Source organism: Phoenix dactylifera, unplaced genomic scaffold, assembly GCF_009389715.1.
Source record: "Phoenix dactylifera cultivar Barhee BC4 unplaced genomic scaffold, palm_55x_up_171113_PBpolish2nd_filt_p 001472F, whole genome shotgun sequence".
NCBI classification, from domain to species: Eukaryota; Viridiplantae; Streptophyta; class Magnoliopsida; order Arecales; family Arecaceae; genus Phoenix; species Phoenix dactylifera.
The window spans coordinates 1-72,089 of NW_024068786.1; the positions used below are offsets into that span (position 1 = coordinate 1).

The window sequence follows — 72,089 nt, forward strand, 5'->3', positions numbered from 1 at the left end:
TATAAATGTGATCTTCGATAGCTGAGACAAGGCATGTTGGTTATGCAAGGGTACATGGTGAACAATAAAGTCCTAGATTTACTCAACTAAATGCAGCAAAGGATTAACTTCAACATTTTGGTTGCGAAACAATCTTAATTGCCTTGATGAAGTTCAGTAAAGGGATAGGATAATAAACAAAACAGAAACATATGTTTAAAAGGAAAAATTGTATGGCATGCTCCAAGGATAATGCAATTACCCCAATCTGATGAGAGCTGCACTGCAAAAGAATCACCGGAAATAACTTTCACAAGCTTTACATGCGAGCACGGTGGAAAAGGATCATAAATGATACTTGAAAAGCAGCAAACATCACAAGGTAGTAGAATTAAAGGATCTTTATAATCCTAATGGTAAAATAACCAAATGAGATTACAGCAATCACTGGTGAATTTTTGGATCAATATCCAAAAAGATCAACAAGACGGACTCACATACTGTATCCAAAAACATATTCGATAGATGATAAAACCAAAATTTGACGATCCCCAAATGGAAACAGATCATTAACCTACATACCTCACTCTTAAGGGCAGAAGAAGCAGTTCCACGATCTGCTGGATCTATTGAAAGGAGGACATCTATTAATGCTAAAGCTGATGGAGGGAAGTCTTTAAATGTTTCAGGAACACATCGCCTGTAAGGTTGTTGTGGTTTGAAAATGGTGGCATGAGGCAACTTAGATTTCCTCCAATATTCATCAGAAGGAACCGCAAAGCTTGAATATTTTGTGTAACTGCTCTACCTATAGATACATTTTATTAAAAAAAAAAAGTAAACTTAAAGTTATCATAATTCTGAAAAAGAAAGGTAAAATAAGTTAACTGCAAACTATCATAATGATGATGATAAAAAAGAAAATAGCTGTATGAGCTAAAAATACAGGATGAAAATACTTATCAGGGATGGATAACTAGATATGTCCCTTATTGACATCTAACTAGAAAAGACAAGATGAATATATGAGCTAGACATTTGAGGTATGCATTTCTCATGACTGTTAGACTTTTAATGTATTTTAGGCAAAAAAAAGCCTTTCTCTATAATAATTAAGAAAAGGAGCGTGCCTCTGTCCTTCCCGGCATTATAGGCTTGCCTGCATATAATTCAGCAAGAATGCAACCAGTGCTCCACAAATCCACAGCAACCCCATAATTACTGGCTCCAAGTAAGAGCTCTGGGGGTCTATACCACAGAGTAACTACACGACTTGTCAATGGGTGTCGATGATCAGGATCGAAGAAGCTTGCCAAGCCAAAGTCTGCAAGTTTTAAGATGCCACTGTTGTCAATTAAGAGATTGGAACCCTTAATATCTCGATGCAGAACCCCACGACTATGACAATGATCAAGCCCACATAGCAGCTGTTGCATGTAACACTTTACCTGTTAAATGAAACTAAAATGGTATCATGTACATAATTACGATTCAAATATCAGACAATGCATATAATGCATTGCTAAAAGTCTAGAACCTTCTTGTAACCATAAGCACTATAAATGCTCTTCTTCCATAATCTTATTCCAGTCAGGAAGGAAAGAAACCATATACCATAATCAATATCTGGGCATCAAATACCTTTTGCCCATTGAAAGATGGAAAAGAGGGGAAAAAATAAATATTAGCTGCAGTTTTTGAAGAAAAAAAAGGAAAAATTATTTTAGCCATCCAAGATACCTGGGGTTCGGTAAACTTGAGTCCAGGGAAAGAAGCAAGCCCAGCAAGATCATGTTCCATGTACTCAAAAACAAGGTACAAACTGCAAGACATCCGTGATGTAACTAAGCCTTCCAACTTTATTACATTTGGATGGTCAAGCCTGCGCAAAATGAGAATTTCTCTAGCCATAAACTTTACACTTTCAGGCTCCAGACTGTCAAATCGCACTTTTTTCAAAGCCACAATTTTGTCATTATCAAGATCACGGGCTCTATAAAACATTACTATAAGTTCCTTGGCCAATCTGCATAATAAGATGTCATTACAAGACATGTTCTGTAAATCGTAACAGTAAAGTTTATAAGGCAGCTAAAATGAGTGGGAAGGGTCTCAATATACTTCTTTTTTATTGGAAGAAGAGTGTCATACCACTGCGTTACAATTTAAAGCAGTAATCAGAAAAGAATTTTTAAAAAATACACAATAAGCAAAACTTTGCATCCACTGAGCATGACTATAGCTAGTTCATTGTTATAATCAATGAAAATGAAGTGCACTAGTCATTTCTATGGAACATATATTGAAGAAGATGTCAAGCATTTGAGTAACTTTACAAACAACTCAGTTTAGATTATCGTTGGCAGTATGTGCTACATAGAATGTCTTTTTAATTGCATAAACATTTCAAGAGACAACTAAATTTGATAGAGGATCCTCATACAGATTATGGATGAAGTTTTCTTATATATGTCAGCATACTATCAATCACTTTAAAAAAGAAAAAAAAAAAAGAGATCTCAATGTTTAAATATCACCAGCCTTTAAAATTAATTATGATAGGAGATACATATAGAAAAATCATACTTTAGTTAATGAAGAAGGTACTATCCTAAAACCAAACATTGGCTGTCATTGTGAACTTTTAAATTTACAAGCATGAAAATCCATTTCCTTCTGAACTTTCAGATGATGCTCCATGATTTCTGCAAAGCAGTATTACAATCCACTGTTTCAGCTTAAAGCTATAGTTGACATGGCCAGTCAACAAGGAAGAAAATTTGTGGCTTCTTCTTGAAGGCATCAAGAAGGAACATATGGTGTCAAACTTGAACCACCGCTTGTCCCCTAATAGATAAAAGAGTTTCCATCAATCCTAATCAACCAACGACCTACCTGAAGGCTGACTCTAATGCAACACTTACTATATCTTAAACCTTCTTCCAACAAATATATAGACTACCTACAAGTGAGCAAGTAATAATACACTTAGAAGAAAACTATCATCCAAGAACTTTTACATTCTAATATCACCAAAAAGTTTAAAATGACACGAGCAAGCATAAAATGAAGTTGGTCAGCTCCTCTATATGCATAACAGACACGGGGCAAAATTCTCTTCCTACACCACCAATCCATCTAGAAATCTCATTTATATCTATGCTAAACATGAGATCTATATTAATACTCTTGGACTAACAAAAAATATCCTTCCAATTTCCTGAACTGTATCTTAGAAGCCAATCATTTGTTCCCTTAAAATATGTCCACCATCACTTTTTCAACAAAACATCATCCTGATACTGTCCTTCATAACCAAATACATGAAACCACTGATTTCAGTTTCAGACAAAGCTCACACAAAATTCCCTTTATTCTAACCCTAATAACAGATCCATTTTGTTGGCATGGCAGCTCCATCTACCATTGCCCCCCCCCCCAATAGTAAGTTTAAATGTTTCCAAGTTTGGCCTTGTTGACATGGAAAACAGAAAGAAATAGAAAGAATATCCTACCCCAAGAGTAAAAAATCCACATCTTCCAACTAACTGCCTTCTATCATGCCTTTCCAGTGTTAGGTGTTAAAGGCCTCGGATTTACCCAATCTCCAGAAGGCCTGATATTGCCAGTTTCACAACCCCATACCCCAACAACTCAACACAAAACTCCACTTTGTTTTCATCCAAACAGATGAATATTACAGCACTCATGCTGAAAGTCACCTGCAACCACACAATTTCCTGCAGTTACTTAAAACCCTACATTTAAATTATCCTCCCAGTATAAAAAGAAAGATTGATGAAACAAGGTATCATGGTCATTTACAAAGCCCAAAGAGAGCTTCAAGGACCAATTAACCAGCAGTATGACAGTTGTTATAATGAAATTGTTTATCCATCCAATTCACTGCTCTCAAAGATCTAGAATTTGCTGCAGACATTTCCAACCCACATTATAGTAAGTGTTTTTAATTTCTACTTAGCCCACAAAATCAATATTCAACACACAATCCAGTGCAATGACCCAATTCATAAATAGAAACCTCAGTTCCACAAACATATTTCCCTTTTAACATTTTTGCAGGCACCAGAAATAAAATTTTGTCAACCACATTTTATCAATTTCTAATTCTTTATCTCAAATGGCATGTATTTTCTTACAAATGAGAGTAATAACAGTAACACCAACACCCATCTCAGACATGTGATAGTGGCAAAAGTTAGTTAAAATGGTCATGGCATCATCTATCCAAAGTTCAAAATAAACAACATGATAAAACCATGTGACCTCGTGACCTTCTCCGTTCATTAGATACATGCTACTCTTACCTCCTTTCCATCAACCTTCAAATCAATCTTGTATTTGTTGCTTTTATCCAATCCTTAAAAATCTAACCTGTTGATTCAGATTGCTTCCCCTGTATATCTCCAAAAGGCAAGTTGTGGACTAGAACAATCATTTAGTGCACCTCTTTCCATCAATCTCAATCACGTTTATAAGACTTAATCCTCTCCTTCCACTCATAATGAATAGCTAATGATTTATGACCATAGGTCTCCTAAATCTCTACCCGCGAGCCACTCCACCTTCTAAGCAACCCTTTGTATTACCCTGTAAGGTGACATCTCAGTTAAAATTCTTTCTTTCTTGATAGTCTTGTCAATTTCTTTAAAGAGACTATCAAGACACTATTTGACCTCCCTCTTCTCAATTCATAAATGCAACTATTAATTCTCACTAAATTTGTAGTAAGACATTACCATTAATCCATTATCCACCATGTTATCATTTTCCCTCTATATCCCAGAATGCCAACCACCTGCATTCAAATTTAAAAAGGTCTAGGCTCTAATCCTTCTAACATAATCTAAAGGAACCATCTTGTGATCAATGCTAGGTAAAAGGAACTTACATAATGCACCATTATGATGTGTTTAATTTCACTTAATAAATGAAGAAAAAATCATGGTATTTCAAGTTTCTGACCTTCGACCTTCAATTGGCCAAGTAAATAAATAGGAGAGCAACCAGAGTTAGACAGATTTTCTTCTATTAACCAAAAAAAGTAAGCACTCATAAGTCGTAAAAAAAAAAGATCATATAGCAATAAATCACCACCTCCTATACAACAAAATTCTCCCACATTAACTCTCATAGAGACTATTTGAAAGTCAACATATCATGGCCAAAAGAAATATAAACAGGTCTGTTTTAGAAAAACTCTCAATCAGTCACAGCAAAAGCTTCTTGATACGTTCAAATTTATCATAAATAACTATTATACCACTGAAAAATCTGAATATTCCATTCCCTTTTGTCATCCATCAACCCAATCTCCTATTCATCCATCAACCACTAGTCATGTTGATTTTTCTTTATAACACAAACCATGCAATATAAAGCCTAAAACCTGTAGATCAGCATCTTAACTATCTTAGGCTTGCCATAGCTCCACAACCCACTATGCCTCAAAAAACACATCAACATTTACCTAATCACATTAAGATATCCCTTTCCCTAGTTGAGCATTTCCTTTCAACCACTTTGTTTGATATCAATGCATTCAAAGCCAAAATTAACAAGTTTCGAATTCCAGTCTCACTTTATATCTAGCTTCTCTAATTGAATCTATTCCTAAGGTCTTGATTGTCTCTTATTCCAAGGTTTAGGACTTTTTTCGTATTCTCAATAACAACAATACAATTTCTCCCATCACTTAGGATTTTGTGGTCATACCACCTCATCTGATCTCCATCAAACACCCTTAAAAATAAAAATAAAAAGAAACTCTGCATAAATGCACATGCGAGAAAAATCACTAGATGCATGCTAGTGTCTGCATCAACTGGCTAATTTGTCATCCTTCAGACATCTTGACTTCCCAAAAAGCCTTGCCTCAAAGCTGGATAGACCCCTAACTTAGCCCAAGCAAAGCTTCAGACTTCCATTCCCTACCTCTTGGAAAATAGAAGTGAAGTAGCTTCTAAGAACACTCAGCACCCCTGAATCTTGTATTGGCATCCTTGTAATTGCCCTCAAGATACTTAGAAGCAATTATGATTTTAAACAAAAATTGCTATACTCCAGCAAGCCACTCCGACGGTCCGACCAAACACTAAATCTCCATAATTACAAAAACAACACACATCAAGGACCTCCTACTACTATTGTCAAAAGTAAACAACCACAACCACCCTAAACCTAGAAGTTCAAATGCTCCACTTACCCCCGATTAGAGCTGGGAGCATGCCGAGCTGGGCCAAGCCACACCCCTTACCGAGCGTAGCCCGAAATTTTTTTCGGGCTTCAGGTCGGACATAGGTCTAAAAATTTTTGAAAGATCCAAACTCAAGCCCGACACAAGCCCAGACCCAAGCCTAACCTGAACCCGATTGGGCCAGCCCGAATAACCCATTTGGACCAAAAACTGGGCTTGCTCAAACCTAATTGAAGTTTAATCTTTCAATTTTCACTATAGTAGACCTGTTAGGGCATCGCAACCACTGCTACTTCATCTAGGCATCTAGTACCTCCTACATCTCTCTCAGTGATGCCCTCTTCCAAGGCAATTCCGCCACCAATTACTTCAATCCCGAAACCAATCTCACCTACACCAATCTACACGACCAAATGTTGGACTCCGTAGTAGCAGCCATGGCGAAGATAGAGTTCAATGGAGTTCGACTGGCCATCGCCAAGATTGGATGGCCCAATGTCGACGATCTAGACTAGATTGGGGCAAATATATACAACACAGCTATGTACAACTAAAATCTGGCCTAGCAACTCTCAGAGTGGGTGGTAGTCGAGACGCCAGCACAGCGGAGGCAGTGATGCCGGTGCTCATCTGCGAGCTCTACAACGAGAACCAGAAGCATAAGCCGGGGATGAAGCAGCACTAGGGGTTGCTCTACCAAACGGGATGGGGGACTACGAGATGGGCCTCACTAGTCAAAGATCGAAGACGACATAAGGAAACTGCCAATGCTGGAGAATAAGAAGTCATACAAAGTGTGTGTTTGGAGGGGGCAAGAGGGTGAATGCAACGGAGGTGGACGAACGACTGGCTACCAGATGTGGTGGACTGATAGAGGTGTGGAGCCATGAAGGCAGATATTCAAAGATTGGAAGATGTCGGAACCCTAGTTGATCGAAGACATTTAAGGGATTGAGAGTACTTACGATTTCGAAGAGCCCAACGAACCCAAATTCGTAGGCGATTAGACGAATCCAATCTTCACTAGGACCTAAATCAGTGGGTCTAGTGTGGTCAGACCACATCACATGTAAACTTTCAATCTTAGGCCATTAGCCAGATCAGCTCTGGGCCTAAATTCGGGCTCGAGCTTAGGCCGAGCCTGGGCTGAGACGCATAAACTACCCGAGCCTGGCCTGAAAAGTATACGGACTCTAATTTTCAGCCCCAACCCAATCCAAATTTCGTCAGGCCTAGCCCGTAACCCAACCCAAAGTCGACTCAGCCTGATGGGCCGTAGGCCAGCTCGGGCCCACTTCTAGCCCTATCCCCAATGCTACCAGCCATCCTCATTAGCCCATACCTGAAGACTAAAAGGAAAAAAAAAGGGATATGGTAATTCAGCCAAATGACATCATGAATTAGTAGAAAATTCTAACAACTCAACAAAAAATCACTTTCTTAATGAAAAATAAGAAAAGAACAAACAGATCTAAGGTCTAAGAAAAACACTGGTAATGTTCTCTTCCCCTAAAAGAGAGAAAGAACCCTGATCTAAGAAATTCATATGAAAGTTATAGTAGACACATCAATATTAACAAGCTTAAATTTGATGATCTGCATGGAAAGGCTTCATAACCTATCAATTAGTGTGGAATAGGTTGCCCCACCTTAAAAAGAAAAGAAAAAAGAAAGATCTATGCCAATGAATGCTGGATCATACATTGGAGATGAAGATTGTCTTTTCTGTAAACAACATTGATTCCTAGGCACAAGCTCTTCTGAATTCTTAATTCCACCTTAAAGAGACAACTGCTAGAATCTCCACTCAACAATACACAATTACCCTCCTCCATATAGTACAGATTTCCCCATTTGATTTTAAAAAAGAACCATTAGTAAAAAAGAACCATTAGGTTGCCCCACCTTAAAAAGTAGGCAAAAAAAAATCCTTGTCAGACATCAACCACCAATAGCACTAACCTTCCCTCATTTGATGACACAAGACACCAGATTGAAAAGCCGCATCTGTAATTCTTTTGTCTCATATAGATCTAACCAAGATGTGAGGACTCATATTCATAACAGAGAAGTTTAAGAATACCACCATCCTCTGCAAATAGAAAGAAATTTCCTTCCTTATCTTTTTCCTAAGCATATAAAAAAAATATTATGGCATCCATCCCCACCCCTTGCCAAAAAATATCATCTAGCTTCACCACTAAATTGATTGGAAAGAAAGAATGAGCCTAGGTTACTGAAAACTCAATTAAGGTCAGACTTGCCACTGTTTGCAGCTAGCAAGATCTCATCCAAAATTCAATTCTGCAGTCCATGATCTCCCTTCTTTCCAATTCCCGCTGCAGATAACCACTGAAGTAACCAACTATTATTTTAGCATGATACTCAAAAGATACTAGTTTGCATGACCGTTCTGCGAGAGAAGTCCCTCCACCCATTGCAGTCCCTTCCTTAGTTTAAAACAGAAAAAATGATTCAACTGACATGAAATCCAAATAAAGTAGGCAATGCCTCAAGATTGTCAGATATCGCTGCAGTGACTGCAGTTCGGAAATTTCGGGGGGAATTCCTTCTTAAAAATGCGATCATCCATTTCTTTCAACACCACAACAGGCCACATTCTCCTTAAAAACAGTCCCTCTCCCAACTTGAAGAAGAACCCGACAAATGCCATGCCAAACTTTCCCATTACAAACCCTGGAAACTGCTCTTTCCAAAACAAAAATAAGAGAAATCCACCATACAACAAACAAAGAAGCACTCCATCGCCTATATTATGGATTATCAAACAACGCTTGTTCAAGTTATCAAGCATCCCCAATTGTTCATCGCTAATTCAACAGCATTCTCTGTTATAATCGAATGGCTGAGGACAACCCACTAGTAAGTTCTTGAGAATACAACGGCAATGTGGGATGTTAACCCAAGAAAGTTTGAAATTTGGCTACACATTATCAAGTGACGGACGCAAGAGGTACAATTTTTTTTTCAAGAAAATTAATTAAAAGAAAAAAGATTGCCATAATGTTTTTACTTATTAAAGGAAGCAAAGGAGTACCTCAAAAGAAAAGCAAAGCGAAAAGAAAAGAACTCACTTTGTCAAGTTTTTCAAAGGAATCCGCACGGCGAGGCACCCAACCCCGAATGGCCTCTCCGGCCACCGCTGCAAGCCAGGGCGGCCACCCAGCCGCCACCTGCTCGCCTTCCATAGCCTTCGGAACACCGCCAGCCACCCTCATAGGATGACTGGAGTAAGCCAGCCTCTCCCTCCTCCTCTCAACATCCTGTGCATTAGCCCTAATCGGACCACTCATGTGCTTCTTCTCCGCGACCAACACCGCGCCTCCGTCTCCCCTAAGGGTCACCACCTCCTCGCGCCTCAAAGAAGACACCGTCACCGCCGTGGCCGCCGTTCGCTCCACCGATGCCGACAGCTTCGTCGGCGCCGCCGACACAGTATACGGCGCCGGCGGCCTCCCCCTCGGGCTCTCCCTGCTGTCCTCAATCGCGGAGGGCTTGCCACAGACGCAGCCCATGGCTTCCACAGGAGCGACAGACGATAACACCCCTGCCCAGACTAACCACAGAAGAAAGCCTCCTGCCGCCGCCCAATCGGCGTCCCCGCCACCACCTCCTCGGCCGCCGCGTCCATCCGATTCGCGGCGGAGAGCGACGCCGAATCCCCCGCCTTCGCTCGAGACGCGCGGGGATCAGAACAGCGAGATTTGGAACCCTAAAGGCCTTTTCTTGGGTTGTTTCCTCTCCTCTTTTCTTTGGATTCTTGGAAGGAGTCCGATCCGTGACATCTGCTCCTAGGGCAGCCGAAACCAAGTAACACTGTGGGAGAATAATAACTTTCCGTTTTCTCCCTGCCGCGGCGGAATAGAGTTCCGAACGACACTCGCCTAATCGAGCATATTTTTCATTACCCCGTTTTATTTTTTGACTTGCTAATTTTTAGTCTTCCTTTATAGACCCCTTCTTGAATTAACGTGGCTTGTCGTTATCGATAGTCCGCTAAGCAAGCGCTTTTCATTGCTTTACTTTAAGTATTCCACTTGCCGATCTCAAGTCCCCTTCGCAGTCCGCATAATTCAAAATATGTTTTTTTTATTTTATTTATTGAGTTCTGGATGGCCATAAAAATGGAATGGTCTGGATAACCTTATCTAAAATCCATTAATGCATGGTAGGATTCCCTTGTGAGTTGTGAGTCTTTATATTTGATTCTACTCTCTTTTTATAAAGGATAAATTTATTAAGAAGTAATTAAAAATGGTATTAATTTGACTCCTTGTATCTTGTTTTATGATTAGAATGTATTTATTGAACGCCATGTCGGTGTGTGGGGGGGCCTCCCTTTGTTGGCATAAATAAATACCATCTTATAGCATCGATATTTTTTAGGTAAGGCACTATAAATTTTATAATAAAAATAAGATTTAAGATTACAAGTGCATGCATTCAACATAATAGCATATCCATTATATATACACACTAAAGTAGAGATTTTTGTTTGTGCAGAGCTCTTCATTCGTTATATAGACGTGTACATAATAAATTTATTAATAGAACTCTTTAATTTGAATACTAAATAGATCTTTTATTTAATATAATTTTTATCAAAATATAAACTATATTAAATAAAAAAATTCTATGAGTAATACCAAAATATATATTAACAACATTATTAATAGAATTTTTTAATTCAGATAATTGGTATAACTGTTATTTGGTACAGTTCGTTATCAAAATATAAACTATATTAAATAAAGAATTTTCTTTAATACTACTATATCAAAATATAGAAAATAATGATATTATTAATAAGTATATTTGTTTAATATTTGGTGAAATTAATAAAAAATATTTTTTATAAATATTGCATCATGCTTGTATCCCATGTGGATTATTTGATTATACTAATTTTAAATTTTTTATTTATTTTATAATTATGATCTTTCATAAAAGTAAAAATAGAGCAATTAATGAATAGACTATGTCGTATTCAAATATTTGCTAGACACAATATCTTTCTATTTCTTATCATACATTGGTCAGATTGTGATCTTATTATTTTATAATAATAAATTATTTTACCATATTGATATATATACATATACTATTAAAAATTTGTGTAGCGAAAGCATATCATGATACTAATATCAAAATTTTATTTTAAAAAAATAATTAAATATTTTATATTTTTTATATTCTATTTTATTTTTATTATTTTGTATTATATATTTCTATATTGCATTCAAAAATAGTTGAATGCAATATAGAAATATATGCTAATTTATATATTATATCAATGTCTATTCCCTCTCTTCTTGGCCCTTTGTTCCTCTCTTTTTTTTTTTACCCTTTTTGCTACTTAAAGAAGATGGTACATATATATAGACAGCGAGAACATGAATTTTTATTTACAATAAGTGTCATTCGATCCCCTTTGAAATGCATATGTACATATTTTTAATATAGCATCACATTCTTCATATATCTAGAGCTAGTAATAATTTGCCACATTGCCAGGTATTAATGCCAAATGACATTCATTCTTTTCCTTCTTTCCTTAGGTACATACTAAGGTCAAAAATAATTAATTTATGCTCTGTTGTTGCTCGTGCTAAATCTATTTCAAGTAGATAAGATACGCAGACCATTATTCGGCCACCATTAGAAAGCTTGAAAAGCTTTCCAACCATCTATATAATAAATTTATCTAAATTAGTTGACATAAAATACAATGATAATTGAGGTTTCATGCAAGAGACCAGTACAAATCTTCAAGAAATCCTGCAATACTGCAATGATCTAAATTAGTTGCAACTAAGACATCTCTCTTATCCTAGTGCCTTCAATCTGTCTCAAAACCTACATCAGCCAACCAATGGAAGTTTTTTTTTACAGTCCAAAAAAAAAAACAAATCTAGTATTTTGATTACTGGTCTTAATTTGTTTCACTCGTTGTCCATATGGCCAGTGCCCAGTGTTTTGGAATGTCCTTCCCCTTAATTAGACTTTTGAACAGGGAAAGCGATGTGTATTGCTTCACAAAGATCCTCTCAGGAGGGAAGGGTGGATTCGCCTGAAGTCCCTTTTGTTTCTTATCCCCAAGTTCATCAGGTGCCATGCAATAGTCCCCTTCTGTTTGACCTTCGACCAAAGGCCAAGCAAATGCATGGAAGGTTTTTGGGTCAAAGAAAGCAGAAAGGATGCCTTCTTCTCTGTCCATTCGGCCTTTGGACGCCATTGGACGGGAGGCAGGCAATTGTCCCAGTCCACCTTCAAGGATAAACCGTACTCGCCTGCCGCTGCTGCTGTGATTTTGGACACCTTTGTCACCTTGAAGATTAATGAATTAAAGATCCTCTGTTGATAATTATATAACATGTGGACGATAATGTAGGCAATGGGCGTGCAAACCTATGCTTCCCTTCTTTGTTGCTTTTTTTTTTTACGGTGGATGCTTTCTCGTATATCAATGTCTTCAAACTTTGGGTGTAAGGTTTGTCGTATTCTCTTCTGAAGTTGGCAGAGGCGACAAGTGGCCATGCAGTATGGACGATCGATGCTGGAAGAAATATTTTTTTTCAAACGCTATTCGGGTGGATTTTTTAAGTTGCGTAGGTTGCATCCGTTTGTTGTCACGAGGCATTTGGACGTCGTTAAGTTTGATTCCAACGGCCGAAAGTAGTGCTGTTAGGTGTCGATTCCACATGCACAAATTTCACTCTCCACACGGCACAAAAAAATCAATCCGACTTGCTAGAGATGGCAATTTACTTGGATCCTTTAGCCCAAAACCCGAATATAATAGATTTTATCCAATTTGCAGCGGATCCAGGACATATATGGTTGGTAGATTCCTGAAAATTATTGTAGCTTTAATAGATTCGATCCGTCCAATCTGCGCTGTTTAATTTTACTTACTCCGTCTCGTCCCACCCCAAGACAAGTATGGAATGAATAATGAGTAAGGTTTATCCGATCCATATTAATGTTACCACATATGATGATCGAATGTTGAATTACCAATCCACTATTATGCAAGATTATAAAAGTTTTCTTGTGCCGCAATAGCAGCTCTAAAGCATTTTCCAATCGTTTATAATGATATTATCAAATATTTTATCTTCTTTTAATTGACTTTCAATCTGGCATTTGCTGGTCAATTTCTACTATCAAATATGTATACAAGGCTGAAGCAGAGCTAGGATTAATTGTCACCATTCAATTCTCATTGGTTTCAAACTAGCAGGGAAAATCCCACTCTTGCTTGCATTCCATATTATATTTGATCCTCCAAATATATTCCATATCTAGGCATAGCATGTGGTCATTGTTGAACTGCGTGGATTTGCAATAATAGGATGTTAAGATGTTCATCATGAGCAGTTGCTTGAATGATCTCCGGAGTTCATTGTTGATTTATAACACTTTCTGTTACTTATTCAAACACGTTACGTTAGAACTTACGGACGGCCAAATGCTTCATCTTTTCTACGGTGCTCCTTATCCATCGTGTGTTCAAGTGGGTTTGGCAAGCTTGGCCAAAACTAGAATAATAAAGGCTTGTGCCGACCCGAGAGCCCCACGTGCGGTCCACGAAACTAGAAGCATGTGTTATGGGACATTTGTTAGTATTATTTGTTATTGTAATTAATAAAGTTTATAGAACTCGCTTGTTTTGATTGAAGTCCTATAATTGGTTCATGAATGATAGGGAAGAAATCAGAATGAAATCCACTGATTCACTAGTTTTTTTGTCAAATATATAACTTTTTAAAACTGAAATAAATCAAGTGAAACAATTTGAATTTCTTCGTCGAAGAAAAAGTTGATCAAACTGGATAAAATGTACCTTTTTTACTTTATAATTTTCTATCAAATAATCTCTTTGGCACCCAAACGTATCAACTTAGAAGCCTACGAGTTTCCCGTTTCTTTTGGAAATGAAAAACTATCCAACTAGAATAGCCAAATAGCATTATCTGGATTATTCAATCAAAAAAAACTTTATCCGGACCAAAGTTTGCCATTTCAGTACCGAATTACATACCGATGCCATACTAGCACAGTATCGGTACGATACGATATGAACTTTTTTTGGCGTATCGAGTGTCGGTACGCTACCTATATCGAGTACTGATAACAAATCGGTACAGTATGGTACGCTCTATATCCATTTGGTTCAGGCGGATACGATATACCATGATCCAAACTAATCTCTCCAACTTAGCCAAGTAATAATAGTAAACCTATGTGAGAACCAGATAAAAATGTCAATGGCATCCTTTGCTCTTTTTCTCTCACTCTCTTCTCATATTGTTTATTCATTATCTCAAGCTTTTGTGGTGACATAGTATATATTTCATAATCCAGATTTTTCTTTCAAAAAAGAAATGTACCATTTTTTCTTATTTTTCTTAAGTCGTAGGTTGGCTTAATTGTTCAAGGGTTTGAGTTACAATATTTATTTATTTCAAAAAAGAAAAAAAGGGGTCTCATAATAGCCTAGCTAATGCCTAATATTAACTTAGTAAACCGAACTTGGCTACTTTCAACCATATTGCTGAATTCTACTGTAAGGTCATTATCCCCTCTAGTAGAATCTCCAAAAATTATTGAAAAAATTAATGATATTTTCCTTTTCTTATATATTATTTTTGTCCTCTTATTTCCCTTCTTTCCTCATATGCAAGAGATATATTCGAGCATATTTAATTATGATATATATATATATATATATATATATATATATATATATATGACCTTGCAAATATAGTTTATTATGTATTCATGCTCTAAAATTACTAGTCGTATATATCTCTAAAAGCATCTTGTTTTTACAGGAATATCCCTCCAATTAGATTTTTGTCTGGCGATGTCAATATATTACCATTTTAAATGTAAGATAACTTTATCGCTAATACTCTTGATAGATTTACATAAAAATATAACCCTTTTCAATTTAAGATGAATATTTTTTTTAAGGAAGTTTAGGGTATGTGAAATAAAACTCAAAATGGTTATTTTTAATGCTATTACCCAAAAGTCTAATGAGAGGGGCATCTATTTAAAAGCATAATAAGTTGAGGGGTATATTTTTTGGAAGATAAATATAAAAACTACATATGCAAGGATACATGATAACAAACTCTTAAATTACTTGTCTAAAAACTACATATATTATGCTAGATGTAGACCTACCCTTGACCTAGTCACATTCTAAAATTTTGGCTCAACTAGATTTAATTAAAAATTATCAAAAATTTCAAAACAAAAATAATAGTAAATATACTTATCAAAAAGTTAATAATGATGAATATAACAAAAGAATTGCTCATATATTTTTGAAGACCGAAAGTAGAAAATTATACAAAGCTCCATAATCATTGCATTAGGTCAGTAGTTCCAAAAAAAATATTTTTTTCTTAGAATGAAAAATCAAATTTTTTTTCTCTTCAATAAAAACCATGCTCTCCTCTTCGATGGTATCATAGTATACTGGTGAGTCAGATTTATCAAATCTAGTGATAACTAAGATTTTTTTTTTGTTGATGATTTTGTTATGCCACTTGGATCCTTGAGGGATGAGGAATAGCCTCTCCTAATCTCTCCCTCTATACACATGCACACAAGCATATGTATCTATTAAATAGAAAGGAGAGAGAAAACTAAACCTCTCTCCAAACTTCATTTTTTTAAAAAAAATTGTAAAAAAATCATCTAAAATATCCACATTTTGTAAAAAATAAAAATTATCTATGAAAAAATATTTTAGAAATTCATGTATATTTGAATATAGTATAAAATACTGTGAAATCTCTCTCAACCAAATTAAGAAAGATGGATCTTTTTTTTGCCAAGGGAAAAATTTTTTAGGAAGTCACGTATATCTAAATATATTAGAATTCACCATGCATAGGAAAGAAATATTTTAGAAAGCGGAATTTCTTTCTACCAAATTAAAAAAGAGGGTTTTTTATTTGCTAAGAAAAATATAAAGAAAAAAAAATCAAATCCATCGAATTCTCTATTTTCTATAAGATCTGACTAACCATGAAATTCTTTTTGTCAATATATGATCTATCACATATATTATATTTTTTTAGTAACAATAGACTTAAAAGGATCTGTGAAATTTTATAGGTTGAATTTAATTTATTTATACTATCTAAATTTAAAGGGCATCCACGGCCTCCTAGAGCTCAATGACAAATACAATTATAGTATCTAATTTTAAATTATTTATAGGAAAAAAGAGTGCAACTTTGGTCAAATCGCATACTCGCCGTTGGAGTACCGTCCGTCCCGCCCTGGTTAGTCTGGCTAACCGTTTCCTGAAATCCGTCACACCAGTTGCCGTCATTGTGATGATACTTAAGAATCCTACATATGGGTTGCCGGCTTTCCGTAGTTTCAAAGTCCTAGCCGGACTCAACCTCCTCCTTCCTCCTTCGGCTCTTCGATAACCTGCAAAGAATCCCACTCCGTCTAGAATATCACTTTCCTTGGAATTCTTCCGCCCTTTATACGCGCTGGTGGCCTGGGGGACAGAGAACGGAGAGATGACATCGCGGCCAGCGGAGGAGGAGCGATGTCATTGGGGCTACCGGCGCTTCGCTTGGAGATGTACGGCGGCGGCGCTGCATTGCCGATCAAGGCGGCGCCCGGCGCCGTCCGATGCCATCCGAGGTCGTCAATCTTGGGGTCGCGAGAGAAGGAGGCCAGTTTCTTCCGGCGGATCCGGAGGACCCTTTTAGGAAAAAAATTCGGGTTTTTCGCCCTGCTCTTCGTCTCGGCCGCCGCCTTCTTCTTGCCCGCCTTTCGCCTCAGCAAAGGTTCAATTTTTGGCCCTTTCATCTCTCCTTTTCCGTCCCTCATTCTCTCTTCTTTGCTTCTAGTCGTTCTTGATTCTTTTATGCGTTTTGTTTCTTTTAACTCAAAGATGTAATCTTGGATTCGTATCCATTATCTTGACGCCTGGCACCAGTTGATCATGTTTTGAGACTTAATACTACTTTGAATGTATTGGTTTAACTGCATTATTGTTCGTTCTTGATCTTTCGTGCGTTTCTTTAACTCAAAGTTGCAATCTTGAAGTTTTTTTTCCATTATGTTGATTGCTTCGGTTTGGCCAGTCGATCATGATTTCAAAGGAGTATTTTGATTATATTACTTGACTTGGGTTATTGTGGATTCTTGATCTTTCATGTGTTTCTTTAACTCAAATTCGTAATCTCGGATGTTCCTTTGAATTGGATGCCTTGTTTTGCTCAGTTGATCATGATTTGAGACCTAACAATACTTTGGTTCTATTAGTTTAATTGAGTTATTGTTGATTTTATAGTCTCATGCGCTTCCTTGACTCAAAGACATAATCTTGGAATATATCCATTATCTTGATGCCTCAGTTCGACAGTTGATCATGATTTGAATCAGTATTACTCTTACTATTAGTTTAATTGCATTATTGTTGATTCCTAATTTTCATGTCTGTCTTTAACTTTCAAAATGCAATCTTGTAACATACCGATTATCTTGATGCTGCAGTTTGGCAGTTGACCATGTTTTGTTTGCTTTTCAGGGATGATGGCAATATTGTGAATGTGGATATTTTATTTGTATTTTTGTGATCAATGGGAAGAAAGAAAGGTTGCAGCAAATTCACATTTTCCTTTGTAGAGTATAATCATGCAACAAGATGTTTATGTTTCAATTTTTATATATAGTTAGAGAAACTATATGCATCGATCGCTGTCAAGCATCCGGGCCGGTCATTGTGGCTCCTAAAATCTTTATTTCCAAAACCTCCTCCAAAAAAAAAGACTTGTTAAATATATGAAAAGATTGTTCTGTTCCCAAACATGAGACCACTATCATATATCTTAGAGCCATTTCCAGTAGATTGTCACTTCTTCATCATGGGGGCTTTCCTGCTCACTGTGACAGGTCAAGTTACGATGGATATGGAATCTACATTTCATCAACACCCAGCAAGTAATGAATCTGCGACTTGGCATTCTGGGAGATATTGGCAGCCAAAGGGCATTCCTACACCACATCCTTGTGGAAATTTCTCATATCCTCCTCCACCACATGATAAGAAGCGTACTGGCCCGCGACGTGAGTATACTGCTTTTTTCTTGTCTAAGTTGTTGTAAAAGTATATTAAGATGCCAACCATTTTGTTCATCACCTTTCTTTAGCTTGTCCTGTTTGCTATGTCCCTGCGGAACAAGCAATGGATTCTATGCCAACTTCATTATCAGTATCGCCTGTCCTTAGGGATCTAAATTATGTCATTGAGGAAACCTCAGTCAAAACTGAATTGGAAGGAGGCTCAACATTTGGTGGACATCCGACTCTGCAGCAGAGAAATGAGTCCTTTGATATAAAAGAGTCAATGACTGTGCATTGTGGGTATGTATATTTGTGTCTTCACATTTTTTTCTTGCCTAAGTTAATTGGTAAAATACTCTTACCTTAGTTTGAACAGTATGTAGAAACTCTTTTCATTGATACTCAAACTCACTCATTGTTTACTGGCATTGATCAGATTTGTTAAGGGGATGAAACCTGGACGTGGTACTCTGTTTGACATTAATGATGCTGATCTTCTTGAGATGGAGCAATGCCATGGAATAGTTGTTGCTTCGGCTATATTTGGTACAAATTGTGCTGCACTTTTTTTTCTTCTTGATCCTGCTCCCCTTCTTCTAAATTCTAAATGATATGTTTCCTCTTATGACTATCCTTTTTTGACCAGGAAATTATGATATAATGCAACATCCCAAAAATATAAATGAAGCTACAAAGAGAAGTGCATGCTTTTACATGTTTGTGGATGAAGAGACTGCAGCCTACATAAACAACTCAACAGAACTGGACAGGACAAAAAGAGTCGGGCTGTGGAGAGTGGTTGTTGTCCGAAACCTTCCTTATGATGATCCAAGGCGCAATGGAAAGGTACTGTCTTCTCATGGACTTCTTATAGAAGTCAACTATATAGCCTCCACTCCACGATCGTAGAACAAATGTTAGGATACATTTGGAAAGTATTAATGCAAGGTTAAAAATATAATGTACCATTTTTTGAGCAATTTATCCACATCCTTCCTTTCACTGTTTTTTTTTAATAATTATGAAATTCAAACTTTTTTTTAATACCCATAGTTAAACTTGCAAGCATTCTGTTGATCCTGTCTGTTTATATCACTTTTGAAACTATAGTACAAGAAAAACAAAAAACTAAAAAAAGCTATGTCTGAGTTTGTACAGATTAAGTTGATACAATCTTGATATCTTTTATCTCATGGATTAAGTTGATACCATCTTCAGCTCATTTATTTCAAAATTAATTGCCTGTTCTCCAATCACCCTAGGTGTAGGTTTTCTTCTTCTCCTTATTTTCATTGAAGTCTCATATGTAAATAACGAAGAATGAATCTGAAATAGTGCATTTAATGCAGGCTCAGCCTTAGTCTGTTTCATGCAAAAGTTGATACTCTTGCCCAGAGATAATGCATTTTGTTTTCATTGGAAACGTGCAAAGTGGGAAATGGTTGCCATACACTTCTGGATTTTAGAAGGAAAAAACATGAAACATATTGCTTGAAACAAAATGTCTTGGGTACATTTAAACCCACATTGCACAAAAAGATCCTTTAATGCAAATATTTGCATGTCATAACCATTGGAAAGGGGGAGGATAATGAGTTTAGAGAAAAGAGAAAGGAGGGTAATTATCTGGGAAGGAGACATAAAACAAAAACAAAAAAAATCAGTGTCAAAGTCAAGTAACTATACTTTCATAAAAGCAACAAGGATTTGAAACTGGATTCCATTTAGTTATTTTGGTAGCACCAAGAGACAACCATTTAAGGCCCCACTATTTTTCAATCGAGTCTCGCCTTCAGAAAGCTCGAATTCAGATCGAGTAGAATTGCTATATGTTCCCTTCAGCTCCCTTGCCCATGCCCCAAAGAAAAAAGAAACAAAAAAACAAAACTAGAAAAACCAAAATCTATTCCATCAGAAAGGCACCCAAGGAAAACAAATTGCAAAAAAAAGCAAAGACATATATGTTGAACTTAACTTGATGCAAGGTCTAAATTTTAATCTGAGACTTATGTTTTAATTTTCACATTTCCACTTTTTTAAAGACTGGCCTGCTTAAAACCAGGTGGCCTGCCTTTTGAATTCACAAACTTGTGAGTTAAGTACTATTTTATAGTATGGAGCTCTAATCTTGGGGATGTTTATTGAGTAACCAAAGTACACATTTGAGGGAGATGGGTAAAAACTTCTTGCTGCTTATGAATTTACCAGTCTTGGTATTTGAGATGTGGTTTTGCTAATAAGTTTGTATTAGGACAAGCCTCTGATAATGCCAATTGAGATTTTTAATGAACTAGGCTTTATCCTATTGGTTACATTCCTCCTCCATTTGAATAATTTTGCACTTCAAACCTTGAGGAGGTTCATTTTCTTTCAAATGGTTGGTCATCCACCACTGTTATTCTCTAAAATAAAAGTTTCCAATTGAGTTAGTGGGTCTGGGATATATTTTGGCAAAATTGGGTTTCGAGGTTGTCAATTTGGGTGGATGAACAGTTGCAGTATGAAGGCTAGTTTCCTTGTGTATGCTACTTTGATATCTTAGTAGAAGTTCATAGTCATTTTCACTTTAAGGAGCTAATGTTTCTTCGTATGTATGCTTGGAGGATTGTTTATTGCTTTCAAAAAACTTTTATCATCCAATGACTTGCTGATGGATCAATACTTGAAAATTATCAGACTATCTTTTTTTACGATTAATAAGTTAAATTAACTCTAAATGCATTACACTTATATGTATAATTCTTGTGATACTATTTATGTTTAACAGGTTCCCAAGCTTCTACTTCACAGACTTTTTCCTAATATACAATATTCAATATGGATTGATGGAAAGCTTGAGCTCGTTGTGGACCCCCATCTTATACTAGAGCGGTAAACTTCATGAGAAACTTTCTTTATATATTTCTTGTTCAAAATTAATTACATTTATGCCAAGTTTAATCCTTCATGCAAACATTTCAGAACATATGGTTCAGATAAATGCTAAACTTCAACTTGAATATGTACTCTAGTTATGCATTTTTATCTGTCCTTTACAGAAGTATCTTGATTTGAGTTTTTGATGTTGCTTGATCTAGTCAAAACACTTTCGCAAGTTAGTGTCATTAGCACTTGGGGATTGCATCAGTCTTTTGTAGCATTGCCAATTTTTTTTGAAATTTTTGAAGTACAGATGTCTGGTTTTCGTGATATAGACTTGTCTGGAGAAGGTTGAGGTCTATGATTCACTAAAGGAGAAAAAGGTTCTGATCCCAAAAGTGCAGTAATGAGGAAATATAGCTATTATGGTTATATATGCAATTTATTTTGATTTATACAATAAATTTGGTGCAAAAGGAGGTAACAACGAGGTTGACAAAATGCCAGAGATTATGAGGAGAGAAGATTAGGAGATAAAATATCACGTTAGGTGGAATTAGAGAAATTATACAGTGATGAAATGATATTCATCAATGTGGTAATAACTCAGATGATGTGATATGTATATTTTGGCAAGTAGTTATCTGTGTGATATCAATATTTACTTGAGTCTTCACATGACCAATCATGTTCTAGATTCATATCCTGTCTACTCTTAGTTTGTGTCCATCTTTTATAAAGTTTCTTACCAAAAAACAGTTTTATTACCATTGTAAAGTGGACATAGCAAATGACAATGTCAGACAATGTGATATTCACATCTATGACAATGTGGTAACATAATCAACGTCTACATGTCTTTGATTAAGTGGTCTACATTAGTTGATTCATCTTGTTAATAATTAGTTACTTTCATCAATGTTTCTATTAGAGTGTACCCTTGCCTTAAGGAAGGCTAAGAAACAGGAAGTAAAGGTGGAATATTTTATGTTTTTTCGCTTTAACATTATATTACTAAATTTGTGGTTAATCTTGATACGATCTGGCAAGAATAATGTCAGGCTTGTTATCATGCAAAACTTTACATCTCATCCACTCCATTTCTTTATAAAGTTCCTTACTATGCACCACTTCTTTCTCCCGAACAAACACTTGGTGTATGATCTCCTCCATTATATTGTATCTGGGTTGTTGATGCACTTACCACCACCATGACCACATCATCTCATGCCATACATCTCCATTGCTATTGCCCTCAGTTAGTGTCCATCTTTCATATATTTGTTATTTAAATGAATTGATAAGGGGTCGGTGTCAACCTAGAAATGTACATGGAATGCTTCGTAGGACATGTTTAAAGTTTCATTGAAGTATAAATAGGTCTTGTGTACGAACTAATTGCAAGCATTTTTAAATAGAGAATTTAATTAAACTTAATGACTAGATTTAACAGAAAGGGAACATTTCTTGCTACTAGTTATTATGCACTAGACTGCGGTGCATGCAATGTACATGTGCTTTTAATTTTTTTAAGATAAAATATGTTCAGATAACTAAATAATAAATGCTAGATGAAGGATTTGAACCTTCTACCTTGTGGTTAAAACACGTGTTCTAACCAACATGGGATGAGAAATGTAGATGCCAAGCAGGGTGGAAGAATGTGGGTCAGGGTCCATGGATCTTTAGTGCACCTCGAGCATGGTCACATTGCAGGATATTATAAAGTAAAATATGTGTAGATTCATGGCTGCTAAAGATCTAAGATTTAGAATAATTTAAATAAACTTTGAAGTTATTGCTATTTTTTCTAATGCATAATATCTCATCTTCACCTCTTGGTTAAGAAGTATCTCTCCTCCTCCTCTCTTGAAAGTTATTAGAGTCCGGATATGCTAAGATATCTTCCGTAGTCTTTGAATTCTTTCTTTCTTTCTGAATTAAATTTTCTCACCTGTTGCTTTTTGAAGTTAGCATGAGCATCTTTATTACTATGTACTGTTCTCCTTTTCTTATTCTCAAAGTCCAGCAATTGTAGAAACCCTTCTATCTTTATTACTATGTATCTTTAAACATTTTAAGAGAGAAATCATTAGAATTATTGTAGAAATACTTTAAAGCCTACGTGGAATCATTTGATTAGGGTTATTCTTGGGATTGAAAAATTGGGAAACTAATAACTTTTATATAGTTTAAGGATACTGATTTAAGGATGCAGCTCCTTTGAATGTGTTAATGGGCATGCTTGCATGGGTTGTTATGTTTTTAAGTTTTTTTGCATCAGTTGCTTGTTTTTGCACTTTTGTATTACCATATGCCGATTGCATTACTAGCAGAACTCAATAGGATATAAAATGAGTTGGCTTTTCAATGATAGAAAGATTATAGCAAAAAAAAAGACTGAAATAATTTACATAAGTGTAGTGGTGATTAGGACGTTGAGGTAGATTTCTGTGTAAAACCCTAAAAGAAAATTAAAAACAAATTTATTGGAGGAAGCTTAGAAGATGCTTAGGAGCCTTCCGCTATCATGCATAATGTGATGGACAACCAACTGACATGGTACGCTTATGTGCCAAGGAATTGGAGTGGGATTCTGGGTTCATGGGCCTACCAGCGAAAAGGATCTTTTACCTGTTAATGCATTGATGCAGTCTTCCAGAAAGGGTTAAATGAATCTCAATATGCTAGCAGGGTTTATCTTTCATAAAAATTCAATGACTGCATGACTACATGAACTTTAAAGTCTCAAGTAGATTTGAGAAGGCTTTAGTTTGTAATTTTCTTTACATACGTCATGCTTACGTATGCCGTGCCTGGTAAAATAGTCATCTACCATTTGCAAGATGAGTTTTTTCGCATTATCTTTTTCAGTATTAAAAATTGATAAAATTTAGTATCCTCAAGCTTAAATATTTATTTATTTATTTAGTTTTTGCCATGATGTTAAGAGTGCACTAAACCCTGGGCATCATTGTTTCTGGTACATTTCACTTGTAAGATCCATCTTTAGCAAGAAAAGAGAGATATCCCACCCTTTTCATTGTCATATATGCAAGTCTTTGGACTCAGACTAGGTGTGCGCAGGCCAGCTAATGCGCTCAAAGTTGGGTGGATTTATGGATTTTCTTTATATTTCTCATCAGGAAATATGAAGACCACTAAGCTTGCTTCTCTTGCAGCACAATAAATAGTAAATACGTAGGTCTGTGCTCCTATTGATAGTTGTCCTTAAAAAAAGCATCTGATTGTCATGTTATTTTTTTTTCTTCAAAAATGCATTTTATCTGTTTGTTGGTTGTATTATCATAAACTAGCTTGGTTGAGATGTGGAACTAACACTTGTGTATTTACGGTGAGTTTGAATATCGCCGTACCATGACCTTAGTAATTATGCAACTTATTAATCCTACATTTTTCTCGGTTTCAATATACTGACCTGTTTATTTATCTATTTATTTTAAATTGACGATGCTATTTCTCTGTTTCAGACTCTTGTGGCGTGAGAATGCCACTTTTGCAATCTCTAGGCATTATAAACGGTTTGATGTTTTTGAGGAAGGAAAGGCTAATAAAGCTGCTAAAAAATATGACAGTGCCTCCATTGATGCACAGCTCGAGTTTTATAGAAGAGAGGGCTTGACTCACTATTCTCCAGACAAGCTTCCTATAACAAGTGGTGAGTGCAGGATCATGCTTTAGCATTTCCTTTTATTTTCATCCGATAACTTAGTTCTATGACTTTTGAGGCTTGCAGATGTCCCTGAAGGCTGTGTGATAGTCAGAGAACATATCCCCATAACCAACCTCTTCACATGTCTATGGTTCAACGAAGTTGACCGTTTTACCTCAAGGGATCAACTTAGTTTCAGCACGGTGAGGGACAAAATAATGGCTAAAGTAGATTTGAAGCTCAACATGTTTGATGACTGTCAAAGACGTAACTTTGTTAATCAGGTAGCAACAGTCTCATTTATTATCATATTGGTAGACTTTCTTTGTTATGCGATACATAGATACTAAAAATTGGCATTAGTTTGTTCTTTTCTCTATGTAATTAATTTGTTTTGGCATCTAGGTATATCATAAAGATGTGATGCGACAAAAAAGCAGCCCTCCTCCACGACTATCATCTAATATTGAATCACGTAGTAGTAATTCACAATCAGACAGGACCACAAGATTTCAACCAGGGAAGCCAGTCAGGAATGGGAGGTATAAGAAACCACGTTCGAGATGCCGACACTCAGGAAGAAAGACGTTTTAGAAAGAAGAATTGTTCCAATGCATCCTTTTCCTGTGCCAGGGGAAATAATAACCACAGGTCAAGGTGTTTGGCAATTGCACTTCAGCAGGCTTGGAATTGTTAATATTTATTTTGTTTTGTTGTAATTATTAGCAGATTCAGAATAAACTGCATACGAGATGATTAAAGGAAAACAAGTCTGTTGTTTATTGTTTATTTTTTTAACTTTTATTGGGTGTGGGGAAAGGATGAGAGGGTTGGGCTGCTGCAGATATATTAGGGTGGGCGTGCTTATAGATAAACTGGTCTTCTGGTCCTCTGAAATATCAACTGTCCTCAGTCTGAGGTCATGTAAAGTTCTGCAAAGAAAAATAGGTTCTTTAACTCTTTTTGAATATACCACCAAAAGAAAAAAACTCTATCCAAATATCATATTTCTTCCTATCCTCTTCCTCTCTCTCTCTCTCTTTTTATTATGATGATTGATAACAATTTTATATATCCTTTTTAACTTTCACTAAGTCGATTACTATCACAAGTTACTTTGACACATTTAAACTCTTGGTTCTCAATCTCAACAAATGAATCTTATAACAATTCTTTTTTTGAAAGGAGAAAAAAAAGAGAAATAGAAGTGCACATTCCAGGCCTAGGACATTGTTATCAAAATATATATAGATAATAGAAGATTTTTCAACTCAGGAACATTCAAGGATGGGTGGTTTCAACTCTGAACTTTTATCATATATATATAGATAGATAGATAATCATCCAGGATTGATCTAATCATGTTATATTTAAAATATATATTTTGAAGTTTAATTAATAGGATCTCCTGGATTGTGGTTGCATTTGATGGGCTCCTGTCGGTGGTGGTGGTGGTCTCTCTCCATTGTGGTAGCCCACCCGTTGAATTGTTGTGAACTGTCAGAATGTGGCAAGCCAGCCTATTGGCAATCAAGAGATGGGCATTTTGGATTGAAAAGAATATACCAACCAACTAGAATACTACACTGCCCTATTGGCTTCTACTAACTATTATAATGGCAACAAGAATGTATTGTTATAATGGCAACAAAAATGTATTGTTACAATTGTCACAGCCAGCACCTCACCTAATAACCCAAATATTATTTGAGTTTTTTGATCCTATATAGTACTCAAGATCTACCCAGCGAATAACTGATATAAAACTAAACACACGCCCGCTCGGATCGTCTTTGCCAGGCTAAGTATCCAAATCCATTCAAATCCAATCACAAATACCACGATTAGCTCGTGGTTAGCTCAAATATATTCGTGCTACAGTATCCTCTAGTTCAGATAGATAATAAGCCGGGTCCACTATGATACTATTTACAACAACCCAGGACTTCATCCAAAAAGACTAGCCAAATTATATTTTGTGGGTTTCTTAGTCCTGTATAAGCACCTAAGATCTCCTCAGCAAATAACTGATAGGGACTAAACATACGTGGCTCCTCACAACAATATTATTATGTTATTACACGAATGTATTCATTTAAGTACCATTCTCCCTTGCATTTTCAACCTGGAGGTCATCAAGAGAGGTGAAATCTAACAGGAAGCAATATAGTAGATGTCACAGCAAGGTGAAAGAGAAGGTAGTTAGCATATCATTGTTTACTACCACAATAAATGAAGGTTTTGATGAGCCCTTGGAATATATCATACTATTATACCCTTATTTGCTGTCAAGACCCTACGCAACAAAACTTTCTTTGTCCAATTCTTTCCTATCCTGAACGATTCCGTCCATCGACCATCGCTGATTGTTTGGTGAAGTGGCAAAAGGCCGAACAAATATATCACAAGATACGATCCGCCCGAGAAGATCTACCTCTGCAAGCATCTTGCCAGCCCTAGCCGAAACCCAAAAGCAAATCACAAACTTTTACATCCGAGTTTTCTCATTATCTACTCGGAAGTCATCTCTTTCTCCGATACTCTTTAAGAAATTGATCTGCGCTCACCTCCTTTTACATTTGCACTGCATGCTTCATCATGTTGATGAGCTTAACCTCTTAATAAACTTGGGTGGATTATTCCTCCCTTTCATCAACATATAAAAACAAAAATGATCACAGCCAACATCGCTGGGTTGATATAGTTTTCTTTGACATAATTTAGCAAGAAAGGCCAGCCAACAGGTGGGTTGGGCTAGCATGTCTTGATGCTAACATTGCACCAAACTCCAAAGCTAGTACGTATTCCTTAATCTCTCTATCCTTCTTCACTCTCCTTAGGCAGCAGGATTCATTGGTCATCACAAAAATTCCAAGTTCAACAGTGCCCAAAACCAGAACCCTTCGCCTCTCTTCTCTTGATCTTCTGGTTCTTTCAGAATGGAGGAATAAGGGTTGCTCTAAGTTCTCTCGGGCAGCATACTTTTGACCCTTCTAATCTTAGTCTATTATGCATTTCTGGGTGTAAGTCGAGCACCCTGTGATGTGCGGCAAGAAACCTTTTACCCACTTGTGTTATCTTGGCTGCATTTCATAGTACTAAGAATTTCTGCTCTCGTTCTTTCTTTTTTTGGGCGTAAAGAAGAAGTTTGTTCTCTCATGGGCAGTCTTTTGGCATTCAAGGCATTCAAAGGTACAGGATTTGTGCCAGAGAAGTTATAGGATACCTCAAATTTTCATCCGTCAGCCTAGCATTGCTCCCTCAGGGAATCATATCAACATTCTTTTTGTTGGTCCCAGCAGAATGAAAGCAGAGAATGGGGCATTGTATCCTGTTCTTGGCCTTGCTTCCATTATAGCCTTCATATGCATATCACTTCGGGGTCTGGAATTCCATTCTGTGGAACCCAAAATGAGCTTTGTGAAAAGAAATGGGGCTAACTTCATGGTAGATGAGAGAGCATTTTATGTGAATGGGTGGAATTCTTACTGGTTGATGGATCAGGCTGTGGAGGAATTCAGCAGGCCTAGGGTCAGGAAAATGTTTCAAACTGCTGCAAAGATGGGTCTAACTGTCTGTAGAGCTTGGGCCTTTAATGATGGTGCCCACAATGCACTGCAGGTTTCTCTCGGTCGTTTTGATGAAAGGGTCTTTAAGGTATCAAATTCAGATCTCCTTTCTTTCCCTTATAATTATAACAATTGTATATTTGGTCTTCTGAAGGAGAATACATCTTATTTCTCTGCAAAACGAAATGAGCACTACTTTTTGGAGTTGTTCTCTTTGATCTTTTGCAGAAAAAAAACCCAAAACAAAAACATATTTTTTCTCTGTGCATTTGAATCATGATCTAGTGTAGTTTTGTTCAATGTGTCTTCCGTCTATACTAGCTATCATTGTCTACATGCTGAACTAAAATACTCTGCTTTTCATTCATTTTCTTGACTTGCGTATGTCTTTTTTATCTGTTCATAATTTGCTGCCATTTGTTTGTCTATAATGATAACTGGAAAGATGGCAGGCACTGGATTATGTCATTGTGGAAGCCCGTAAACATGGAATCAGGCTGCTTCTCAGCTTGGTCAATAATTTAGAACACTATGGCGGGAAGACGCAGTATGTTAGATGGGCATGGGAGGAAGGCATTGGATTGAGCTTTTCGAATGATTCCTTCTTCTTTGATCCAACCATTCGCCGCTATTTTAAGGTTTACCTGAAGGTAATATTCACTGCTTTAGAAGCTTATTCATTTAAACAGATTCTTGGGGATTGATTTCCAGAGTTGTATTGTCCATGTATAATTATCCCAGAAAGGCATATAAAAATACAATGACAAGTGCCTCTTTTAGCTTCCATTAACAAAAGCTTGGCAACCAGCGTCCCTGGATTTCAAATTGAACTGCTGTAAAATTTTATATTTATCATCTAGTTCTCCTTTTCACAGACTATTTTGGCAAGGAAGAACCACTTGACTGGAATCGAATACAGAGATGATCCCACCATCTTTGCATGGGAGTTGATGAATGAACCGCAGTGTATTTCTGATGCATCTGGTGACACTCTCCAGGCAAGCCTGTTCTTAAAACCTGCTTCTCCATTTATATTTTGCTGGTCATTGTTAGAAAGATGCAATTCCGCATTTTGGTCGGTGGTGGTGTGAAATGGGATAATCAAAAGATGAAACTGGTATCGAGGTATCAACACTTTCTTGAAACAAATATATATCCTTCAATTGAATGAAGAAAAGAGTTGCGATGCATCTATGTTTTCACTGTTGAAATGTTTCTTCTGTGAATATAATTAAGACTGGAAGACTGAGCATTCAAAGAGGTCATACTCTATGACCATCATTAAAGTTGAAATCTTGGCTAGAACTATATTGTAGTAAACATAGTCGATACGCATCTAACTCAGCTTCCTAGTCTATATATTATTTTACTGTCAGCATATACTCATATAGTAAGGGTAAATTGAAGTGATGAGGACCAATCGATGGGTAATTAGGATTATCTCAATCAATGACTGAGCTCTGCATGAATAGGTCTTTGCATTTGATCTAATGCTCATTAAGAGGTCTTTTTGTTTCAGCAATTCATGATTGGCAAAAGCATAATAGGATGATGCTGCTAGTAACTTTATGGAACATATCTGTCTATCAATGCATTTGTGCATGCATAAATAATCAGAAGAGACCTACATATCTAATAATAAGTGACAAAATATAACAGAGCACTGCAGATTTCCTTCATAATGTTTACAGATTGCAGTTAATTTTCAGTCCAGGCAACTAGGCAGGGACTGTCCATATAGACTATTTTAATCCTCTAATCACATCATGTTTGCGCCTTTGTACAAAAGCCGGAGTAGTTGATTCAGTAGTTCTTTAGTGTTGCATCACAAGGTTTCATCGATCCATTGGGTTTTTCTACACACAAAAGAAATGTTGATTCATTGGTTGCAAAGAATTGCAGGATTGGATTGAAGAAATGGCAGAATATGTGAAGTCAATTGACAAGAAGCACCTGCTGACAATTGGACTCGAGGGATTCTATGGCCCCACAAGCCCTCCAGAGAAGCTGAGTATGAATCCTGGAGAATGGTACAACACTATAGGATCGGATTTCATCCGTAACTCTAAGATCTCAGCCATCGACTTTGCCTCCGTGCATATTTATCCTGACCAATGGTAACCAACAAAATCCATAAATATTTCTCTTTCTTTACATCTTGCTATTGATAAGACTTAGTCATCTGCACTGATGGAGAAGGAATTGATTGTCATGGTGAATTTGCTAGGCAAAAAACTTGGCCGAGATGTGAAACTAATCATTCGCATCTTTGATGGGAGGTTTCAAATGCTGGGTCTCATTTATTCTTGTCAAAAGTTAAGGCTAGAAAAATTTGTTATTTTGCAGGTTGTTGGAAGCAGAACTTGATGAAAAATTGGAATACATTTCCAAATGGATGACCTCTCACATTGAAGATGGGGATAGAGAGCTAAAAAAGCCTGTCTTGTTCACCGAATTCGGGCTCTCAAACAAGAACAAGAACTTTGATCATTCGCACCGAGAAGCATTCTATAAGTCTATATTTGACACCATATATGAGTCTGCAAGGAAGAATGGGGCTGGGGCTGGTGCCTTCATCTGGCAGATCTTGGTCCCCGGAATGGAAGAATACAATGATGATTTTGGAATCATCCCTGGGGAGAGGCCATCAATTGATAGGCTGATAAAGGAGCAGTCATGTCGGCTAATGGCTTTGCAACACCAGCATGACTTGTCGAGAAGAAGTTCCAAAGGAATCTGCTAAAGGAGATCATAGAACTCGAATATCATTTCTTTCCTCTACTTTTCATTTAGACCTTTGTTTTAGTGAAAGATGGGGCACCTTCTCATGATCTAAAATTTGCTTAGTGGAGAGCAAACAATCCTGTGAATTTATTCCTTTGGTTATTTTTCTTTTGATTTCACTCTACTCCTCTTGAAGTGGAGTGGTACTGTAATACACTCTGATAAGAAAATGAAAAGTGAGGTGCTCTACTTTCATGTATTCCTTGCCATGGTAGTTGTTTATCTATTTGGGCTCTCTTTCAAAATCTCATGCAGAAACTTACCTGAAGAGTGTAAAGTTGGTATTTTTGCTGAACACGGCTTATCACATATCTTATGCACTGCTGTTTTTTTTTTTTTTTTGATGTCACACATGAACTTGTGTGAAACTTCGCAGACTGCTGATATTGGCTCATTATGTGCAGAGTAAAGAGAGATAGGGGAAAAAATAGTGGACTGCAAGATTTTATGGTGTCTTTTCAATAGAATCTAGTTCAAAATTAATTGTGAAAAATTCTTCATGCAGTTGGTATATTTCTGTTACTTCTCTTGTGAATTATTGCAGTTGTGAGGATCCGTGCGGGTGTGTGTTTAGTCCCACATTAGTTATTCGCTGGATAGATCTTGGATACTTATACAGAATCTTGGATACTTATATATATATATATAATAAAAGACATATATGGACTTTCTTTTTTGAACACTAGTATGTCAATGTTGAAATGCAGGACCTCCTCCTAAATGGGCAAGGTGAAATATTTGGGCTTAAGGGCAGTTTGCAGCTACAACTTGATTTATATTTAGTTGCTCTCGTAGAGTGCAAGAAAAGGATAAACAAGTAGCACCATCAACTTCGCATAAAGACAAAAACACACAGATGACTACTCAAACCAAAGCCACATTCTATTTTAATACAGGTCCATTAAACATAATAGGAAGCAACATTATTTATCTGAGATAGCCGGACCTTAGCTTACTCCCAGACTCACCACATAAAACCACACACACAACTTACCACAACCAAGCCCTTAATAACATGCATCATTTAATATGCTTTCATTTTCCACAGCTGCAACCAGCGCAGGTGCAGTTGGAGCTGCACCTGCAGTCAGGCTCGGCAGCTACCGCGACCTCAACGACTTCCTCAGAGTAGCTGCAACAAAATGATGCAATTCAAAACATTAGGACTTGCGCCGAACTAAAATCTTTAGAACAGCTCGTTCATTATTGGACATATATATGGCCTATATATGACGCTTGTGAGGCTCAACTGGTGAAAGATTTGGGTCTTTCCTTGAAGCCCAGGAGCTTAAGCTCGATCAAAGAGGCATTATGTGCGAATTATATAATCTTCAACCAGTTGAGCTCTTCACAATCCAAGCCCATGTAATAATTAATTGGATATGCCGGATCAACTTTGAGTTATTTCTTTTTCTTTTAAATATCTAGTATATAAACCATGCATGCAATGATGGGCATGCACTAATGGGCACGGAGAGCCAGATTTATTATTCATTTATTGATTCTGATCAATACCTCCTTTCAGTCTCGGTGATCACGATGCCGTAGCCATTTCCCTTCTTCCTGCAGTCACCAAATAGGTTCGTTAGCTTAGTGCCACTTTTCTTTTGAGAACATCTGTAACAGAAGCTACCATCCTAGGCCAGTGGGCTTATGTACCAAAATTCCGAACTCTAAAGTTACCCCAGTTCCTCTAAACCATTTGGATCCGAATGATATGTATATCAAACTCTGCAATGGTATGCTTCGTGGTTTAAAATCTGCTGCAAATATCATTTGCAAAAAAGAGCGAGAAATATGGTCTCATCAGATGGATCCTGACCATGAAGTTGTTTTCATCACTCTTACCAGCCAAATCCTTGGTTATGCTTGGGAAGAGAGCATGGGAGCAATAACTAGGAGAGTTAATTTCCAAAGAGGATGCAGAATGCTACTAAATGGAAGATTCTAGCTATTTATTAGCTGAAATTGAAAACTTGAAGCATATTAACTATTTGATGAGAGATGTTCAACCTGTGAACATGTACCACCTCAATAACCAAAGAGTTTAACATGACTAGCAGGAATAATTAAAGACCACCTCATGACCTGCCGCTCCTAAATACGTGTGAGCCAGAGATTCAATTGTGAGAGACTACTTACACGCACTGGCTCTTGTCAGCGCAGTCGCAGTTGCCGCAGGTCGACATGGTGATCGAATTGCTAAAATGGGGAGGGATGAGAAGATGGCAGCTGACCGGAGAGAGAAGGTTTGCTAACTTCTGGCTGGGTGGAAAGAGGCTTGGCTCGACCCATATTTATAGGCGCTTCAAGGATGAGTAAAGCGAGTGTGGCCCTGCGGATCACTCGCACTATCGACATTCGGGAAGGGCTCACGCCCCAAGAAACCATCCAAATGGAATCTCGATACTGGGTTAGAAGGTTTTCTACGAGCCTCTCATGTCAAATCCTTTCTTTTTCTTCTTTTCATACAAGTACTCTCGTAAAGATAGCATACAAATCCTTATGTAAAGAAACTTCTTTTTCTTTTTCTTTTTTTTAATGGTTATGGCTCTTAGGTTCTGCCCTTGGTGCCACACACTCACAAGTAGGCTGTACATATTCATATCAACGATAATCTGCACATTATTTGTGCTGCTGTCGTGATCTGAATCGAAGTATTGGGGCCGGTAAGTTACCCAAGTGAATTGGTAAGATTGGTTTAGCTCTGAGACATCGAGTTGGGCTGATGAATGGAGCGCTCGTGTCGAGTCTGGTTAAACTCGAGTTGAGATTCGTTTTGCAATCTCTGGCCAATCTAAAAAAAAAAAAAAAGCTTTTTTTGCTGAAATTTGTCCACGAGGTACCTTAGATGCTTAAGTTAGTCGAATTCTAAGAAAACATTGGAAGAGAGAGAATTAGGGTTCCGAAAAGAAAAAACGAAGAGAAAAACTTACCTAAAAATTCCTCAATCCCCTCTTTATATAGAATGGGTTTGGCGTTTGTTACTGAAAATCATGAGATGCATAGTAACTATTGGGTAACGTCTTCCATTATGTGCACATAGTGACAATCATTTCAATCGTGCATTAATAACCGAACTAACATAACTGCCGCCGAGATTGGGGTTACGTTCATAATAGGCATCAACTGCCGTTAAAACAAACTTCAATGGAAGACACATGACTCTCTCCATTGCTTAAAAACAGAATGACACTTCAACTAGCATTGAGGTAATAAACTTCGAATAATACCATATCTTTTTGCCGCCAATATTTTATTTATCATGCTCTTTTCTTTTCTTGGATATATGTGGGCGTGTAACTTGGATTAGCTATAAAAAAGGTTAAACGAGTCGAAGGAATGGAGGGGCACTGATGCTCCATCAATCAAAACCACAACAAAATGGGTTGAAATACTATGTTTCACGTAAGTCAAGACGTTGGCTACAATGAGCCTATACAGCTACAGCATTCAGCCACAATACGTGGTCACGACACGTGCCACTCTTCCATGACGTACACAGTGATGTTGATTTACTACTGGCTTGCGTATATAGAATGTACATGGTTATGGGTACCTCTCGACACCTTTTGCTCTTTGCCACGCGTGCAGATTATTTTGTCCTCGCTAACCTTCTATATCCCTCTCAAAGAAGTCGAACCTTGTCTCCTTGGTTCTTTTTTAATCCATGTATTCTTTTGGGTGGACCCATGACCACCTATGGTTGTCTCTGGCGACTTTCTCGCGTCCACTTCCCGCCTTTAATGCGAGTCCGACCATAAAGAAATTTGCACCCAGGGATTTAACTGAACTACTGAGCGCCGCTCATAGATTAGAGTCGCACATTTCCACTCCTCAGATTCTATCCTTTCCTCTTTTATTACATTCACTTATCTGTAGTGCTCAGTAGGGTGAGATACAGAAAAGCTTTGTTGAAATAATTCCCGTAGCTTTGTTTGTGTGTGTGTGTGTGTGTGTGTGTGTGTGTGTGTGTGTGTGTGTATTTAAATGGTAAGGGAGGCAAGATGCCACCTTTTTTGCCGTCTCCACATTCATACCTGTAGCTGTGTTTTTTTTTTTTTTAATGGCAAGGGAGGCAAGATGCCACCTTTTTTGCCATCGATTCATACCCGTAGCTTTGTTTAAATGATTCCCGTACCATCTCAATCAGAATCTGCGAGCAGTGCATTTCCATTATGGTCACTGTTGAAGTTGATCTCGCAAATGTCATGCGTAGGGTCGCGAAAATGCTCATCTATTGGAGCTAGCCAGGATGGAACAACTCGGGTCATTGGGTCATTGTTTAAATTTAGATCCCTTTAACTTATTTATCATTCAGAACTGACTACAGGCCATAATATCTAAGCTTGCAACAAGCACTCTGTTACATGCTTCCGTACCACCGCTCAAATCAAGATGAGAGTTTGTATCCAAGATAAACTTGCAGGCCAAACTTCAGTGAAAGCTCCAAGCAAGAAAGAGACGAGAAAAGGGGAATAAACAATCTAATTAGATTCCCTTTTGATAAACCATTCCATGTTCTCCACCTCGAAAGATTCCTATTGGATGGCTTAAATTATAATCAAAGTTTTAGAATCTCAAAAGAACTTGCACTTCCATCAATAGGGATATTTTGGATTTAATCTACAGAGTAGCAGTCAACTCAAAACTTTATGTAGCTGGGAATACCGACTAGGTGATCAGAGCACTATCAGGACTCCCCAATATAGATGTTAGAATTAATTCCAAAATAATAGAAAAAACTATTTGACATAAATGTAGCCTTCTATCTAACGGAAAATAGAAGTGGCTCCTTTGTTTACCTTTACTGCAAAGCAAAAATGATGTTCAAACTAATTGCATGCATGCGAACGAACGATTTACGAGCCGAGCGTCTTCAATCAGACAGTGGTCCATGTTATTAAGCAATTATTCTACTGATACCACAGCATATTTTGATGGTGAAAAATCCCAAATGCTGGTTATTAATGTTGGAAATCACCTATAAAAAGAGCCTGTTCTGCCATTCTTTGTTTTATTCAACAACAAAAAAATGGTAAAAGAAACCTATATGCGTTACGCAATAGGCTACACGAGGGGATAGCCTTCCACCGCGTACGACCCTCCTAATCCCTGTTGCCTATTCTAAGCCCATGATGCACAGAATCCGATTATGTATGACAAACAGGACATGAGAAGTTTTGTTTGGTCAATGCACAGGATTCCAACAAACTGAAGTTTCATCGCCTTTCCAGGCCCTCACAGGCATGAGAATTGCTAAATGAGAAAAAACATGCACTAAAATCACAGGATATACGGTGGTATCCTGATGGCGCATAATATGCTCTGCAGTGGAAGAAGGCGATAGAAGAGTCAGCAAGAGAATTTTGATGCTGTCATAGAAGTAGATTAGTTCATCCATTAGAACCAAAACCTAAAATTCTGCACATTTGTGCAATAATGGAATCATGCTGAACTGCTGCATAAGACAAGGTGCAAGAGTCCAAGAACCTAAAATTATGGTCTATATTCTATAAGAGTTCAAAAGAAACAGCAATATAACCTAACATCTGAAATAAGTATGGTGCAACTTTGAAGGATCTGGACGACAGATAGCTTCACTCTCATCATTTCAAATGGGTTTCTGCTAAGTGCAAGAACTAGGAATGTACCGCTAAATATGTAGAAGTCTCTACAATAATGCAGTGTCAGTAATAAATTATTTCCATCCTCACGCAATTCTCACAATCAGAAGTAAATATAGAATGAGAAAAGGACCTACACTGTGCCATGTTTCAGCAGCAAAATCAATAGCATCTTCAGCGAGCCCTTGCACCACCTGTGGAAGAAGATTCTCTGGATAAATCTCATAAAGCATACAGCAGAATCATGACGTACAATACAAGAGAGATTATATACAAGAGTATAAAAAGAAAACTTCCTAATATTGAATTATTGAAACCACACAAGGAAAGAATAGCATGCAATTGTTAAAAATTATCCTTCCTACCATAATCCAGCATTTTAACAGAACAATCTTGATGAGAAACCAATCACATGAAATTTGCAACTCATACTATAATGTTAAATTGTTTGACAATAAAATAAAAAAAGAATCCAACCTATAACATCAATAAAGCCCAAAAAAATCTGAAGTGCTTGTGCTACAATATCATCCTTCCCCAGTTCATAAGCATGCTGAAAAATGATGATTTTCATGCATCGGTTGAACATGTACATACTGCTAGTTGCGCTCAAAGGCTTTTGGCTTCTAAGAAATTCAGGAGATGTTACACAAGCTGAACTCCATGTCAGACAAAGCATCGATCTCCACATATGCATACATCAGGAGACTTATATAAATTTTATTTATTTATTATTGTAAAGTTAATAACTTCACTACCCCACAATTTCAGCTAATGTAAGCTCAAAGACCACCTCAAAAGATTGAAAAGGAAAACAGAAAAACTATGATTGAAAAGGAGACAAAAACAAGTATGTGCCTTTGATGGTTTAACATGCTATGTTTGAATGTTTTTATGCAAGGTTCGTCGAACCGGTACCAGGACTCGTACCGGTTGGTAGACGGAACAGTATGGTATGGGTTTGCCATTCCGCGATATGAATTTGAAGGATTCTCCCCATCAAAAAACTCCTTTTACAACCTCATTTTCCATTCTAGAAAAGAAAATGAAAATATTCTAAATGATTGAGAATCAACAGCAGCTTGGGGCAAGGGATCCTCCCCTAACAATTGTTTTTGAGATGCATGCACTAGCTGCAAATCTAACTAAGCATGCAAAGGCTTAAGGAGTACAATTCTAATAGAATGAACAAAACAATTACTCTACATGATTAGGTAGATGATGTTTTCATTTTGCTCAAAAACATTTTTAGATAATGATTATAAGATGCCCTATGATATATAACAGAATGTGGGTCCGATGTTGAAGATGACGGAGAGTTAAATTATCACCAAGGTAAAGAGGATAACTTCTATGAAGCTCCAGAACAAAGCACAGGGATGTACACATTTAGAGAACATGTTAAAAAGGCAGAGGTTTAAGGGAACTTTTGGAAAAATCAACTCAGATTGCTAGACTGTTAAGTGTATTCATGAAGTAAGGTGGTCAGTTAGCATTTCCAGAAGATTGGACGTATGATAAATTTCAAGTGCACATGAAAAGGATTATCTAAAACTTCCCAGGATAAAAATTTTGGTCATTGTAATTCATCTAGGACAATGCAGAAAAATGTGCATTCTCCCCGATATCACCTCCACTACTGCCACATAGCATGCATAAAAAGAAATCATTATAAAAAGAAGCATATCAAAAAACCTAAAACTAGACCACTATTACAATACTACATAATAGGTAGAAAGAAACACTCCGTGGTGCTTTCTTGATTTTTTTTTCTTGACTAAAAATGGGTTTAATGTTTTAAAAAAAGTGACTAGCTTCTTGTATAATTTGCATAATAGCTCTACATTAAACCTACTACACAAAGGCATCCATTGGATAATTATTTTAAAACATTTGTGAAATGATTTGAATTACAGAAAAAACTAAACAGAAACAGCACAAAGAAACAGAAAACAAGTCACGACTCAACCAAAGACAAAAAAAGACGGGAGAGATCAGATTCCTGGGTTCGAGCAGCAGACCATACCTTGGGACAGGGATCATGATCTCCCTGCAAAATCAGCCCAGCCAAACTGAAGGGACTGCACCATAGAATGGCCGGAGGTATTTCAGAGAACCCGATTAGCATCAAACAAATCAAAGAATTGAAGGTAATGAAGCATAATAGAAGAGAGTTGGTGGGAGAGAGAGAGTCGTTTCTTGCCCTGGAAAGGATGGAGAAGGGTGAGATAGAGGATTTGAGAGAGGTCTGCTGTTGTTTGCAACAGGTTGATGCCCAGGAATTGAGACCCGCAGTTTTAGACATACAATTAAGTGAAGAAAATAGAGCATGACATACAAAGGGCGAGGTTTGAGGACAGCCAGGAAATTAGTATCTTATTAAGAATGCATGTTAGTCACAGTAAAACTACATTCCACTCCATGATGCATTCTTTCTATTTCACTGGAGAGCTTATCATTCGTCCTAAACCATGAGACTAGCTAGCAAGTGGTACCTATTTCTTTTCTCCTCCCATCACCTCCTCAATTTAGTCAAACAAAGGAGTGCATGTCAACAGTTTCATGCTTACCCTTTTTTTCCTTATTAAAGTGTGAAACAATCAACATGCAACCTGCAGTGATGGGAAGGATAAAGAAGTTAGATGGGAAGATAAAGATGGATGCAACCATTATACTGGCAGATCATTGCTCCATATAGATTGAAAGGTCCAAAGTTGATTGATTCATCATTCATGTATGCTAGTGTAGCTAAATCCAGCACCAAACCTTCTATTCCCAGGTTTACAGATTTAATGGAGTGATTTGTGCGTGCACTTTTGAAGAATAAAAAGTTGATCCATGCATGGGAAAAAACAGTAAGCATGAGGGTGAATTAATGGTCAACAAAAAGCAACAAAAATTGACATCATGTGACCAATTCATCATATAAATTATTTTTTGGAGAAAAAATTTTAATAAATTGTTGATTGACTTATAGGTAAAAATCTCAGGAAAAAGATTAGTTTACAAATAATTCTTCTAATAGTATTTTTCAAAGTTTGCCGTCTCGGTACCAGACCCCATGCTGGTATCATCCTATTATAGTATCGGTACGCCCAATATGTCCAGTTCGGCGTACCGAGTGTCGGTATACGCCCCGTACCAACATATGCTGGTTTGGTACTGGTACGGACGGTACGCACTATTCTCAGATCACACTAGAATTTGGTAGGAACAGAATATTTTAACAAATTCCAACAAGGTAATAGAAAAATAAGAGCAGAATGTATACATATTAGCAGCTGGATGTTGGTGAACCAGCATCTTGATGAAGTTTTGATAGTTCCATCTCTATGCATTCTCCATTCCTTTTATAGGAGTTTTCACACCATGGTAGGACCCTTTTGTCTGATACATTTGGAAAACTATATCAAGTGCTGTTGCAGATGTTTTATTTCCTTTCAGTAGTTGTTAATTGTTATAGATTTTAGTTATCAATCCATTGGCTAGTGGCATACCAATAGTCTACTTTTCCATCAAGAAGGTTTACCTCAGTGTGAACCTCCAAGTGTCTAGGTCTACAAATGAAGTGAAAGTTTAAAGATGAAAGATGGAATTCTCTTATAATGTCGATACGCGATACAATACAAGACGACAATGCATATCGAGTGTCGATACAGTATGAGACTACATACCAATTTGGTACCAATACGGTATGGTATGCTTGGTATGATACGGTGCCTAACAATGCGGCGAACCTTAGAATGAAGTTTGCACCATTACCAGTAACAGATTTATATGCACACCATAAATCTACAATAATTGAAGAAGATTGCCGTTACCTGATTACCAGCAAGCAATTTCTTATTATGCTGCCCATTTTAAATGATGCTTCTTAAAAAGAAAATCATTATAAAATAACAAACGAAAAATGATGGATCTTAATAAGGCTTCATCAAGTAAATCTTTCTGATTGATCATTTCACAAGCAACATGTTACCCGATTCTTATTATACTGCCCATTTTAAATGATGCTTCTTAGAAAGAAAATCAATTATAAAATAACAAACGAAAAAGGATTGATCTTAATAAGGTTTCATCAAGTAAATCTTTCTGATTGATCATTCAACAAGCAACATGTTACCCAAAGCTTCAACTCCATCTATCTAAAAATCCAATCCCTGTATTTTATTGGCCAGGTAAAAATGCATGGCATTCATGGATTCTTATTGCAATTGATAGCATATGGGCTGCATTAGAGCCCTCCTTTTCAAGGAGCTGTCTGATGATGCTTTCATGTACTTTGTTACCAGAAAGTGTTGCATCTAAAAAGAACTGAAACAACATTTCAAGCACATTAATGTTAACACTTTCTTTAGTAGCTTTGTAAGACAGTTCCGGAAAGAGTTGTTGCTCACATAAACTACAGACGAATAACATCACATCACAATGGAAGATTATGCAGTGATAAGCTGCTATTGCGACGTCTATATTACTAAGCTATAATCACTAATATTCTTATCAGGAAAGTTTCCCCATTTTATAGCATTAAACACTTCAAATGTGTCAACTTCTTGTTGAAATGAAGTCCAGAAACCTTTAGTAACGTTTCATTCTGCAGATCACTAAGTGCGAAGCTGGTAATGTGATGTCTTTATCACTAAGCTACAGGAAAATTTTCTCCCATTTATAGTGTTAAACATGTCACACGTGTTAGCTTCTTGCTGAAATGAAGTCTCGAAGCATTTAGTAATGTTTCATTCTGCAGATCCAGGATGATAATACATTACAGAGTTCCTAAATGCTGAAAATTATAAAGTAATGACGACGTCAAAAATTAAGATATTCTTTTTATCGTAAGGTACGGATGCATAATTCTAAGTATCATACCTTCTGTTCCCTTCCATTCAACAATTTTCTTATCCGACAAGCCATGAAGATCTTGTTAGCACTAGAAGACTCATAAAGCAACACCACGTTGACATGCTTAATACCCAGCCTACAGCACATAAAAAAAGCTCTACAATATCACAAAAGTATATTGCCAATAGAGCTATTGAAGGATAAAACTTGTCTGAACTTCTTTCCTTTGCTGCTAATAGAAGAGGAGTAGGAGCAAAAGGAGAATAAATTACTTATTTGTAAGATGTGGAGGGAAAACTTGGGAAGCAAATGCTCTCTGAAAGATGTCCATTCATTCAAATAGTCCTACTATTCCAGTCTTCTGAAGATTAAACTCTCTCTGCCTAAAAATATTGCTGCTAAAAGCACATGCTGATTGACTACTTGGATGGACCATCATTACAAAAGATATCTAAATCTATGGCAGATAATTTATTTTACTCCACAAAAAAAAAACCAAGAAGAAACTCTTTCTATAAATACTTTTGTGGGAAGCTTCACCGTCCATCCACATAAACCACTATGAGAACAGAAATCAATGTTGTAATGTTGTGTAACTAAAAGTTACTAAAAATAACAGAGGTGGAAAGAATATGAAGGAGATGAGATACAGAAGAAAATATAAACTTAATTCCTGAGTTTGAAGATTTTTCCAATCTGAAATATGTATCCATGGTTATGATTCCTCTTTCCAGAGCTTCAAGATTTTCCTGGTCTCCTACCATTGCTTGATCCACTGTAAAAACATAGTTTATTCCACAAAATTCAAAAAAACATCCTTTGGACTGTTGTTATAACCCCACAGATCAGTTGCAGCTATAAGTACATTGAACTATGCTTGGCCAGAAGAACCACATTTCTACTTAGGAAAAAGTTAATAGTATATATGTTGTATCAAGGGCTCCCATACATCTCTACAATAAAGATGAAATATTTCAAACTGTCTTCCTAGAAAGAATCTTTTGTATCATTTCATGTCCACCATTTAGATTTAACTATGAGAAAGGAGATGGTTCTTGATTAGCTCCTGAAGAGGGTTGGAAATGGGCTTGGGCCGGCCTGAAGCCCATTGGGCTAGGCCCAAAAGAGTTCAGATCAGGTTTGGGCTTAAATATAGAGCCCATTTGTTTTTCAGGCCGGGCTCAGGTATGTCATTGCCCGGGTAAGACCCGAGCTTGAACTAGGCCCGAAACGGAACCCAAATTCATGCCTGAATCAATTTGTTTTTGTATGTTGTTATTTAGAAAGAATAATGAGGAAGTAAATGATAAATTAAAATGGATTTAGCTGAAAATAATGCATCATATATCATTTACTTATGTTTTAGGAGAGAGCCTAATTTTTAACTAATTCATTTACTTGGGAAGCAACATCATAAACTATTAAGCTTCAATCGGATTTAGGTCGAAACCTATTTTTAGCCCAAAAGAAAAATTTGGGCCAGCCCCATCAAATTCGGGCCAGGCTTAAGCCTGGCGGGCCCGGGCCTAGATTATCCAAAAATTTTCAGGCTTAAGCCTGTCCAGAAGAGCGAAAAAAAAATCGAGCCAGGTTCAGGTAGGGCCATGGCCTGACCCGGCCCACTTCCAGCCCTAGCTCCTGAAGCCCACAAGGCCACAACTAATGCCTCTGTGCACCTTGGTTAAATACACACCTTTAATACGATCAATAAGGTCTCTTGACTTGTACTACATGCATGCAAAAGGAAAAATGGAAACTTAAGTATATAAGACATGGACGGCTAGATACTTCTTCCATAATTAAGCATAGCGCATTGAGCAACCTGTCACAATCAGATCTGAGCTATGCCCTAAAAGCTCAAAGCTTGTTGAGAAGCCTCTATCTAAATTGTTGTGCATATATATAATTTATAAAGATTATTTGTCAGAAATTGGTAAAAGCAATCAGCAAGCATGCATTAGAAGCTATAATCATCATGGAAGAATATATCAATGCAAGCACCAGCATATTCCTGATTCAAAAGTACATTGTGAAAGGATTCATCCTCATTTACCTTTTATTAGCCTACTTCTCCTGTTTGTAAATAGAGAGGAGCATTAAGAGGAGTCTATTTGTTGAAAAATGGAGTGTGTTAACAATGGGTCTCACATATGATAATAATATAGATGTCAAAAGCAAAAAGTTCACTAAGACGATAATTCAAATGGCTGATAAAAAATAACTTCTAGGTTCATGCAAAGAAAAAGGAAGCCACCTATAATAAGATATATGTATGGTCTTTTCAAAAGCTGCTTACACTGAAGACTGAAGTTATGATTGTAGAGGATTAGCATTATCCGTGTGTTAAGAGAACAAAAAAGGCAAGCATATAAAATTAAGAAAGAATGAAAGAAAAAGGAAGCCACCTATAAAATGGTTTGTTTGAGGGCAAAAAAGGCATGCATATAAGTTAAGAGAAAAGAAACTAAATAAAATTTATTACTAACCATATAATAAAGTTACCGAGCATATCAAAATATCTCTTAGAAAAAGAACAAGATGCTCAAACACTATTAGGGGAGCACTGCAAGGTGGCACTATAGGCTTAAGCACAAGATCATTGAGATAATTGAGTTAGTTCCAAACTGCTTCATTCAATACAAGAATGACATCCTACTTAGTAATTTCTCCTCCTCGATGACTTTCAGCCATGTCTTCTATACTTTTGGAGATACCTGTCCTGGTGATGCCTGTGATATGGAAACACATTAGATACACATATTTGACTCAATGATAAAGACACAAATGCCCGACATACCAGTCTTGCATTTTTTTAAAGCAAGACTTGAAATTCATGAATTGCACAGTCCAAAAATACATTTTTAGAGGAAGAATGTTCATTATCTATCACTAATCATTAGCATGCAAATAGAGCATATGCCACAATAAACAACAACATATTTAAGTTAAACATTAGCTAGAATATCATAACTAGTTATCAAGACGAAGCAGATTATAAACTAGAATTTTAAGAATAACATGTGGTTGTAAGCAATTACAACCCAGCATCTGATAAGTGCACTTGTAATGCAGCAGTACTTGACAAGGAGAAGATCTGGGCAAAAATCTCTTTCAAAGTTGTGGAGCAACTATCATGGCATCTAACAATTAAAGTAATAACATTTTTGTCCAATCATTTAGCATTTTGAGATCACAAAAGAAGGCAGCCATGCCTTATAATTCAAGCAGGAAGTAATACAAAGCAAAAAGAAAAGATAATGGAAAATTTATTTTTTAGTATAATAGAAAAGTACATAATTAGGGTGCAAATGATGAGAAAAACATACTTTCGCCATTTCTATTACTCTTCCTCCTATAGGCTTCAACTCCAACACAAGCTTAAATTATCAGGTAGGACAAATCTATATGCATAGTGAATAAGAAACAATCAGAACAATGCATGCAAATCAAGGATTCCAAAGATTTAAGTAAATAAATCAATCAACATGTGAGGACATCAAAACTGATCAAACGTGCATGTAGATGTCATGTCATCAGCAGAAACTTATGTAATCCAATGCTTGATAGTATTCAAAGCAATATGACCATCTGCAGAGTTGGAATAGAACAGATAGCTGGTAAGAAAATCCAAACAAACATAAGGGAACATTTAAGAAGAAGCATGTTAAATCACCTTAACATCTGAAGCTTTCCTTTACAAGCTCATATGGGCCTATAGAAATATATGAAAAAAATGCTTCGAATTACTTGAAAGTAAATAAAATCAAAAGGGTTTAAACAATTACTGTTCCCTGTAACTTATAAGCCATTAAACTAAAGATCAGGGAAAAGAAAGAGAAAGATATCATAATAAATAATTCCATTCAAACAACCCAACATATTCACCAGGGACATCAACAGAATGGGGCAAAGAAATTCGCAAAGAACAGGAAAGAAAGAAGGAAAGAAGGAAAGAAAGGAAGAACACACAAAATAATTCCATTCAACCGTTCAAACACTTAAATCACCAACGCACAAGCAAGCAGAAGATTGAATCTTTTATGAGAAATAAGAAAATTATCATGCACATAAAAGCACCAAAGGAGAAATAAATAAAGGAAGCATAATACAATGGTTGCATTCAAGCGTTCCAATGTCAAATTCGTGTAACACACAAGTAGGGCAACAGGGCATCAAATATTTTGCAGCAAATAAGAAATCCGTCAAACACAGAAAAGAAACTAAGGAAGAAAGAAAGTAACCGCAAAAAAATAATTAAGCACAAAGGAACCATTGTACACATACGTAAAATAGCAGACGATCAAATCTTTGACGAGAAATAATAAAGTCATCAAGTATAGAGAAGAAAGAAAGGAGGAAAGAAACCGGAAAGCGCACATTCCATGTGACTGTTTGAACTTCCTTTCTTCTTTCTTTTGTGTATGAAATAAGTCTTCCAATATTGAAATCGCTAAACACATCCGCGAAACAGAACAAGATCAAATCTTTCACACCAAAGAAACAATTCCACTCAAGGTAACAAGACTGCTCAAGCGTTCCACCACCGAAATCACCCAATACATATGCAAAACAGAACAAGAATACATAGCAAGAACCAAGAAATTTATCAAGCACGGAAAAGAAAGCCATAGAGAGAGAAAGAAACTGCAACAAAATAATTTCATTCGGGCGTTCCAACATCAAAATCACCCAACAAATCGGAAAAACTAACACCAAGATGGAATCTGCCACAAGAAAAGAAAAAGAAGAATCAGCAAGGATGTCAAAGAGGGAGAACTATGAGTTCTCTCCCTAATGCAAGAACGCGGGTCGATCCTGGATTCAAGAACATCCAGAAACCGCCAGCGCAGCAGCAGACGAACCCTAGTCTCTGATCTCTCCACCATCGGAGGAGGAGGAGGAAGAGAAATAAGGTTAGGGTTCCGTTCAAGCAGGGGGGGGGGGGGGGGGGCGGCGGGCTGTGGCGAGAGCGGGAAAAAAAAAAGTCGGTGTTTGGAGGGCCGACGCTGGGCGTGTATAAATAGAGAGAGGGAAGTCGCACAGGTGTCTTGCGCGTAGGATGCGTACAAATAACGGTTTAGATGAATGAGAGGTTAATTAATATGCTAAAGCAAACAAAAGGTATAGATCATGAAAATAATGGATGAGGTAGAATAATAACATCCAAGAACTGACATTTTGATCGGTTTCATATGGACACATTAAAACAACTCCAAATTAGCAAACAACTAATAAAAATTTTAGAAATTATTTCGTGCATTTATCATTGGTAGAAATATCTGGGAGCACGTGGGAGGGATCATAGCCTTTCGAGTCATTCGTGTTTATCGAGAGGCGAATAGTACTACTATCTGAGTTATCTTCTGTACACCATTCACGAGAGTTCTGGAAAAATCTCAAGTCTATCTCTTTCGTCCTTAGGCCCTGTTTGGGGGAGCTTTTGGAGGGCCAAAAAGTACTTTCTGGCCCTCCAAAAGTACTTTTAGATAAAAAATTATGTTTGGTAAAATTTTTGAAAAGCTGTTTCAGCTTTTGCGGGAAGCTGAAAACAGTTTTTTGGAGGAAGCTCCAATTTGGAGCTTTCCGAAAATGCTGTTTTCAGCTTTGTCGGAAAGCAGTGTTTTTGACCAAAATATCCCCAACTAAAATTGTTTTTCCTCTCAAATAACTTCATCCCAGCCTCATCCTCTCCCACCTGGCCACCCATCCCCCTCCCTCCCCCTCTTCAATGCCAAAGTAATCCCTCCTACCGCCCCCGACGCCCTCCCCCTCTTCTCCCTCTCCCCCACCGCCACCTTGGACGCCTTCCCCATCTTCTCCCTCCCCCCGCCGCCGCCCCCGAAGCCGTCAGCGAGGTAGAAGGAGGAGGTGGATCCGGCTGCGGGAGAGGAGAGACGGGGGAGCCAAAGGCGGTGGTTGTCGAGGTCGGGGAGGAGAACATCAGGGACCTAGAATCGACGGCGAGGGGCGAAGTGGTCCTCATCGATCTGTAGGTGGAGGATGTCTCCCGGGTAGACGGATAGACGGAGGAGGAGGGGGCAGGGGGGATCGCGATCGGACTTAGGGTCATCGCCAGCGGTGGCCTGGCGGAGGGGCTGGCATGGGAGGAGGCAGGCGGAGGGGCAGGGATGGGAGAAGGGGAGCGGCCGTAGGCTCGGCTGCGGGCGTCCCGCGACGTCGCCGGCCTCGGCCGGCTTCTCCCGGCGTGTGTCTCCTCCGCAGGAAGGAGAAGGTCGACCGCCACAGGCGCTGCCGGCCTCGGGCCGGCCCCCTTCCGAGCACCGATCGCCTCCTTGCCTCGCAGGAGAAGAGGGGAAAGGGAGAAGAAGTCGGGAGAAGAGAAGAAGAGGAGAAGGAAAGGGAAGTTTGGGAAGAAGAGAAGAAAAAGAAAAGAAAAAAAAAAAGAAAAAAAAAAAGAAAGAAAAAGAAAAAAGAATAAATAAATAATAAAATATTTATAAAATGAATGAATGAATGAATGAATAAATAAGTTAATAAATAAATATATTTCAATGAATAAAATAATAAATAAATAAATAAAAAATAATGAGTGAGTGGCAAATAATCTGATCTTTATGATATTGATAGGTACCGTGAATTTGTCACCATTACAAATAGTTAAGTAAAGAGATAATCTGTTAAAGAGATAAATGATCATTAGAAGGATAAAAAATTAATTTATACTAATAATTATAATATTTTATATATTTATTGTTGTATTATACTATAAATATGATATAATATAATATAATATTATAATACATTAATATGTTATGTTAAATAATTTAATATTATGTTATATTATGAAAAATTAATTTATACTAATAACTATAATATTTTATACCTTTATTATTGTATTATACTATAAATATAATATATATTACATTATACCATAATACATTAATATGTTATGTTAAATAATTTAATATTATGTTATATTATGAAAAATTAATTTACTCTAATAATTATATTACTATTATACTATGCTATGCAATGTCATATTACTATATTATAATAATATTATTTTACATTACAGTAATATTATACTATATCGTATATTATGTATTAATATATGTTATGTTTTATTATACTTTGTTGTATAATACTATGCAATGTCCTTTATGATAAATTTGTCATATAAAAGTATTTTCTCAGTTTGTTTATCAAACACATGTTAAAGTGCCACAGCACTTTAAAAATATAGTTACCAAACGGCAAACAGCTTTTTGTAACAGCTCTACTTCAGACAGCTCTACTTCCAACAGCTTTACTGCCAACAGCTCCTCTAAACAGGGCCTTAGTGGCTCTTCTTTTTAACTTTTCTGGATGTACTCATGCACCAATGGTGTGCTGTATCAAAAAAAAAAAAAAAGAAAAAAAAGAAAAGAGGTTAGCTCCCCTTAAAAGCTTACAAAACCCTCCAGATCCACTATTAATGGCCCTAAATTCTAGCTTGCTAATAGTTGTGGGCTTTTTCTAAAGCCCGCCATCCTGGGCTTAGCTTGGAAACACCCTTTTATTGCTCTAAATATCATATATACATGTGCATTGTGATGTGAACTTGCTTTGCGGATGTTTTAATCCAGCTAAATTGAAACCACCACATAATTAGATCTCAGGAGGATTGTGATTAAATAACTGACAGTTATCATGTCAATTCTAAGTTTAACGTGCTATATCAAAATTTTGGTCTTTTTTCTTGTCTGCTTTAATTAAATGAATTAGATGTGCTCAAATTGAATCTGATTTTGCGATATCCACCGTGCATAATTTACCGAGTTTACGTCCTAGTTTGCACAGATATTAAGTCAAGTCCTTTTTTTTCTTCTTTTGAGTATGGTCATGCATTCCCTTAAAACTTCCCGAAAGCAGGCTTTTATTCTAAGCTTTTGCATGACTAGCAAAAAAAACTTACTAGAAAACTGGTGGACATCACCAAAGCCACAAGGAAATCTATGTGTGTGTGAAATAATTGATAAGACTGTCTTCATTGACTTAAAATTCTATTATAACTAATAGAATACTTAATAAATGGTTTACAAACTAATCACCTCAAGCAAGGATCTTCCGAGGCAAACTCCAAAAACACCTTCTTGTATTGCTACAGTATTCTTTATTTGGATGGTTGACTCCAAAACTTTTCCACTCTACATGGTTGTGGGCAATCCTATTTTAAATAACATAGTCGAGTCAGTGCTTGCTTTGAGGGAGAAGAAATATATTAGAGATCTCTACTAGGCAAAAGTAAAAATCTTTATCAATATATACAGATGATGGAAAAATAATCGGCAGGTGGATATCACATCCAACCAGCCATGCTTCCTCTGAGCAATGAGTTGGACAGAGAAGGGGGGGAGGCCAGGGAAGGAAGCATAACCCCAATCCGTGACTAAAACATTGCATCAAACTCAACCACAACTCAACATCCGCATTGATTGCATGGTCAAAGCAGCCTCCAACCAAATAATTGCAGCCCACTGCCCAAACTCCTCGGCCTGATTTAAAGGCAAGCCTGTGCAGAGGTGGCCTTCCCAGCCTTTTTACTCCTGTTGCACTCAGCTGACTGCCCATACCTGCTTTCTTGCATGGGAGAAATTGTTCCCTGTCCTGCTGCATGCACCACGTAGTCGTGCTCATTTCTGTACACTTAGATGCATGCTTGAGGAATGGGTCCCTAGGAGCCGAGTGATTGTGATTTATGTCATGCATGCACGTAGTGAATAGTTTTTCCTTGCATGGCCCCCTCCTCCATAAATACTCTCTCTCTCTCTCTCTCTCTCTCTCTATATATATATATATATATATATATATATGGTCCTGAATTCCATGCAAGAGACCACAATGAGGGCACCATGTAGCTCCATCATGCACCATTATTCATAGTTCAAGTACCGGATATGGGGGCAGCAGGTAGGGTCCCATATGGCACGGTGCCATTCCTGAGCGAGCCTTCTTGATTTCGGTAGCCGAGGTTAGAGAGGGCTGGGTTGGGCTCGTGCCCATGACCGGGTGTCCCCGGCGTTAAGGCCCTACTCAACGAATCCCCACGGCAGCCTCTCTACCAACCAAATATTATGGAGTTTGATGAAATGCCATCCCTTTCCTCCATGGGCAATGCTGGGTGTGCTCGCTCACAGCTCATTTGAAAACGGGAGCAGCACAACCGGTCAGGCTACGATAAATATAAATTGCCTGCCACGAATTGACCTAGCTTGTTCTCTCAACTCCGGTCCCCTCTACTTGGCTTATGAGACTCCAAAGCGAACGTCGTTTCAGTGAAAAAGATTTAAAGTTGGAATCAGCCATTGAGCCCCAATTCTACCCCGCAGCTTTCATATGGTCCCATAATTAATCTTCTTGTGGAGGAGATAAAGGAGGTGCATTAATTGTTCGAGATTTGGCCTTCTCATGACCCATCCGTAGATTAATTCAGTGGACCGGAGGTCGCTCATACTTTTGGTGAGCGGCTAAGGTCACGGAAAAGCTTTCGCATTCTATCGTTGCCTCCAAAATATTAAAGCAAACAAAAGAGAGAGAGAGAGAGAGAGAGAGAGAGAGAGAGAGAGTTTTTGGTGGAAGGATGTTGGTGTCATCGCAAGGGCCAAAACCATGACTCAGGGAGTAGTGTTGCAACGACCCAGGGGACTGTACAAGTATGACATGGTACGATGGTGAATCAAAAATGGTCTCGATCGCTTTCAGTCCGTGAAACTGTTCAGTTAGCTCAGTGTTACTTCATTAATACATGACCCAACTCGCCAACGTTACTTGCATGACTTTGGTCCCCCTATGGCCGAAGCACCATCCAAGAAGATGACTAAAATTGGGTAAATGCAACATCACCGACCCAAGATAATGGACTTGATTTACCGCGTGATCGCATAAAATTATCCTTATGGCTGAGCCCCTAATTAGCTAGAAATGCATAGAGAAGATGGTTTTCTTCTTATGTAAATAGTATTTGACAATTCTTTTTTTTTTTTTATGGAAATTCAATAGGAAAGACTAATAATTTACTATCAGAAGAGACAGAGGAACATAACCATAATAGTGCTGAGTACGAGCTCAGTGGTGGCATCAAAGATTCAAGCCTATTCCAAGCCACATATGGCAATCCTTCCCTTTCCTAGAATAGCGCTGCTTCCATAATTAGAGAGAATGAAAAAAAAAAAATATAATAAAAAAATCTCTTCCGCCAACTTAGGACAATTAAAAGCAAATAATTGGTCCCTTGCTCTCTTCATCAGCAGCTGCAGATGATGGTTATTGCCTCCCCGTTCGGCCCCCAAGTTCATCGGCCGCCCGCCCTCTCAAATTAATTTGAACCTTGATGGCCAACCAAATGCTTGCCGCCGATGGGTATCTTGCAAATAGATTATTGACCAATTCCAACTTTGTACTAACAATTACACTTGTGCGAGGTCACTTGTTTCTCAAGGCAAGCCATAGAAAAACTTTGATTTTTTCAAAAATTTCTGCTTTCCAAATGACTTTGTGTTAAGACCATCTAAGTCTACCATTATTAAAAAATTTGTAGAAAGAGTCAGCAGAGAACAAGATGAATTTTTACACTGCCAATTAGGGAGGCGAGACGATCTAATGGCATTTGCCGGGGGTGCCTATAAGAGCCTCCGGGTGATTTGTCTCGCGCCGGGACAATAGGCCTCTGAGCCTAACTTACCAAGACAGAGATTTCCAACTCCATTGGGATGCCACTGATGCATTCGGCTTCAAAGCCCTAGCATATATGTCTTCAGATAAGATAAAAAGAGGTGCCTGATCAATCCATGAGTCTTTCCTAAACTGTAAGTTTTTCTCGCTGCAGAGCTCCAGTGGGCCCCAACCTACTTCCAAATGTCCTCCCAACAGTGCACAAGTCTTCCAACCCGAGAAGACGATTGAAGGTGACGCCTGTACCTTCCCCTTCATTAAAAAAAAAAAAAATTGAACCAATGTAAAAAATCACTAACCCAAGAAAATGTACCTGATTTGGCACATTATCGCATAAAATCATTATGGGCCTTTAATTAGCTAGAAATGCGTAGAGAAGATGGCTCTCTCCTTATGTAAAGAGTATTTGAGTGCTCCACCACTGCACAATTCTTCAACGCGGTCATATTTAATTGGTACAAAAATCAATAAAATTAGAAGGAATTCAAATATCAAAATAACCTAAGGGTTCATCTAGTTGGGGTATATCAAACTATAGAATAATTTAACGATTTCTGATAATTATTTATCTAAAAAACTAATTACAAAAATAAATTTTACTACTTTTATTTGGTGGAATAATTATTCTAAAAAACGGCATTAAAAAAAGATTACCATGTTTGGTTGGAGGTAATATTATATGAAAATATTGCAAAATTTTCAATAATATTCTTAAATAAATAATTCAAATAATAACATTTTTTTCTCAACTTATTTGTTGGCCATTTATGGCCTACTTACATCAATGCTGCCAACGCTTGCTATTTCGAATATTGAAATTTATTTATATGAGTTATACATATAGTTACATAAACCCTATTTAATTTAAATATTTTCAGATGATTATACATATACTTGAAAATATATTTCTTAGTATAAATAAATTTTAGTATGTTTTTGTGTGTGTGTGTGTATATATATATATTTTATTAATAAATCTTACATTAGATTTATTGAAAATTAATAAATATTAATTAATAATTAATATTTATTAATAGATATATTAATATATTAAATATATTTTTATTATTTATAAATATTTTTAATCAAAAATATCAATATATTTATAATATATTAATATAATTAAATATTCTTATTATATAACTGAGATTATTCTTATCGAAAAAAGGCATTTTCAGATTATCTCTACTCAGTAATCCGGTCTAGAAACATAAATACCATCAGAATGATGGTATTTATTTTTTTATCTCTCTCTTATCCACTTTTTGTACCAAACATGGTAAACTGACATAAAATTTATTTTTTCAGGCCAGATTACTCCGAAACAAATGGTCCTGGGAGGAAGCCACACGAGCTCTTTGTCAGGAAAAGACTTTGTATCCTTTAACAACTTAGTTGTAGGCAGAACATGGAAAAGGTGATGAAGCTTACTCGTCCACCCCCAATCCATTGACACAGGGCCCTGGGTCTGGGTGGGTTAAAGGGGTAATCGCGGGGTCAAAAGATGAGATGATGAGAAGGGGAGATCATGAGCATAGTTGTGGGGGGAGGAAAGGTGAAAATGCCAAAAGGTAAATTTAACGAAGAGAAAAAGAAAGCGCCCTCATTGTACCAGTGGAGGGGGTGGGCCTGGGCAAAAGCTGGTTTTATTGGGAAATGATGGGAGGACTGGCCGGTAGTGGCCGGTTGCAGGTCGCTTTGATGGCGCACGCTTCCATCCCTCTCTACTAAAACGCTCCCTCCTTGGTACCTTCTCCTCCCACCTCCACTCCTCTCATCTTCCTGATTGGCTTTCCCTCTCTCAAGGATGTGTTTCTTTCTCTCGTCCCCAATCAGAGAAAAGCTTGTATCTTACCGAAAAAGAGAGAAGCTTTTATAGCAAATCATATATCCTCCTCCCTAAAGGCAAATTGGATCCCTCATTACCTTCTTTTCTTCTTCACTTTCTTTTGTCAATACAAGCTCCACTTCCTATCAGCCCAGCTGAAAAATGAGCCCTTTCTATTTCCTCCCCCAGTAAAATAAGTACAGCCATATGGCCACTCTTCTTCTTTCCTCTACAGAAAGAAATTAGCATCACTCTCTCTCTCTCTCTCTTTCTATCTTTCATACACAAGCTATCTATCCATGCACTCAAGCCTCCAATGTCCTCTACTTCCAAAACAAGAAATATCCACCAACCAAGGCAAGAAGCACCCAAGCTTTCGTTTCTAAGCCAAATGGATATCCTTCATTTACCTAATTGCTAGCTTCTTCCCCACCCCATTCAACACCAACACCAAAAGGTTCCCGTTTTTATCCAAACTTCTCCCACCAGAGAACATACAAACCCACGAAAGAGCTTGCTTTTTAATTGACACCAATGGCCGACCACCACAACACCCCGGAGCCCGAAAGCAGTGCCAATTCCATGTCATCGTTCTCCTCCCCTTACTACTCTTCCGCCTCCCCCCTTTCCCAGACCACTCAGCAACCATTGCCGGAGACTTCGAAGGGCATTCCAAACCCCTCCCCTGAGTCCAAGAAGGACGGTGGCGGGAAGCGCGCGCGGGACGGTAGTAGGCATCCGGTGTACCGCGGCGTCCGCATGCGTAACTGGGGGAAGTGGGTGTCGGAGATCCGGGAGCCCCGTAAGAAGTCGCGCATCTGGCTGGGGACCTTCCCGACGCCGGAGATGGCGGCGCGAGCCCACGACGTCGCCGCCCTCAGCATCAAGGGCGCCTCCGCCATCCTCAACTTCCCTGAGCTCGCCGGCGCCCTCCCCCGCCCGGCCACCCTCTCCCCGCGCGACGTCCAGGCAGCCGCGGCCAAGGCAGCCGCCATGGACCCCGCAGCCATGCTGGAGGAGGCGGCGGAGGGCCCGGCTTCGCCGGCGTCCCCCGAGGAGCTGGGGGAGATCGTGGAGCTGCCCCGTCTCGATGGTTCCTTCCTCGACTCGGCCGACTCGGGGGGCGAGTTCGTGTACCACGACTCAGTCGACTCGTGGGCCGACCCGCTCCCGTGGGCGGCGGAGGGCGCCTACGAGTACGGGATCTCGCTGGATCAGATGTGGGGGCCGTCGGACGGATTCGTTCCGACGAGCTTTGAAGCTCTTCTGTGGGACTACTAGAAGAAAGCCAGCCCTTGGAGCTTCACATCATAATCTCTCTCTCTTTTGGCAAATTATACCCTGTATCGCGTGTATTATATAGCCATACATCATGCCAACCAACTAGACTCCTTTCCGTAGGCCACATTTATCATGCCCTCATTTCCATACTTTGCCCATCTGAGAGAGAGGTGATAGGCATGGTGTATGACCATATTAGCACTTAGCTAGGATATAATTTCTCCTCTCTTTCCTTGCAATGACCCTTTTATTTTTAATGGGGGCTGAGAGGGTTTTTTTTTTTTTTTTTGTAATTTCTCCCCCTGGTTTTTCATCTTAATCAAATTAGACATGGTGTAGTAGCTACCAATTGTATAGCGTATTGGAAAGGAGTGAGGAGAAGAAAATGACATGGTAATTGAGGTACTTGGTTTGTGTGATTACACGTACTCTCCTCTCTGTCATCTTCCTTTCTCCTGTTTAAGTCTCATCATGAATTGACTACTTTTTTCTCTTTCTCTCTGACACTGTCCTTGTGCAACCATCCATATATGTTTTGTCAATTGTTTTCATCAATTTTCTAAACTTTAACAAACATGTGTTAATTATTAGCACCAGCATGATTTAAAAGTGTTTGTAATAAAATGCTTGTAAGACAACAACAACAACATGTAATCATACTATTGAGATCATGCACACATATTCTCAAAACGTATAAATATTTTATCAAAATATCACTCTTCTTGAAACAATGGATTTTTGTGCTTTCAAGCTTTGGCTAACCTAAGCGTAATTTATGATCCATACCTTTTTTCACCGTAATAACATTCTTGTTAGATATTCTTTTGGATGAAATGACCATGTATTTGCTTTTTTATTTAGCCTCCAAAAGAGATTACTCCCTCCGAGTTGTTCATGAGACAATCCAGAGGTAGCTTTCTCATAGTTATTCTCATTGAAAAGGAAATCCTCAAGAAAGCACATGGCCAAAGTGCTTTAGATATATCAAATGACAGTTGTTTGGTTAATAAGTCAGATTAATTAGCGCCGTACAAGGAGTGTTGTGATATCAGGCAACAACTCCATTAAGCTTTCAAGAATACATGCTTTATAGCTAGTATTGCTGCAATTAACTGCAATACCTTAAATATGTTATTGGTTTGTATCAATGCTCGATGGCACGTGGATTTTTTTTTTTTTTTTTTTTTGGTACAGAAGGAGGCTTAGCTCCTATAAAATTACATTCTCACAAAACAAACCCCTCGGGCATCAACTACAAGAATTAAAGTGCTATAGCGACCAAGAAATCTGGTTGCCATCCTGCGAGTTGACATCAAGCTCTCATGGATGCTTGGCTATCGAGTCTGTGTATGGGTTGCTAGAAAAACAGGATAAGTCCTTTCTCACTGCCAAATATTCTTGGAAAGTAGCTTACTTGCACATTTAGAAGAGGCATGATTATTGATCCAGTCTATGACTATGCTTGAATCACCCTGAACCAGATTTACTTTGCATGAAAATAGAGTACTGCCTCTCGAAGACGGGCCCAAACCCCCACAAGCTCAGCCATTCGCACTGTGCATATGTATTCCGTCTTAGTCCAATTGCTTTCAACAAGGTACCTTGTACATCTCTTAGAATAAAAGCAGCAGTTGATTGAATCAAAAACAATATAATATATCATTAAACAAGTCCGGATGAGCTAAGACTATCATCTCCAAATAGCCTTTCATTTCTAGCTTTCCACAGCAACCAGAGAGAACGTAAAATTAATGCCTTGGTATCTCTCTCTACCATGGTAAGGGTCGACAAGTTAACCAGCTCCCAGCAAAGATGCAGGCACTGGTACACGTTACGAAGACGTAGGATTCTGGATTTTGTTGACATAAGAAAGAGTACCAAATTTCCAAGAACACCTGATGGACATATTTTCTTTACAATTTAATTCCTTTCTAAACATTTTTCTTACACCTATTTTGGAAAAGGACTAAGAAGTATAAGAAGGAGGATTGTTGCATTAAAACACAAAAATTCATGACTCCAAATTTATAGTAATTTAGAAAATAAGAGTCCTATATTATCATTAATTCCACTAAACTAATCACAAATCAATGATTCGAGATTATTATTATTATTTATTTATTATAATAATTATTATTACAGGAATAAAACATAATGAGTGCCGTGCTCCTGCTAAATTGTTGCCATCGCAAAATGACAAAACCACAGCTGTGCCTTTAGCGGCTTTCAAGCGTACGGCGCTGCTATGATTGTCAAACGAATGCGAGGCGCGAGGGCATATCGGTCATTTCGCGTCGCCCAGGGTCCCGTCCATTCGTGGCAGCTTTCCCGTCGCTGTCGCCTTCGTGTCCCAGGGCTCGAAACGAACGTAAAAACGGCTGGGACGAGCGGTCTTTTAAACTCCCCCCCCCCGGGGACAAAACAACAGTTACCTTTTCTCGCCTTACATGGCTTGGTTCAGCCACCGTATCCCGCGTGAGCACAAACTGACGCTCGTGCACATCATGAGATCTAAAAGTGTTCATCAATCATGCGGTTCCTAAAATTGTGGCACAGGAATGTTGGATCTCTCACCACAAACACCTCCTCATAGTAACAAAATTATCTCCTAAGTATTCCTCCATAGTCAATTATTTCGGCAAACCCAATTAATCGACATGTGCGACAACATTCGCCTAGGATGCCGTCTCGTTCAATCAGCATCGATTCGAATCCATACAAGTGGCTCCCAATGATCAATTATGCGTAATCGAGCAAGATACGAGTAAGGCAGAGCATGTGCGGAGGCGGGTCTTTTCATAGTCCATGTTCGTATTTGATCGACGACTGCTCTCACTGGTACGGATGGCCAAGATAAAGAGATCGAGCTGCTAGAGTGAAACAAAGGACAGCTACTTCTCACCCTATTTATTTTTCCCACCTTTGCATTGCCTATATGTGCACTTGTCTAAGATAAAAGGGGTTCTAATGGCCACTATGGCTAGCTGTATGGGGATGGGGATGTAACAGAGATAGCTACGTGTGTTTGTTTTAGCCCGTTGTTGGGTAAGGAGCATTCACAAGACTAGGTATTCTGTTGTCGAGAGAATCTTTTGCTTTTGCCTGTGGAATTTGGCCTTGTTTGCTTCCTTCTGGATGAAAGCAGCAGCGGGATGGTGCTAATGAACCATGGGTTCCACTTTTCAAGATTTAGGGGATCATATTAGTGCTTATGCATAAGTTTTGATCAAGTGACTCCAGAATTAGCTGGAAAAATGGGAAGGTCATCAAAGGATTTGGTAGTTAATTAGACAAATACAAGCTACAATGTATTAAATGAATACTGGCTATCACTGTCCATTGAAGATGGTTTTATTATCTTTAGTATGATGTGTTACCTACCAGTTGGGTGGTAGACAGTTCAAATGAGAACCTGTGGGAAGTAAACTAGGCCCTAAGGAGTGAACTTGTTGCTTTATTAATGTGGGATCATTTTTACTCTCTTGTGCTATCGACCTGTGTTGCGCCGCAAGCCCAAATTTCTGGTATGATATATTTATCTAAAAATTCATTAGTTCTTATTCGAGAAGGAAAGAAAAAATAAGCATCTTCGTTTTGTTTGAAGCTTTGCAATCCAATGTCAAAAATCTTCTTTATCTTGAGTTAGATATTGGTGATTTCTTTGCAACATCATCCTTCAGGTTTGGAACCAAATTAATCGCCTCCATAAATAGTGAAACTTTCAAGAATCCATTTAAATACTTCAGTCTATTGTTCAGCAGTGACATGAATATGCTATTGGATTTTTCATCATTGGTCAATCAGACCATTTTTTCTAACCCTTTGTTTGGTACGAAGGATGGATCAGAAGGAGGATGGATAAAAAATAAAAGACGGATTAGAGATCTCCCATCCATCCTCATGTATGTTTGGTGAACTATGGAAGAACGGATAGAAATAATTTCCTCCTCTATTATTTATATGATATTGTTACTAAACTATCCTTTGGTGAAAAAAGTATTATCAATTTATGATACTTATTTATGCAAAAGAAGTAGGACAATATATAAACTTATAATCTTTATGATACAAAATTATATTAAAAATATAAAATTTTAATTTGAATTTTATATTTTACTCTAAAAATAATTTTATAAATTAATTATATGTGAATTAATATATATATTAACAATATAAATAACTAATAAAGTTATAATTTAATTTAAAATAGTTAATTAATTTTATATAAATAATTAGATAAAAATAGTGAATATCAATAGAAAAATAGAAGACAATTCTAAGTATTTACTTATAATTATCAAAATTATGTACTAAAATTAAAATAATTAGTAACAAAATTAAATAGTATGGGGTTAATAGTATAGATAAGATAATATATGTATAATAATAAAAAAATGAAGAAGTGTCAAGATTTTGTCAAAAAAATTAATAAGAGGTAATTTTGGCAACATAGAAATTCATTCCTCGCATATTCCATCAGTCCTTCTCTGCATCCTTCCAAATTGGAAGGATGCAAATTGGCGCAAATTGGCGCGACGAGCAATCCCTCCTTTTTCATCCAACATTCTTAAATTTTTTTGAATCATTTAGCAGATGAGGCCATCTTTTACATGATCCAAAACGTTGTTTCAAAAAAAAATCGCTTTTCCCTGGCAGATAGTGTGATATGATCTTCTAGATTGGAAGCTTAGTTAGATAACTACACTGTAAAGACTGTGCTAATCAATACATCCAAAATAGAAGACCAGCATCCCATATTTCCTTACACACCACAAAATCTAGTTCATCATGCGAGATATCAACTCCGTCTCCATCTTATAACTGTTCCACCACAAGGACCTTCACCCACCTCCCATCTTTAATAATATTTCCTTTCCAACAATGCTCCTACCCAACTTTTGTATAAATAGTGGGCATTCTCTTTGGACTATGTATAAGATATCAAAGTTTTCCCCTCGGAAAACTGTTATATCTGATTGCATGGCCTACCAAAGTTCCATGGAAGAAAATAAAAGCAATAGCCTGGAATAATTATTATTTCAACGAAACGTGACATGGAAATTGATTTCCAGCATCTCAAAAACAAAAGGCCAAAGAAGTACGGAATTCCAAAAGCCAATAACATATTAGTGATGTCAACTAATATCATCTCAATTTCACCTACCGGAGCATAAAGTCTACTCTAATTACATCCATCTCGGTTCCATTGCAACCCAAGTTAAAATGACATATTGGTTTCAACTTTCTGATATCAACATCTCATGCTAGACTGCAAATCATGGCACTTGCAAATGGTTTACGTAAGGCTACCATTTTTCTTCTGAGAAAATTCTTTTGTGATCGTTTCTAAGACGATATATCACTATATTTTCAACTAATATATACGTATCACTGGTAGAAGGTCAAATGGTGGATGCCCCATACCAATCACTGGAGATTTTTGGTTTGGCCTATCACGTACCAGCCGATCAAATAAGAGAGGAGAGCATTTTTAGAATATTCTTAGGATCGAAATGATCGAAACGTTCTTGCCCTAAGTGGTTGAGAATTATTTATTCCTATCTACCTAATGCTTAAGATTTACTCCTTTCCTTGTCTGCTGTCTTTTAAGTTTTAATAACCCTTTCAATTATATCATTGCAATTTGAGAGGGCAATTCAACTGGATTTTTTGCATCTCTAGTAGCTACTCTCTCTGATAATTCTACACAGGTTGTATCGGCGTATCCTGTCAAACTGCAGCCCGTCGAGTGTAGTTTGTTTTTACACTTCTAACACATGTATCTTTAAATTTTGGCGCATGGTAGGCCAATTTAGATGGAGTGATGCATTTGTATCCTTTAATATAAAATGCAGCCTCCTATATTGATGCATCTGCTATGCATCAGCATGTGTGTCGTCGTCGTCGTCATCGTCTTCTCCGAATTAATCAATATAATTAAGCATTGATGTGTTAGCTCAAAAAAGTGTGCATGTGTGTCATTGTCGTCGTCATCATCATTTTCCCAATTGACCAACATAATCGAGCATTGATATGTTAGCTCGAGAAAGTGTGCATGCCTGAAAGGAGAGCTCAGCAAGCCTGCATTTGTAACCATCTTTAACAGGGTATGTGGTGAAATGCCCCAACATTACATGGAGGCAAAATATTAGGGATTTTAGATGATGAGAGTTTTGGATTCGGCACTACTCTCAGAAACGAGATTTCTTTTTCATGCCATCCAAGCAATAGAGGGCAATAATTGTGAGAATGGACAGGGCATCAAACGTGGAGTAGGTTAGCATGATCTCAAGATATAATTAAGGACACAAGCTTATCTTGATAAGTAACTTGTGATTAGTATTTTTTTATTTTTTTTCTTGGAGAAATATGATTAGCTTATCTAATGACATGATTAGAACAATTACTTCCATAGAGACTTACTGCATCTTAGACATGCATTATTATATTCATGTATATATTCAAATAAATCAAAATGTGCCCTTGCATGTTGTGTAATGATTATTCGTGAATCTCATTATGATGTAGCCAAAATAATTTCTTTAGTTTTTAATCAGAAGTTATTTTTTAAGCTTAACTGATGAATCCAATGAATGTTAAGATTTTGCAAACATGTGTGGGAAGCAATTATTATGCTAATTACTTAGAGCATGAGATGTGGACCAGAACTAAATCAATAAGTTGTGTTAGGTGCAACCGGCAAAGAGTAATTGGCATTTAGCACCACATAGGAAAAAACAAGTACGGAAAAGTATAGGGGTGTAAGTTGAGTAGAGTATGAACCAGAAGAAATTATGTCGTACATTATACCAACAATTTTATCTTGCTCCTATCGATTCTATTCATTATGCCCTTATCTGGATGATTACTTTATGGAAACAAAATGAGATGACTGGCATGATGCACGATCATACAGACGCACATGGTGAATGATATAATTTTTACTATTTATTGGTGCTCTTAAGTATGAGGATGTACCTCACGTCACCTTGCAAAACTACGAGCACTGAGAAGCCATGTTGGCTATCCTAGATGTGAGGACCCATGCGGATGTGTGTTTAGTCTCACATCGGTTATTCGCTGGGTAGATCTTGGATACTTATACAGGATTAAGAAATCCAAATAATACATTCGGACTAGTCATTTTGGGTGAGGTCCTGAATTGTTACAGTGAAAATGTGTGGTTTCTGGATGCATGGGCTCCAACTGTGGCTCCACCAACGCAGGCAAAGGAGGGGACGTCAGAGACGACGATCGCTAAACCTAATCATATATTGATAAATTATTATAATTTTTTGTTACGCTGACAGCTTGACTGGTCTCCGCCACCTTGGAAGCATATACTTCCATATAAGAGCTGTAAAGAGCTACATGGACCCCGTACACCAAGCAGTTAACTTTAATCAGATCCTTGAAGTAGACTGGAAGGATGGGTCACGTGTTACGGTAGTTCTTTGTCTTCTTTTTAGAAAAATCACATGTTACGTTGTCTGTCTCGGAGAGGAAGGTGGTGCATGGTTCCGGATAGATGAGGATATATATTGCCAAACATCAACCAATTCAAATTGTATAGAGATATTTTTTGGTGTCACCTATCAAGTTGATAGATCTGTACCATCTGTTAGACTTATTCAATTTGTTTTTATTAACGTACTATTATCCCGTATATTTGGTCTCTAGCATGATGCTTTTGATTTAGCCTTCTTCATCGAAATGATTCTTAGTCAATTCCTGTGTAACATGCATTCAATCTCAGCTTTTGGAATAATCGTTATATCTATTCTCACCTCATCATGTTGCCAATGTAGACATGCATTTCCGACATATCAACTCGGAGAAGAATACTTGATTCCAACAATGCATTACTTTTTCGATCTCTAAAATCACACACACCTAAGAAAATGTTCAACGATAGGTGGGTGATGACCCTAAAATTTATGCAGCTTTTAAAAAAAGAAGGCTAAATTTAACTAGTTCTATCAAAAATTTCTCTAATAATTGAGCCTTCTTGTTTAGCTAATACAAAGCTCGACCTCATCTCATCCATGAGGCCAAGAGCAAGCGCGTGTGCGCCCGCAGATCACACCCATCAGCACCACTTGAAAAGCATCCAATTGCATTGCTGATGCTAAATTCTATCGTACTCGTAGTGCCCCAGTTCCAGGATAAGCTACTACAAGCCAAATCTAGCTACTTGAGAAACTAATAAAATTTTCCAATACTTGAGAAACTAGTCCGGCACGAGACAACTTAACCTCCCTTAAGTACACGTAACTGGATGCAGACACTGATAGTCTCCGATACGCACCACAAGTTGCACTAAACGAGGCCACTTGCGGAAGCGTCCGGCTGCAATAATGCTGACCCAATCGTACCGTAAAACTGCAAGAAGTCGTGCCAGTTGCAATATGGCCACAGAGTACAAAATTTTCCAGAACCAAAACATTGGAGATCACGCAGAGGCGCGCAAATTATGGAGGGTCGGTGCAAGGGTACAGCTCACTCGCCACTGGCTCGAGGCCGGCTAGAAGTCGTCGTGACGAGGGTGGGGTACGAACCCTACAAGCGTGAGACGTCAATAAAGTGGATTCGTGCAATTAATGCAATCCGGGCGCATTTCCCAGCAACATCCACAGTGCTTCGTCCGTGGTCCTCTCGTCCGATTGGACAACTCGCCCGGACGCCTCCTCTTTTCCTTTCCCCAAAGGGCCTTTGCTCAGGAAAAAGTTCACACGGCTGAGGTCGTCCCGGAAGTGACTTTTGGCAGAGGGGCTATGCTTACGCGTCGCCACCCACCGACCCCCACTGTACATTTTTACGAACCCTAGAATGTGTGACTCCTCTTGCATTGCTGCTTTTGTTTGTCACTACCTGATTCCGGATAAAGCTTCCCCAAGATAGCTGTTGAGGTGAGTTTGGCAATTCACATCAGTCAAGCCATTGATGAAGCTTGTCCATCATCATGATTCAGTATTTTCATATGAGTGTTGCTATTGATCAGCCACTGATTGGTGTCGAACATAATTAGGTTGATGTAGGATTGTAATCGGATCGAATATGAATCGTACACCGGTTTATTTATATCCATATGTGTTTTGTTTGACGAATATATAAATATTAGCTGAGAGCAAAAATTTATATCCGTATTTGTTTTAAATAAATATGAATGTAATTTGGATATTTGAAATATGATTATAAATACGGATGTAAGTTGGAGAATTAAAATTTATGATCATAGAATTAAAAAAATACTAAATGATAGATCAAAGTAATAGCATATTAATGTGATCATTTGCTTTTCTTAAAAGCTCATGATTGTTATATAAAATAAAATAGGATGACTAATAGAATCGGATATTTTAATAAGAATTGGATAGTTTAATACGAATAGGATAGTTGCCTATCCATATATAATGTCCCATATTAGGATAACTTCTAACTAGATTTGACTCAAAAAATCCAATGGATCCCAACGTATATACGTATATGACATGGTCGATCCAAATAGAAATAAATTAGGTTTTCATTCGATTTCTTTTAGATTTTACCATAGATATACCAATTTCTTATCCAATCAATTATTTGATCCTAACCTCAACCATCTTAAAAACATGGACCATTCAAAAAATTACAATTTACCGAAGCTAAGCGCTACACCTTGATGTGTATTTGCATCAACTTTCCAATTAGGTGCCCTAAAACTAACCTACCTTTCCTCAAAATTTTAAAATGGACACAATTCCAAGTTTTCTAACATGAATTCGCGGCAGACGGAAGTTCAGGGACTCTAATCAAGTGTATTAACCTTCAGAATAATTTATCTATGATTGTAGAGATGTAATGACTGTGTTTCTTCATAATCATTCAGTGCATGGTGGTAGTCACTAATCTCCATAATGATCTAATGAGCATCAACAAGGATATACTTGAAATGTAAAAATTGATGGTAAAATTTATGAATTTTAAGATAATTCCCTAAAACTTGTCGGAAATAGCATTTTCTGTGGGACGAACCATGCATACATATTCTTATCAAGTCAAGGGATAATCAAAGAAGAAGAACTCGAATGGAGTTCAAAATATATACCATGAAGGCCTGACCCATGGTAGTTCAAGAACCTTCAAATGAATAAACTTCTTTTGGCAGCATCAAATGAAAAGAAATGAACTGTCATCAATTATAATCGTGGCAAGTAGTGGCCTTCTCCACCATTTTATTAAGCAAAAGTTTATACTAATGCTAATATGGGGATGTTTTGTAAGAAATGGTAGGCAGTAGCCATCGGTACTTCAGCAGTTTGGTACACCACATGATGCCAATCCAAAGGCAATGACAATAATACCATACCAGTTGAACGACCTTCAGTGATACTTTTAAGTTATTTAAGCATTTTTCAACATATTTACCCAAGAAGAAGAGCATATTTCAACGTGAAAAAGGCAGCTATGACTACAACGCAATTGTGATTCCTCTCTTTTCAAGTAGATGATCGAATATCAATCCCAAGTCCTAATCTCATGAAGGTAACGTACAATTTTTCAAGAAAGTTATTTTAAGAATTAACATTTTCCTCCTCGGAGGAGGATCGCATTTATCGCAGCATCGAAAAACTTTACTTTGCGTCGGCATGTGGTTGCCCCAAAAAAACTTAAATGCCGGTAGAATATTATGAAGTCCACCATTATTGCTACTCTTTCTACTACGTGATGCTCACTAAACACAGACAAATGTCGCCTCGTCCGGCTTCAGTGGTGTCCTCCTGATGTTGCTTGTCTCCCCCTCAAACGTCCTCACGCCTGCACCAAGAACTTTTACTGGGATATATATATATATATATGCCGGCCGTCTCTTGGTGAGAAAGTACAAAACAAGGGATTCCCTTCCCACAAGCTTAAGTTGACCACTTCTCCACCCACAAGAAAGTGCATGCATGCACATAATTTCCACCCAAATCTTCATTTTTCCCCAAAGATCTTGCATCACCGTCTCATAAGCCGTCAACTTGGCAGAGCCCACATGTTCCCCGGCAGTTTCCTCTCTCTCTCTCTCTCTCTCTCTCTCTCTCTCTCTCTCTCTCTCACACACACACACACACACACACACACACACTCAAAGCAACTTTACATGGATATCCAAGAGTTTGCCCACATGATTTGACTAAATGACGTAGGGACCTCTCCCACTCTTGGTAAAACTTGGCTAGAAAAGGGCGAAAGACGCGTTATAAGAAGGCTGATGGCTTTAAGAATCCTTCCGATAACCCAAGTCTTCAAGTTTGGTTGCTGTTTCATGCATGCTTAGTTCCAACTGCTAAATTTCTCAAAGTTTTATGTCTACATAGGTAATAAGCATTTTTTACGCACAGTTAGACTCACTTCCATACAAAGCCATATTTATTTTGCATACTCGTATGCAATAGCTAGAAGTTAATCATAAAACAACCTCCGAAATCAAGGGTTGGAAATCAGTATAAAAAATGGGAGCCAGGCAGAAAGATAGACCTCAAATTCCTTATCTTCTTTCAACATTTTTCATTTTTTTTTTGTTTTCTCTCTTCCAACAAAGTGAAAATTGTTAACTGAATGAGAAAGAAGTGTGTACAAGCGAAACTGCCGCTGCTCAAAAAAAAAAAATCTCAACATTCCATATTTTCCTTCCTCTCTCTGTATTGCGTCTATTCATGCAACTCTCAGCATTCCATTCCCAATCTATGATTTCTTCATGCAAATCACATCATTCTATTCAAAACGAAAAAAAAGAAAAAAAAGCTTCCTGAAGCTCATGATTTTTTTCTAAATCCATGCATGGTAGGTCTCATCCACCTGATAATTTCTTCTACAATAACCAGTTAACCACCGTCCAAATCTATTCATACTTTCAGTGCTCACTGCTTTGGTGGCGGTGATGGGATCTCTCGGCCTGTCCTTCCCCCACGACTTGAGCGGACGTCAAGGGTCGCCATCCCAGTGAGGCGACGTTGATACCAAACACCGTGCTCCGAAAGCGACTGTCGGCATCCCAGCCTCCCGACGCGTGTCCATCCGATCCCGCCATTCCGCTTTTGGTAACCTTTTCTGGATTTCCGGCCGTAAAAGCAATCTGAAAGGAACATCCACCCCTGACACGTGTTGGTATCTCCGGTGGCAACGTTTTAACAAATTAGTTCCTGTGGGTTTAACTTTGCAATAATATATGTAAATATTATTTTTAAATATACATCAGAAAAATATGCTTTTCTAAAAGTTAAAAGGACATGGCACATATATATACTTACAAATAATTTCTATTTTTTCAGAACCATTCTCTACATATTTATGAATTATAACAAAAGGTTTTGTAGAACCACTGATGTCATGGCCTTAAAGAGGTGGAACGTAATGTATCTATTGGTATCGGTCGTAATCAATTGTTATCTACTTAGTTTGTCAAATTCTTCAAAAGTAGGCCGTTACTTGATTGATCAAGCAATTGCAATTTGTTTAGATCTATCTTTTTAGATCTTATATATAGGATGTCAACAAATAAAAAGTAGCTGGAGCTCCATTCCATTATTAGTTAGTTGGAATAAGAAACTTAACATTGAATAGATAGTCCTCTTTTCTTTTTCAGAAAAAGATTGAGGGATCCATCTGCGCTATAAGTATCCAAGTCTAGATTATGGGGATGCACCATCCAAAAAATGCACAAATTATTTTCAAATGCTGTTAGTGTATACAGAGAATAGGATGCAGAAACTAATTCTTGGAGAATTTTCAAAAAAAAAAAAGATCATGATATTATGATCAAAGATTAAGGAATGGTACTAATTTTTGAAACTTGCAGAAGAATCTAGGTTTTGCTAAGAAATAAAAAAGTGAATAGTCATCGTGGAAGCTAGTATTAGGTTATTTGTAAGAATAATCTTTGTTTTTTATTTCAAGAAGAATGATATCATTTTTGCAGATATAGAACTTCCTCCCACGTCTTATGTTCAATTAGCCGGATCTTTACTTATACCAAAGCCAGTACAGTAAATAATTGGGGATGAAATCTCTCCACATCTCTTTTGTTGTTTCCCCCACCCCCAATGAAAGACATCTCTCTTATTCAAGACACTAGCCCCATCATCGATCAGTCCAATAAAATATTTGAATCCAGCAAATAGAATATTTTATGTTCAAGGGCAGAACTAGCCCTAATCAGAGCAATTGTTTTTTAAACTAAAGCTTTCATTTTGTAGATCCTGCATCGATTCTTGTATTTTGTGATGTCACATGTGTCCACATATCATGAAGCATATCTAATGTCAATGTCAATATTAATTGACTTATTCTCATCTTCCAAAAAAAAAAAAGATTTATTCTATCCCATTGAGATATGTATATGATTCTCCATGATAAAGTGCCACTATGAATGATAATACTTGGGTAATATCATAGCATTTGTTTAGAGGGGAGACTATTCCGATCATCATGTTAATTAGAACCTACAATTAGACGATTGTTTGCACCTGCAGTATTAAATTGATTGAGATAGTGGGCTAGATCCACTTGATTGTACTTGAGCAATATGAATTGTCTCCCACCATATACTAATTATGGAAAGAGGCTGATTTTAATCTTACTTAACTCTATATGTATGTGTATGGCATAAGCCATGTCTGAAATGTTTGTTCTCTCTGTGCTAGAGGTGGCCTTGCATAAGCATCCAAGTTTTTCGATATATTTTAATCAATATGATAATAATATAATGAATCTAACTTTTTATTCATTTTTTAAAATTTTATATTTATTATGAATTATAAATTCTAAATTATTCAAGTTAATTTCTTTCATAGAGTAGTCGATTATTGTTTTATCATTTTGGCTGAGATTTCGATATCTTGCTTGCTATAATATCAACTGAAAGCTCAAAAAGATCTCATTATACCTCATGTCGATCTAATTCTAGAATAACTTTTTTTCTTTATAAAAAATAAACCAATACTTGCTTATACCAGACTCATTCAACCTTGCTCCATACAAATGTTTTCATTGCAGACTTTGACTCAAAGTACCCTTATTGCATATATTGTCTATTTTTTCTGGTCGAGCATGCACGGGCAAAAGTCTATAGGGTCTTCATTTTAACACCACCACAAACACACCATGATTTGATCAAATGTCACTAACTTTGCATCTTTGGCAAAAGCTCAGCTTATGTCTTAGATCTGAATACTCCTGAAGAAATAGTTATCGGAAGGACAACATCGAGGGTGCCTACTAAAGTTATTGAGATTGGTATGAATTAGCTGGTTTCAAGTCCTCCCTCACCTTAATTATTTGAGACCAGGATTTTTGTCCATACACCCTAGTTCTATATATATATATATATATATATATATAATATGATGCATGACATGACGGAGGACACAAATTGCCGAATTCTAAATGTCTCATTAGAAATCATATCAATATGGTCCACAATATCACGTTATATAGTTATATCTTAATATTTATGTGGACGCATTTATTGCCAAAGAGGGTGAACCGAATTTGTATTAAAATATTGTTGATCATTTCTATTAGAAGAGAATAAAGGGACCGGAAATAGCTTGGATTGTTCTGATTCCATGATTACCTAGCTGTTGAAAGAGAAATAAAGAAACAATTAACAGCGCCTCTTTATTCTTTCAGATGAGAGAAGCTATGCGGGGATTTTTGAGGTCGTCATGCCATCAAGAATCATGTTTCTTAAAAGATTGGGCAGAACCGAACTAATCGTAGGCAAAGGCTGTTTCAAGCAAAGGGTGGTGGTGGTGTTCCAGTACATATATTAATCTCCTTTTGTAGTGCTTCGCATCAATCTCAACCATTCTAACAAACGGTGAAGGAACAATAGCATTAAAAAGAAAGAGCAAACAGCAATTGACCTGCAGGCTAATCCACAAGGGACACTTGAGGTTGTCACTGATCAATTGGGCGATGGCTGTCATCTTGGCTATCATCTTAGCCCCTGCAAAGTAATATTTCCGTCAAGTCTCATTTCTAAAACATCTTTGTCAAAGTATCTGATGACATTGAGATCCCGATCCGAAGATCTACAGGTAATATTTTATTTAAGCAAGTGCAACGTTGAGAGATGGTGGGAGTAGAAAAAAGGTGCATGCTTTGGATCATGTCCACATCGTACCAATCAACAATAAGAGCAGGCCACAATCAGTATGACTGCTGAGCGTCTCCAATCAATGGAGCAGGGCTGTCTCACTTTCCATTACTTTTGGTGGCCTAAGCAATGACATGAGTCTCTAGGATTTGAAAATTTGGATATGATCTCCTAGCTTCTTTCATTCGCCATGCTATTCTCTCGTCTTCAGGTGGGGTACGCTAACATGGAAGTCGTATAAAAAGCTTGATCAATGATTCTCATGGAACTGCAGCTTCCAAATTCTGCAGGCTTAAAAAAATCTCACTGTTGCGTTCATGTTAGCCACTCGAGCTTTCCACTGATTAGAAACAGCCTCCAGAAGATAAAAAAGCATCGAGTCAAAGTAGAAGTAGTTGTGATCGTTTAAGTCCAATAAATTTACTTTTCTTTGGTATTACGCTTTAATCCAAGTTATGGGCCAAGTTCTAGCTCTTATACTCGCAATCTGATTTCTCTCTCTCTCTCTCTCTCTCTTTTTCTCGAGAGGAAGATTTCTCTCCATTTTGTGCACGGTAGATTGGAAGCAATTCTCATACACACTTCTCAATCGAGTAAATCACGAAGGAGGTTTCTTCAGGCTGTACATAAATCCAGAAAAAAGGGAAAGGAAAACAATGGCTTAATTCTTGATTGGTGAAAAAAGGCAGAGAACTAAACTAGATGATGTGAAATTTTACTCTTTTACATATGCCTCAGTGTATAAATTTTTTTTAATGTAACATCATTTGGCTGAAGAATCCAAATATCTCTTGATGCTGTAGAAAATGACAAAAAAGGGATGGCAACGGGGACGGTAGCCAAATCCAAATATCCAATAGGCCCAAAGAGTCGCGGATAAAGTTTTTATGGAAGCAATGATGGGCGTGGGCCAATTAACTAATATAAATTCAAAGGCCACACACCTAATCAATACGTTAGTTAATAATAATAATTTTTTTGCATAAATACTTTCATAAATATCTAACTTTACATGAATATTCTTCTAAAATTAGTATTTGCATGTATACCCATATAAAACATTTGTTTTGCTATTTTTTTTATTATTTTTTCATATGTATCCACGCTATCCAACGCCATAAAAAAATTAACAGTTTTAAATTAAAATAACTAAAATACCGTTAATGGGTAGATGTGCAAACAGAAACATTTATAAAGCGATCGTGATGGAGGACAAAAAAATAATTTTAAAATTTTATTTTATTTGTGCAAAAATATTAGGGATATTTGTGTAAAAATAATATTTTATGAAGATAAAAAATAAATATAAATTTTAAGAAAATATTCACACTAATTTTAATTTTTAAAAAAAATATTCATGTAAAAAAATTTCTAATAATATAATAGCAATAGAACTGACTTCGCAACCAACATTGAACCAATAAGAATAAGAAACGCCCATTTGTTGTACGGCTCGAGTCTCTTTATAGTATATGCGGTGTAGCCGTACGGTGGACAAAAAGT

At 37.4% G+C, this 72,089-nt stretch overlaps 4 protein-coding genes and 1 pseudogene across 16 annotated transcripts; 3 read left to right on the top strand and 2 right to left on the bottom strand.

Annotated features, from left to right (window-relative positions):
• Positions 1–54: 54 nt before the first annotated feature.
• Positions 55–10,123, bottom strand: LOC120108664 (annotated as a pseudogene).
• Positions 10,124–18,000: 7,877 nt separating this feature from the next.
• On the top strand, positions 18,001–25,606 carry LOC120108662. Its single transcript, XM_039122337.1, has 8 exons — positions 18,001–18,331; positions 18,415–18,628; positions 18,765–18,874; positions 18,975–19,174; positions 21,096–21,199; positions 24,679–24,866; positions 24,945–25,144; positions 25,266–25,606. Exons 1-8 carry the CDS (start codon positions 18,073–18,075, stop codon positions 25,452–25,454), a joined length of 1,464 nt encoding a protein of 487 aa, XP_038978265.1. The 5' UTR covers positions 18,001–18,072; the 3' UTR covers positions 25,455–25,606.
• Positions 25,607–27,287: 1,681 nt separating this feature from the next.
• LOC120108661 (mannan endo-1,4-beta-mannosidase 2-like) lies at positions 27,288–31,412 on the top strand. The gene is made up of 5 exons (XM_039122336.1): positions 27,288–28,517; positions 28,882–29,079; positions 29,305–29,427; positions 30,332–30,546; positions 30,776–31,412. The coding sequence occupies exons 1-5, from the start codon at positions 28,164–28,166 to the stop codon at positions 31,170–31,172; spliced, it is 1,287 nt and encodes a 428-aa protein (XP_038978264.1). The 5' UTR covers positions 27,288–28,163; the 3' UTR covers positions 31,173–31,412.
• Positions 31,413–36,371: 4,959 nt separating this feature from the next.
• On the bottom strand, positions 36,372–46,589 carry LOC113462902 (vesicle-fusing ATPase-like). 13 transcript variants are annotated; one of them, XR_005509927.1, is made up of 7 exons: positions 45,356–46,589; positions 45,009–45,270; positions 44,339–44,411; positions 41,710–41,818; positions 38,867–38,921; positions 36,978–37,034; positions 36,372–36,541 (listed from the first exon to the last, which is right to left on the bottom strand). XR_005509927.1 is itself a non-coding variant. In XM_039122339.1 (4 exons), the coding sequence occupies exons 1-4, from the start codon at positions 42,011–42,013 to the stop codon at positions 36,500–36,502; spliced, it is 267 nt and encodes an 88-aa protein (XP_038978267.1). In that variant the 5' UTR covers positions 42,014–43,098; the 3' UTR covers positions 36,372–36,499. The 13 variants fall into 13 exon arrangements, 4 of the variants coding, with proteins under 4 accessions (XP_038978267.1, XP_038978268.1, XP_038978269.1 ...); XR_003386206.2 differs by lacking the exons at positions 36,372–36,541; positions 38,867–38,921 and having other exon boundaries at positions 36,556–37,034; positions 45,009–45,083; positions 45,186–45,270; XR_005509925.1 differs by lacking the exons at positions 36,372–36,541; positions 38,867–38,921 and having other exon boundaries at positions 36,556–37,034; positions 45,009–45,083; positions 45,168–45,270.
• A 6,977-nt stretch (positions 46,590–53,566) lies between these two features.
• On the top strand, positions 53,567–55,884 carry LOC103711000 (dehydration-responsive element-binding protein 3-like). The gene has a single exon (XM_008796963.4). The coding sequence runs from the start codon at positions 54,716–54,718 to the stop codon at positions 55,460–55,462; it is 747 nt and encodes a 248-aa protein (XP_008795185.2). The 5' UTR covers positions 53,567–54,715; the 3' UTR covers positions 55,463–55,884.
• The last annotated feature ends 16,205 nt before the right edge of the window (positions 55,885–72,089 follow it).

Coding starts and splice junctions, on each gene's coding strand:
- LOC120108662 (XM_039122337.1), top strand. CDS start 18,073: ATGAGACCACTATCATATATCTTAGAGCCATTTCCAGTAGATTGTCAC. Junction 18,629..18,764: donor TCAATGACTGTGCATTGTGG/GTATGTATATTT, acceptor GGCATTGATCAG/ATTTGTTAAGGGGATGAAAC. Junction 18,875..18,974: donor TGTTGCTTCGGCTATATTTG/GTACAAATTGTG, acceptor TTTTTTGACCAG/GAAATTATGATATAATGCAA.
- LOC120108661 (XM_039122336.1), top strand. CDS start 28,164: ATGAAAGCAGAGAATGGGGCATTGTATCCTGTTCTTGGCCTTGCTTCC. Junction 28,518..28,881: donor TTGATGAAAGGGTCTTTAAG/GTATCAAATTCA, acceptor GAAAGATGGCAG/GCACTGGATTATGTCATTGT. Junction 29,428..30,331: donor CATCTGGTGACACTCTCCAG/GCAAGCCTGTTC, acceptor AAAGAATTGCAG/GATTGGATTGAAGAAATGGC.
- LOC113462902 (XM_039122338.1), bottom strand. CDS start 42,013: ATGGACATCTTTCAGAGAGCATTTGCTTCCCAAGTTTTCCCTCCACAT. Junction 41,819..41,954: donor CCTCCACATCTTACAAATAA/GTAATTTATTCT, acceptor TATGTGCTGTAG/GCTGGGTATTAAGCATGTCA. Junction 37,035..41,709: donor TGAATGGAAGGGAACAGAAG/GTATGATACTTA, acceptor CTTCTTCCACAG/GTGGTGCAAGGGCTCGCTGA.
- LOC103711000 (XM_008796963.4), top strand. CDS start 54,716: ATGGCCGACCACCACAACACCCCGGAGCCCGAAAGCAGTGCCAATTCC.